The following is a 70,987-nucleotide window of genomic DNA, read 5'->3' as shown; positions in this document are numbered from 1 at the left end:
TGTAATAAATAAGTACCCGGGAACCCTTTCAGAGACTTAATCAGCAATTTTTGGGCAAGTCTTCATTTTTCACTCTTGCCTCAGCTGATCTGCTCCAGGATGGGAACCACTGAATTCTGGGTCCAGGTCCATTTCACTTCATGCTGCAAAAATCTAGAGACTTCTTTATACTCTAGAAAAAAATACAATATGCCTTGAATATTTGCTACCATTGTAGGCGTAATCTCCACCCGCCCCCCCCCACCTTGCTTACATTAGCAGCACTAGGACTGCATGCCAGAGAGAGCGGCAGAATTCCAGAATCCTAGAACTGTACAGTTGGAAGAGGCCCCCAAAAGTCATCTCACCTGCCATGCAGGAATCACAGCTCAGGATTCCCTGACTGATGGCCATTCAACCTCTGTTTAAAAGCCTCCAATTGCAGGGGGAGGGGCGAGGAATAGCTAATGCAATTCTAGGCTGCATCAACAGAAGCCAAGTGTCAGATCAAGGCAAGGAATAGGACCACTCCTTTCAGTGATTCCTGCACTGTGGGTGGTTGGACTAGAGGATTCTGGTGGACCCTTCCAACTGCATAATTCTTTGATCCATTGGATAGGGGTCTTTTAGATGTGAGTGCTGCTTTGCATGGGGGTTAGACAAGATGACCCTTGGGGTCCCTTCCAATTCTATAATTATTTTTTAAGCAAGAGGGAAGTTGCCTGTATTTCCCCCTGACTTCCCTTCCTCTCTGCTCTCGCATAACCACCAAACAGAAAGAATAAAACATCAGCTTTTGGGCCCCAGCAGGGAAAGGAAAAATGTATCAGGATGGACCATCTGCAATCAGTCACCCACATAAGGGAAATTTGTATGAAATCATTTTGATGAGTTGTTTAGAATAGGGAGGCAGAGTACATTAGGTGTACATTTACCACTAATTAATTGCTTGCTTTTTGCTCCAGTTCCAAACATTTCCATGCTCTGTGAGTGGGGTGTCAGAGCAAAGCAGATTTTAATTGGTTAGCAAAAGGGGGTTCATTCCAGACAGTGGCCTGCAGCAGGGAAGGCAAGTGAAAGAGGCATTTATTTTCACCCCACTGTAAAACCCATCTCCTGAGGAAAAGATCAGAGTCCCCTTTTGAGATGGGAAGAGGAGTCCAAAAACTTTAAAAGAAAAACCTGACTGGAAGGTACCTCAGGTTACAGATGCTTCAGGTTACAGACACTTCAGGTTACAAACTCTGCTAACCAAGAAATAGTACCTCAGGTTAAGAACTTTGCTTCATGATGAGAACAGAAATTGTGTGGCGGCGGCGCAGCAGCAGTGGGAGGCCCCATTAGCTAAAGTGGTGCCTCAGGTTAAGAACAGTTTCAGGTTAAGAACGGACCTCCAGAACGAATTAAGTTCTTAACCCGAGATACCACTGTAGTGTATTACAATGGGATGATTCATTAAAGGATTCTTTCTATCATGGAATTGTAGGGACAGAGGGGGCACAAGGGTTTTCTGTCTACCTCAGCTGCCTACAATGCACGAATCACAGCTAAATAATCCCTTGCAGGTGGCCACCTGACTTCTGTTTAAAATCCTCCAATGAAGAAATTTCAGTATATCCAAACATAAATTGCCGCTTGCATTTATTTAAAAAACTGCTTTTAAAATGCTTTTTGCTTTTAAATGTTATTATGTATTAAAACTTCACAAACAAACAAAAAAAGTGGTCACAAAGTTTTTAATTGAGACTGGATGTTATGGTCAAAGCTCAGTAGGGCAGTAGCCTGACATTCTAATCCACACAACAATCCTGTGAGGTAGATTAGACAGAGAGGCAGTGATTGCCCCATCCCCCGGTCATACCCAAGGAGCTTCATGGCTGAGTGGAGATTCAAACCCTAGTCTCCCCTAGGTCCTAGTCCAACACCCTAACCGCTACACTACACTGCCTCTCAGAATCATAGCATTGTAGAGCTGGGACCCCAAGGGCCATCTAGTCCAACCCCTTGCCATGCAGCAATCTCTAAATACCATCCCCCATCCAATTTGAAATCACACCTGACCCTATTTAGCGTTGGAAATGTACTAGCAGTTTTATTGCTGCACCCCTAGGAGGGAAACTCTTGAGATGCTATATAGGCCAGGTTTTGGATCCCCCTTGTCAGCAGTTCAGCCCAAGAGAAAAACCTAATCTTGACGCATCCTAGCAAAAGCTAGGAGCTGTTCTCCCGCCTAGCCAAATGTTCAGTTATCCTGACTTGAAACAAGTGCCCAGCCAACATTTGGTCTGAATAATGATGGTTTGTTTTGAAATGCAGATGGTTTCTAATCAGATGGGGAAAGGTGGAAATAGACACTTATTCTCTCCCCCCCCCTCCACACACACCCAACCTTTTAGAATAATTTTAATGAAGTCATGCATCCATTAAAAAGAAGAAGTAGAAGAATTGGTGGATAATTTGAGCGTGGCATAAATTTGCTCGAAACAAAGGGAAGCGAGTCGAAAATAGAAACCAGTTTTTATTTTTATTCCTCTTTTTCTAGCAACTTTCTTCTAAGAAGTTGATGAGGGGCAGCAGACGAGATACCACCCAAGAGCTTGGAGGCCTTTGATTCAAGAATGACAAGACTTACAAAGTCGCCGCAAGGAGGCTGGGTGGGTGGTAGTGAAATAGGATTTGGAGGGAGTGGGGCCATAACAAAGCATTTCTGACAGCCATGGCAGGGGTCCATAGAATCATAGAAGAATGGTATACCTAAGGATAATCTAGACCAACCCGCTTCAATGCAGGAATCACAGGCAGCAATGATTTTGAATACCAGTTTCTGGAAACCACAGGAGGGGAGGAGATAATTGTGCAATTTGTGGGTTCCCCATTGGGGCACCTGGCTGGCCACTGTGAGAAGAGGGTGGTGGCCTTGATAGGTCATTGGCCTGATTCAGCATGCTCTTCTCATGTTCTTACTATGTCCTTTTGCTCAGATCTTATGGGGCAAGGGGAAACTTCTGGCAACTTAGAGGGGAGAAGTTTGCCCTTCCAAAAACAAAGCAGACAATGGTACAGTTGTCAGAAAGCACAAGTAAAGAATTGCCCACTGGGTTATTGATGAACGGAGGCTTGAAATTTCCCCAGGCTTCTTACACACACACACACACACACACACACACACACACACACACACACGTCCTTTCCGCTGCTAGGACATCCATCTCACAGCCTCCGGCCTCTAATGGGTTTCCTGCTCTTGCCCATTCTCGGAAAACACAAGAAAGACCCATTCATCACTATGGGTTTTGAATGTTGCAGGGCAACCAAGGGCTGAAAACTTCCTTCGTCCCACCTCTGCCAGGCCCAGGTAATTGAATCAAATTGTCCTCCCAGAGCTGGCTGGTGTTTATTCAGCTCCTACCAAAGGCTAGCAAATTATCCCCGCAGCTTCATAATGAAAACTGTCATCATTCCTGCAATCAGGGAAGATAAATAAGTTATTAAGCACCAGGACTCAATGCCCTTTGCGGGTTGGGCACCGTGCCAGAGGACTATTAAGCATTATCCATTGCCTATATATTGCGCTAGAGGAAGAGACGCAGCATGTTTAAAAGGACCAGAATGCATTTTGCTTGGTCCATCTTTTTGAAGATTTAAAGAGGCTGGCAAATGAGGGGCAACCACAGCCTTCGGACCTTGCTGTCTGCCGGCAAATTGGGAGCCTTTGCACTTGCAATTCCTCTTCAGAGCTGATCTGCAGGAGAGCCGGAGATACACTGGTTACCACTAGTACATTGTAGTTTAAGCATCTGATACGCAGAAGAAAGTAAGAGCAGTGGCATAGCGTGGGGGGTGCAGGGGGGGGCCGGCCGCACCGGGCGCAACATCTGGGGGTTAGGGTTAGGGGGTGCAAATCCACGGGTTAGGGGGCGCAAATCCACGGGTTAGGGGGCGCAAATTCCTTGCCTTGCCCTGGGTGCTGACAACCCACGCTACGCCACTGAGTAAGAGGAGCCTGCTGGATCAGGCCAGGGACCCATCTAGTCCATGTTCCTATTCCCACTGTTCCTGTGGGAAACCAGCAAGCAGGATTTGAGCCCAAGGGCAACCTCTCCCCTCCCATGGTCTCCAGCAACTGGTATTCAGGAATATTGCTGCCTCTGACTGTGGGAGGCAAAGCAAGGTCACTGTGGCCAGCAGCCATCAATAGCGCTCTCCTGCTGTCTTCTTACATTCTTAATCATGCACTCCTAGACCTGGAAAGACTAGATGGAGGCCCTCTTGGAGCAGGCACAGACACTGCGTGGCTGTGATTTTGGATAGGGTGCATATATGTACACAGGGTATGTGCCAGGGATGCCCAGGCACACCCTAACATTGAAAAATAAATGGGTCTTTTTTCATGATATTTTATTAAGGGTTCCCCCCCCCATACAATTAAAGAAACCAATCTAAATAAAAACAAAAACAGGGAAAGAGAAAAGGCAAAGTCCTCTCTCAAAGGAAGCTCTTAATCCTTTGCTCACATAGAAAGTGGTGGACCCTCCCAGCTCTCACCTGAGAGCTTCCCTGTCTCATCCCGGTCTCTCACCTTGGGAGGCCTTCCTTTCCCTGCCTCTCACTCAAGGTCCTTTACCAACCATCCACAACCTTCGTGTCGTACAGCCCCAATTATGGCCCAGAGTAGAGGACACCCAGGAAAACAACAAAAAAATAAAATAAAAGAGAGAGAAGGGAAAATATAAAAGGAAGAAAAGAATAGAAAGAGAGAGAGAGGTTAAGTGTGGGTAAGGCCCTAGAATCACAATAGAGTTGGAAGATTCCTCAAGGGTGATCTAGTCCATGGGTAGGCAAACTAAGGCCCGGGGGCCGGATCCAGCCCAATCGTCTTCTAAATCCAGCCCGCAGTCTGGTAATCAGCATGTTTTTACATGAGTAGAATGTGTCCTTTTATTTAAAATGCATCTCTGGATTATTTGTGGGGCATAGGAATTCATTTATTTCCCCTGTTATGTACTGAGTTGAATAGGATCCAAACTGCAGCAGTCTGATTGGTCCTAGAACAATAGGATCCAAAAGGCAGCAGTCTGATTGGTCCTAGAACAATAGGATTCAGAATGCAGCAGTCTGATTGTTCCTAGAACAATGCAGCAGTATGATTGGTTGGCAGGAACCACCCAATCATGCTCCAGATAGAAGTGAATCCACAACCTGATTGGCTTACAGTAGAATTCCGGAATTAGCCAATCATGTGCAGCCCTTTGTGTAAATAATGTATATAAAGCAGATGCTTTGAGGGGACATCCATTCATTCCTCCTCACCACTACGAGCGGAATAAAGAGCATGAAATCACTTTGCAACTCTGAGTATATTTCACCCCCCCCAAAAAAAATAGTCCGGCCCCCCACAAGGTCCGAGGGACAGTGGACTGGCCTCCTGCTGAAAAAGTTCGCTGACCCCTGATCTAGTCCAACCCCCCTGCAATGCAAGAACCAGAGCTATATAATACATCCCAAGTTCAGTCCCTGATGACATCCCCAGGTAGGGCTGGGAGGGAGACATCTGCTTCAAATTCTGGAGAGCCAATGCTGGTCAGTGTAGACAATACTGAGATAGCTGGACCAATAGGCTGATTCCATATAAGGCAACTTCCTAAGAGGGAGTGGTGTTGGCAGGATCACCTTTGCTCTGGGATGTCCTGACTCGTTTTTATTAGAAGTTTGTCAGCTGCAGGGTTCCAAATGTTGGTCCCTCTCTAGAAAAGGCTGCAATGAACAAGCTGTAGTTGCAACCTCCTGAACTCAACACCCTTGTTCTCCCCTCTGCTTCTAACAACCATCCTTCATGCTTTGTTCTGTGGGGTGCTCCTGCCTCCTCCAACCAAAGAGGTGGCTCCGTTGGCAGCAGAGCATCTCTTTGTAAAAGCACATTGCATTTCCTTCAGGCAGCCCTGGAACCTCTTCACCCTCCGCTCCTACCAACCTTTTGATTCTGGCATCTATTTATACCAACCTATGGGATGCGGCTGACACACCTCCAGGATTGAAGAAGCAGAGGTGCTGCAGGGGGCACAGAGGCAGTTAAAACAGGAATGCTGCCAGAGCAAAGAGTACCTGCAAGAGCATGCCTTGGACACATTTCTTGGAACTGGTCACCTCCATCTTTTAATTACCTCCACAGGGACTACAGGGCTCAACATGCAGTGATTCTTTCTTGATCCAGGCATGGGGAGCCACACACAAATGAAGGAGCTGACACAACAGAGGAGCCCTTCCCATATTCAATGCTTTTTTCCCTCTTGAATTCATAGGAACATAAGATCCTCATGGATCAGGCCACTGGAATCTAGTCCATCATCCTTTTCTCACAGTGGCCAAACAGATGCCCCAAAGGGAAACCTGAAAGCAAGACCAGAGCACAAGGCCACTCTCCCTTCCTGTGGCTTCCAACAACTGGTATTCAGAAGCATTTCTGCGGAGGACAAAGCACAGCCATGCTGGCTGGTAGCCATTGATAGCCCTCTCCTCCTCCATGAATTTGACTCATCCTCTTTTAAAGCCATCCAAGTTAGTGGCCATCACTGCCTCCTGTGGGAGTGAGTTCCACAGTGCACTGCATATTTAGGACTTCGTTTTCTCTGTCCTGAATCTTCCAACATTCAGCTACAGTAGGGGGTTGGATTAGATTGCCCTTGGGGTCCCTCCCATTTCTACAAGTCTATGATTCTTTGATGGGATGTCCACATAAAAAGAGGATGGTTCACCTGAACTGGTCACTTTCTCAGAGAACAAAAAGAAGCAAAACACCTGTTTTTCATTCACATCTAGGAAGCCTTTGTGCTTGTGTCCTGCTGATAGGTTTCCTGTTTTGCCACTGTGAGAACAGGATGCTAGACTAGATGGGCCACTGGGCTGATCCAGGAGAACTCTTCTGATGCTTTTGTGGAGCCTCCAGACCTATAGGCAGTCTATCTAGATTCCTAGGTTCTTAAGGGCATTTGGTCACTGTGAGAGGAAGATGCTTGACTGGATGGGCTTGATCCAGCAGGCTGTTATTATGTTATTATCCCACATCTTCCAGAGCTGTCTCAAATGACCTTGAAGTCACTCCAAAACCCTCCTTCATTCTGGCTCCCCTTCCCATGCAAGCCTCCCTCTGTTGCTCTCTCGCCTGCCATAAAAATATAGAACATTATTTTATAGCACACTATTAAAAAAATAAAATGAAACCACACCAAGAACTCTAAAGGCGCAGGCCAAACCTCAGCACCACATGTTGGAGTATCTTTGTTCCAAACTGTTCTCACATGCCTGTGACTCTCTGTTGGGTCATGCGGTTTTGTAAATCCTCAGCTGGCCAAGGGAAGGGAGTGGGGAGGGTGACTTGATTTGGTAGCTTTTCAATCCGCGTGTGGTCGAGATACCAGAACATGTATGCTGTTTACAAAAAGGAGGGAGAAAGGAAGGGAATAAGGGAGCAAGGGGGGAAGTTATCATATCCACTGACACACTGCTAGAAAACTCATAGAACTGAAGAGTTGGAAGGGACCTGAGAGTCATCTAGTCCAACCCCCTGCAATGCAGGAATCGCAGCTCAAGAATCCCCAACAAGTGGCCATCCAACCTCTGCTTGAAAACCTAGAAGGAAGGAGTTCACCACCTTCTGAGTTCATCCATTCCTCTTGGAAAGAGCTCTCACCATCAGAAAGTTCTTCCTAAGGTTTAGTCAGAATCTCCTTTCTTGTCATTTGAAACACTTTGTTCAGCTCCGTCCCTCTGGAACAACAGAAAACAGGCTTGCTCCCTCTTGCATGTGACAAGGATGGCCCGTCCCATTTCATCACCTGAGACAAAATGTGCCACTCCCTGCCCCCTGCACAATTGCCAGAATAACACAATTGCCACCACCAAACTCTGCGAGAACCAGGGCACTCCTCAAGGCAATGCTGCTCATCTTGTCCACTCCAGGGACACAGAAGACAAGTGGCACCATCATATTCCAGAACGCCTCCTTTTGGCCAGAAGTGGGTAAGACAGGATATGCACTCTTGTGCTTCCCACCTCATCAATGGGCCAGCTCTGCCTTCAGCTATTTGAAGACAGCTATCATATCTCCTCTCCATCTCCTCTTTTCCAGGCTAAACATACCCGACTCCCTGGAGCGTCCCACATGCGACTGAGCTGGTGAGCATTTTTTTCCAGGGTTTCACAGAGGCTGTGGCATTTGCTCTGGCCCTCTGGAAGTGACCTGGCATTTGAGGAACTGTCTGCATTTCTTATCAGAGCAGATGCCAGACCATAAATAATCTGGAGAATGCAATCCAGCCAACTCCGTGGGCTTGCTGCAAGGGCAAGGCTGCCTGGTTCCCCGCAAGCTTCTTAGTACTTGGAAAGGAAGCAGAGAAGAGCTGAGATCTTATTGTGGAAAAAATGCATTTATTCCTTGGGTTGAAATTCCACAGGTTTACCGCTGGACAAATTCCAGAAGCCTTGGAATTGTGCAAAGTCCAAGTGTTGGGATAATTCTTAGTGGAGGTTCTTACTTTCTTGCTTTCACAACAAATGTATGAATATTTCTAGCTCTACCTATCTACCATCTATCTATCTATGTATCTATCTATCTATCTATATCTATCTATCATCTATCTATCTATCATCTATCTATCATCTACCATCTATCTAGCTATCTATAGCAATCTATGTATATGTATATTTCTATGCACAAATGAACCCACTCAGTGACAGGTGCACATCCTATAAGCAGGCACACCTGAGTAGTTATTTGTTTGTTTATTGCCTTTATAGCCCACCTTTCCCTCCTAAAAGCTCATGGTGGCCTGCATGGTCCTCCCCCACCTCATTTATGAAAATGTAAAGCACTGCCTGGGAGACCCTTTAGAATCCGATCCATCTCTCACCTCCCCCCCTCCCTCCCCTTTGCTCCTTGAGGAAATCTCTTGTAAAAACTTGCGAAAAACCAAGTTTCATAAACCCCCCAATTCATTCTGCAGATATTTCCTGCATGGGGGCTTTCAAGCAGCATCTGCTGGTTTGAAGTTGGTTTTCTTTTTCTTTTTATTTGTCCTGGGGGAACTGTTACTTTTCAGTTTCGGCTGCTTTCCCCCCTTGGTCTCCAGAAGGCTTTGTCCGTTGAAGAAAGCATTGGTGAAAGAATAATTATTATGAAAGGCATAAATATAGATTTCACATCTTTGTGTGCCTGGGATGAAGCTGATGAGAAGAGCAGAGAAAGAGATGCCGGGAGAGGCCATCTAGCTGGGGCAGCCTATATAATTTTTCTTCCCCCCTCATTCAATCCCCAGAACAACCCTGTGAGGCAGGTTAGGCCGAGAGCCAGGAACTGACCCAAACCCACCTAGTGAGCTTTGTGACCAAGTGGGGTTTTGAACCCTGGTCTCTCCCAGGTCCTAGCCCGACACTCTAACTACTACACCATACTGGCTCTCTCGTCTATTAATGAACACCTTTGAGTGCTGCTGGCTTCATCAAAGCCAATGACCCCACCCTAGGGGAATCATATCTGTGCCTGCAAAGACAGTAGGCAGTTTAGATTGATTTCCTAACAGGACTGGAGAGCAAAATCACTTGAAGAGGCCAGAAATTATTAGGCATGCTAGCAAAACTTAAGAGCCTAGGAAGAGCCCTGCTGGATCATCAGCCCAGTGGTTCATGTAGTCAAGCATCCCATTCTCACAGTTGCCAACCAGATGCCCATTGTGGAAAACCCATAAGCAGGACCCAAGCAACTCCTGTTGCTTCCAGAAACTGGTATTTGGAATCATTACTGCCTCTGGCTGTAGAGCATAGCTATCATGGCTGGCAGCCCTTTAAGGATAAGAGAAAGAACTTAAATATTAAAGCAAATGACTTGGCAGGATTATGAAGGTGTTTGCTTGCTTCCTGAGCCTGGGACTGTGTCTTTCGTGATGTGGGGGTGGGGAGAACAGGAGAATAAATTGAATAGCAGAATTGTAGAACTGGGGTTGGAAGGGATCCGAAGGGTCATCTAGTCCAACCCCCCTGCAATGCAGGAATCACAGCTCAAGAAAAATAGAATCAGATTCATAGAGCTGTGGAATTGGGAGGGACCTCTAGCTGATAACACAGACATTTTGGCAATCCAGTGCCTGCACAGGGCTGTTGCATACTTCCAGCCCCAATATCAGTTTTGAGTGACATTTCACTTGGACCATGTCTTGTCCCTGGTGGTGCAAGACCCTTGATGTGGCTGAGAGGACACAGGGAATTCACCCCAGAGAGGAATGGCACTGGAGCACCGAAGAGCTTCTGAACCACGTATAGTACCAGCCCTCAAAAGTTCCAGGGTGTGGGTAGGGCCATCCATCCAGCTGTGATTGTTTTGTGTGGCTCAAACTGGCGAGCAGCCTGCATGGACACTCCATGTTGTTGGTGTTAAAACAGTCCTGAGGATGGTGACTTTGGACCCAACTAGATGCCAACCTGGCTCTTTTTGAACCTCATCTTTTGTTTCTTTAAACTCGTTTTCCCAATTTGTTCTGGAAATGAGGTTGTTTTTCTCTCACGATCCCCAAAATGCCCCTGAGGAGGAAGGGGAGAGGGAAACAGGGCCAGGTCTCTGGCTGTTTCTCCTTCCCTCACATGCACAAGCCTCTTCTGCTGAATTGCAAGAGATGTTTATTTCTGTAGATACTGTAAAAAAAAACTAAAAAAAACCACAGGAAAAACCCTTGACTAGGCTTTCAAGAATTATTATAGCTACCATTTAACACAGTCCTCTACTGCCATCTGTTGTTCAAATTGGGCTATCTGTTCATTTCCTTTGGATAGAGTATTGGGGTTTTTTTGTTTTTTTAAAATCATTTTATAATGTATGTAAAACGGGGAGAACAGTCATAGCAGCAGCTGAAAATTAAAAGATGAAAAACAAAAGTATAAAATAGGCATATGGACTGTGCAAAGCTGCACCTGGGGTAAAATTACAAAGTCCAAGTAAAGAATATCAGTGTAATCTGAGGATCAAGTCTCATTCCAGATTTGCCAGGCTTGTGAGAAGGCTTGTATTGAACATGATTGTTCCACTGCATATTTAATAAAGGAATGCCAAATCATATAAAAAGTGTCTGGAGGTTCTAGTCCTTGTGGAACTAGGCATAATTTTCTCAATGCTAGCTCTATTCCGGAGTGAGTGATACTGAGCGTCCAGTGTAAGATTTAGGGCTGAGTTCCACTGAGTTGCAATGACTATTTAAGCTGCCAAGATCATATACAAGACCAATTCTTTGGATAATACATCTACATTGGTATGTCCATTGGTATGTCAATCACATTAATTTTGGACAACAAACAAGAGTTTCTTTCATAACATTGGTCATTTCCGTCAAAATTAAATTCCAAAAATCTTGCACCAACTTCCTTTCCCACCCTAAATGATAATGCATGCCAAGTTTATTGCAAGCCTTTCAATAATTAGGTCATATGGAACAGTTTTTACATTTGCAAAGGAGCATGATAGCATCTGTGCATAGAAATTTCAATGAGCTTCCCCTAAGAAAACTGGAAACAGAATCTTAAATTTTATTTCAATTCCTGAGAAGAATCAGCATTAGCCAAAATATCGAGACAGTCCAAGGACAATAGTTCAGTACAAAGAATGGAAACAAAGTCACTGCACGGTTGCTGTTTAAAACCCTTGGCAGGTGTCTTACTTCACCACTAAGGATCCTGTAAACTAATGCCTTTGACATGATGTATTCATTAGAATCATAGAACTGTAGAGTTAGAAGGTTCACAAGGACCATGTAGCCTAACACCTGCAATGCAGGGTTAAAGTTAATGTTACCAGCTGAAAGAGGAGATGTGATCCACATGATCAATAATCCCCTGTACCTGCTCTGGAAATGGTTAGGAGGATAATCTCAGACTAGTCCAAATTCTGTTGGTGAATAATAATAATAATAATAATAATAATAATAATAATAATAAATAAAAAAAAATTATTATTTATACCCCACCCATCTGGCTGGGTTTCCCAGCCGCTCTGGGCAGCTTTCAACAGAATATTAAAATACAATAGTCTTTTAAACATTAAAAGCTTCCCTAAACAGGGCTGCCTTCAGATGTCTTCTAAAAGCCATCTTCAAATACCTGTAAGACTCCTGTGTGAAAGACAGAGCAAGGTTGTTTTCTCCTTCTTCAGAGGGGTTGAACTAGATTACCCCCAGAGTCCCATCCTGCCCAGACTCAAGTCATAGTCTCTTACTATATGTCAAAGGCTGTGTCATTTGCACCCGCATGGATCAGAAGGAAGGGGCTGTAGTCAACTTCTCTGTCACATCATTAATCTTTCCACCTGGAAGACAGCACACCTCCTGGGACGTCCTGTTCCCTCCACACACTGCTGCCTCTGTGCCCCTCAGTGGGGAGTCGCATACCACCACCTCATGTGTCTTCCTCCTCTGGGGAGTGGCAGAAATCATTCTGTGCACTGCACCTTCTACAGCCACCTCTGTGTGGTCTGAGGTCTGTAACTAATGTCCTTGCTCCTCTGGAATTTGAGGTGAGGCATGGAATTAATTTTGCAGCTCGAGAGACACTGCACGACTCCTGACAGACTTGCTTCTGTGCATCACGTACCTCCAGGTGACCATCTCTTGCAATGGGTTATCTTCCTCCACCTCGCACACACATCACTGTTCCAGGACAGTCCACTCTCTGCTCCACTGAGAAATTCCTCATCTTGCCCAGTAGCTCCAAGTGCTGTCTGGTGGGCCTCAGATTGCTGGACCTTCTGTTCCAGCAAGGCAACTAGCTTGCAGTTGTTGCAGGTGTAGCTTTGCACATGCTCAGGCAGGAAGACAAACATGGCAGAGGTGTTGCAGCAGCTCCCTCGCCCTCTATGTCTTTTGGTTCTCTGGGCCTCCACTTCAAAACGCCCTCACAAATGCCCATTTGCAAGTCCAGGTCACGAGCTCCCAGAGGAGCTCATTAGAATCAGCTCATTAGAACTGCTGCTGGCTGCTAATTCCTCCGCTAACTCACTTCATCCAAATCCCCAACTCCTAAATCCTCCAATGAATCATAGAATCAGAATTGTAGAGTTGGAAAGGACTCCAAGGGTCATCTAGACCAACCCGCTTTGATTCAGGAATCTCAACTAAAACATACCCCTGACAGATGGAGAAACAACCTCTGCTTTAAAACCCCCAATGAATCACAGAATCATAGAATTGTAGTCGGAAGGGATGGCAAGGGTCATTTAGTCCAACCCCTAATGTATTTTTACTCCATTAACTATCAGGGCTAAACAGTGTACTCAATGTAACAAACATAAATAAAATCAGGGGAGTGGGGGAATCTACACCACACACAAAAAAACAGAGAATACAACACATTTTATTTCAGGCATCAAAAATTGGCCATAATAAGGCAATTTCCCATAGCAGGAGGGAGCGTTCAATGAGAGCCCAAAACATATTCAATGAGCTGAACATGCCAGATTGAAAGTCACAGCCGTGTCTCTGGTTTCTCCGGAACAAAACGAAGCCCATTGAATTCTCCTCACCCTGAGTGGCCAGCCCCAGCGGGCTCTTTTGCTAGGGTACAACGAAACCAAGCTGCATCTTAATTGCTGTGAGGGCAATTGGAGCTTATCTTGCAAATGAGATATGCTTAATCGATTTAGCCGACAAGGGCTCTGGTTATTATCTACCCAAGATTAGCTGGGGCTGCCTTGATAAACTGAATCAGCCTGTAAATTAAGAGTTCAGACAGGTCAGCGTGTTCACATTCAGGGGAGCGGGAACCAGGCATCATCAGCGTAGTTAGCTTCATCAAATGCAATTAGTTATACAAGGGGAAGGGGGAGGTGCTTCCTGCACAGACGAGGCTGGCTTGAGGGTTGTAAAACCAGGCTGCTATTAGGTTACTGTCCTGTGTGGATGGTCAGTGGTCATCTCGCAAACCAAGGCTGGTCATCCTGCATAGTACAGTTAGCTGGTATGGTGTCTTTCAGTGGTTGTGGGATACAACTCCCATCAGCCCTAGGCAGCATGACCAATGGTCAGGGGAAAGATGGGATTTATAGTCCCCAACCATGGGTGAATACTACATTGGTTCCCCATATATAAGGATATATATCTTTTCTCTCCCATGATCACTAGATGTCTTACATGGTTCCCCCACCGCTCAATTCATCCCCACAACAACCTTGTGAGGTAGGTCAGGCTGAAAGGTGCAATTAGTGGCCTCCACAGTCACACACATTGAGCTTCATGGCCAAGTGGGGGTTTTAAACCCTGGCATCTCCCAGGTCCTAGCCCGACACTCTAACCACTACAAAACATTGCCTCTCAATCAATAGGGGAAGAGGCAAAGCGGGTGCACTCTCATGGACCAGATGGGAAAGACCAGCATTCTACAGTTACCTTTGGCAGTTCCACAAGATTTTGCGGCAGCACAAAGATCCCTTTGAGACATTATTTTTCCCTGGGTGACCCTGCATTTGGGCGACACCAATTAAGAATCCTTTTTCTAGAGGGGCCAGCCATTCTCACAAAGGCTCTTTTGTTAGCTCTGTGGGATTATTTGAGCAGCTTGAATTAGAGGGGGGGACATTCAGGGCAGGTTTCCCCAGGAAGTTGTTCCTGTTTTCTCACTCTGCTCGAATCCTCAAGACGGAAGGTGAGTAGGGGGATAAGAGAATCCCACATTCCCTTAGCTGTAGCCTCCTCCACCTTTAGGGAAATCCTATGCATGTCTAGAATTATAGAATCATAGAATTGTAGAGCTGGAAAGGGCCCCCAAGAGTCCTCTAGTCTGACCACCATCCCACCCACCCACCCAGGCAGGAATCACAGCTAAAGAATCCCTGACATATGACCACCCAACCTCTGCTTAAAAACTTGCAATTAAGGAGAATTCTACCTCCTTCCAGTAGAGTAGGAAGGGACCTCACCTAGCCTACTTCCCCACAGTGCAGGAATCACAGCTCAGTGCAATCCTATGAATGTCTACTCAGAAGCAAATCTGTAGGACAGATACACATCTCCAAAGAGGAGCTTTCCATCTCCCTCCACACTCTGGGCACGTGATGGGGTGGTTGTTTTGAAGGAACTTCTCTCACAGCCGCTTTCTGAGCACAAAAAGTAAACCTAGCTTGCTTTAAAGAGACAGTTGCTGGCCCAAGATCACTCAGTGAGCTTCATGTGTTCAGGGGAGTAGGAAGGGGTGTGTGGTTGGTACGGTCCGCCCCGGGTGTCACCACTGAGGAGGGTGACTAAATGCCGGGTGGCACTCACCACAGGGCCTACAGAGCGCCCAAGCCACGTGTCTCTCCTGGGAGAGACACGGTGGCTTGAGTGCACGCAGGCTCCGCGCTGCCCAAACTGGTCACCTGCCGCCTCCCCCCCCCCCTAGCTGTAGGGCAGCTGAGTGGGAGGAGGCAGGCAGACTCTGGAGGCCCCATGGTGCGCCCTACCCCTATGAGCGGCTCGCCCCGTCCATGGGCATGCTGCCCCAAATGCCCGAGCAGCTTCCTCCGCCACTGCATGTGGTTGGTTGATAAGGGATTTCAACCCCCCAGTTCCTAGTCTGACACTCTGACCATTATACCACAATGTCCTCACTGACAGCAGCGAAAACAGGGGTTTCTTTAGCTTCATGGGCCTGGCATCCAGGATCTTAATCATTTTTCTAATAATCCTCACACCGGAATGGAAGGGTGGGGCAGGCCAGCCCCATGTGATGCCAGTGGTTAGAGGGACAGACGGGGACCTGAGAGAGATGAGGGTTAGAATTCCCATTTGGCCCTGAAGCTCACTGGATGACCTTTGGAGTAAGCTGCTGCCTCTCAGCCTGACCTACCTTGCAGAGTTGTTGTGAAGATAAAACGGAGAGGGAACAGCATATAAACCACCTAGAGCTCCTTGGAGGAAATGATGGTGATGGTGATGGTGATGGTGATGATGAGAGTACTAGATCACATGATAGTTTACAGAATTATGTATGACCTGGGGAAAGCGGGCAGAGAAAAGCTTTCCTCCCTCTTTCATAACACTGGGACTTGTGAGTATCCAATGAAGCTGAATGTTTGAAGATTCAGGACAGGTAATAGGAAGTCCTTCTTCACGCATCACATTGTTAAACTATGGAACTCCCTCCCCCAGGAGGCAGTGATGGCCACTAACCTGGATGGCTTAAAAGTGGATTAGACACAGTCTTGGAGGATGACAGGGCTAGTGATAGCTACTAGCCAGGATGGTCATGCTCTTCCACCACAATTGGAGGAAACAACGATCTTGAATGCCAGCTGCTGGAGACCACAGGAGGAGAGAGGGCTCTTGTGCTTGAATCCTGCTTGCAGGTTTCCCATAAAGGGCATCTAGTCCAGGAGGCTGGACTAGACGGGCCATTGGTCTGATCTAGCAGGATCTTCTTATGTTCTAATAATATCATCATCATCATCATCATCATCATCATCATAGAATTATAGAATTATATAGTTGGAAGGGACCCTCAAGGGTCAATGCAAGAATCACAGCTAAATAATTTCTCGCCAGGTGCTCATTCTGCCTCTCTGCCCGAGAAGCTTATGGCCACCAGCCTTTGTGAAGCATATTTTTCTCCCTGATTTTCAGGAGATGGGCAGCCTGATGGTGCCACTTCCTATGGCGGCTTTCACCACCACACCCAGGGCTGGGAATGCCACTGGTGGTAATAGCACTAGAGAGGAGAAGGAGAACTGCATCTTCAATGAGGAGTTCAAATTCATCCTCCTGCCTGTCTCCTATGCCACTGTCTGTGTGGTGGGCCTCATCCTCAACTCCTACTCCCTGTGGGCACTCATCTCCAGGATGCGGCCCTGGAATGCCACCACCACGTACATGTTCCACCTGGCCCTGTCGGACACCCTCTACGTCCTCTCTCTCCCCACGCTGGTCTACTACTATGCCAACCGCAACAACTGGCCCTTCGGGGAGGGGATGTGCAAGGTGGTGCGCTTCCTCTTCTATGCCAACCTCTACAGCAGCATCCTCTTCCTCACCTGCATCAGCATCCACCGCTACGTGGCGGTCTGCCATCCCATCCAGGCCCTCAGGTGGGTCAAAACGAGGCACGCCCACCTGATTTGTGGGGGAGTGTGGGCAGTGGTTGCCACCTGCCTCATCCCCAACCTGGTCTTCGTCACCATCAGTGCCCGGGGAAACGATACCCTCTGCCACGACACCACAAAGCCAGCCGAATTTGGCCACTACGTACGCTACAGCTCCTCAGTGATGGCCCTCCTCTTTGGCCTTCCGTTCCTGGTTGTCCTCATCTGCTACTGCCAGATGGCCCAGAAGCTGTGGAGGCCTCACTCTGGCCAGGAGGTCCCCGCCTACAAGGCACGCTCTGTCAAAATGATTGTGGTGGTTGTGGTGGTCTTCGTCATCTGCTTCCTCCCTTTCCACATCACGCGGACCGCCTACTACACCTCTCGGCTGCTCAAGGCCGACTGTCGCACACTCAACGCTGTGAATGTGGCCTACAAAATCACCAGGCCCTTGGCCAGTGCCAATAGCTGCATTGATCCTATCCTCTACTTCCTGGCTGGGAACCTCTATAGGGGAAAGCTGCACCAGAGCTTGTTCAAAAGGCCCAGAACTAGGCATGCACTGACTCTGACCCCCATTTCCCAGCTTGTGGGTGAAATCTGACTGTGGGATGTGCTCCATTTCATCGTTCTGAAGATTTTTAAACAGAGTTTGAATGGCTGCCTGTAAGGGAATCTTGAGCTGTGATTCCTGCATTGCAAGGGGTTGGACTGGAAAACCCTTTGGGGTGCCTTCCAACTCTACAAATCTATGCTTTTATAAGTCTTCCAACACAGAGTTATACTGATTTATCTAAACCTCTCTCCTTCTTTAACCATGTCTGTTAATTTAATAGTTAGCTGTTTCCAGATCTTTCTGGAAGTCAGTTTTGAAGGGCTTCTGATTGTGTTCCATGCAGTATTCCAGCACTATACAACATTTGGCTTTGATGGAAGCTTGCCCTCTCCTGTCCTTCAAATTTTATGCAACTTTCAGGGAGACCATTTCTATTGATATAAAGACTCCATCAACTGTTTCTCACAGGGCCTGGCTGCAAGGCCCTTTATCATCCTAGTAACCCTCCTCTGCCTAGTTTCCAGCTTTGTCAATATTGGTACCCAGAACTAGGCACAGGACTCCAGATGTGGCCTGACCAAGGCAGAATAGAGCAGGGCTATTATTTCCCTTCATCTGTACACTGGACTTCTGTTGATGCAGCCTAGAATAGCATTAGCTCAGGTTGAGCTTGAGCTTAGGGACACGGGTGGCGCTGTGGGTAAAACCTCAGTGCCTAGGACTTGCCAATCGTATGGTTGGCGGTTCGAATCCCCGCGGTGGGGTGAGCTCCCATCGTTCGGTCCCAGCTCCTGCCCACCTAGCAGTTCGAAAGCACCCCTAAGTGCAAGTAGATAAATAGGTACCGCTTTATAGCGGGAAGGTAACGGCGTTTCCGTGCGCTGCGCTGGTGCTGGCTCGCCAAAACAGCTTCGTCATGCTGGCCACGTGACCCGGAAGTGTCTCCGGACAGCGCTGGCTCCCAGCCTCTTAAGCGAGATGAGCACGCAACCCCAGAGTCGGTCACGACTGGCCCGTACGGGCAGGGGTACCTTTACCTTTTACTATTATTTCCCTTCATCTGTACACTGGACTTCTGTTGATGCAGCCTAGAATAGCATTAGCTCAGGTTGAGCTTGTAGCCTACTGAAACCTCTGGATCCTTTTCACGTGGACTGCTATCAAAATAGGTATCCCTCAACCCTATATTTGTGCACCTGGTTATTCCTACCTAAGTTGTTCCTGCTGACATTCTTTTGGCCCAGTCCTCCAGTCTGTTAAGGCCCTATTGAATCCCATACCTTCCAACATTTCTCCGATGAAAATAGGGACATCCCATTCCATAATGATGATTTTACTATTTATACCTCCCACATCTTACTGGTTTGCCCCAGCCACTATGGGCAGCTTCCAACATATGTAAAAATGTAATAAAACATTAAACATTAAAAAACCCTTCGCTATACAGAATTGTCTTCAGATGATTCGGGGGTCAGGTAACTACATACCCCCAACGTTTCTCTGATGAAAAGGAAGCTGTGGTTCCTGCATTCTCCTAAGGAAAAGTGAAACATTCTGGGATGAAATCAGAAACCGGGGTGGTTTCTCTAAATCAGGGACGTCCCTGAAAAATAGGGACACTTAGAGGGCTTGTTCCTTTAAACTCTCCTCCTTATTGCTGGCCCCTTCAAATCATTGCGCTCCACAGGAAAAGCAGCAGAAACTGTGAAAATTGCTGGGTGACCTTGGGGGCCTGTCTCTGCTTCTCAGCTTAGCCTACCTCACAGGGTTGTTGTGGGGATTAGATGTGGACGAGGACCTGGCAGAGACCAGGATTCAAATCCCTACTTGGCTATGAAGCTCACTTGGGTGATCTCTAGGCCAGTTGCTGCCTCTCAGCCTAGTCAACCTTACAGGGTTGTTGGGGGGATTCAGTAAGGAGGGAGGAGAATAGCCAATAGCTGAACTAGTCCAGCCTCCTGTTCTCACAGGGGCCACCCATATGCCCCAATGGGGAGCCTGCAAGCTGGATTTGAAAACAGTAGCCTTCTCCCACTCCTGCTCTCTTGCATTTTTTTTAAAGAACAGTTTAATTGAACAACTTAAAATGAAAGTGGAAAAAAGAAACAAAAGAAAAGGTATATCACTATTAAGAGCTGCAAGTAGTGCCTGTGGGTTTATATCCAATAGATGGTATTTATCTCATGAAACAGTGTATGTTAAAAAGTCAGTTGATCCAAAGTCAAAAGGTTGCTTCCATCCAAATTTTCCAATTGCCATCTTTCCCCCCAATTTTTAAAGTTGGGTTTTCCCACAGAGTCAAATTAGCATGAGAACATGAGTCAAACCTATTTTTTATCTCAGACATCATATTCCATATCTTTCTAACTGACATAATTGTTTCCAGAGATTCCCGAGTTCTAAAACATTTTATTCCTAATACTGTCCTTCCAAGCAAATGTGCTATAAATGTACAATATATTCTAAAATTGTCCAGATTGGAAATTTAACACCAGTTGGTGGGTTTCCAGTATTTAATACTTGCCATTAAGGAAGCAATGTAGCACAGCTCCATATTTGGAATACCAAATCTTCCTTCATTAATTTGTAGCTGCATTTTCTGTAAAGATATTCTCAGAGGTGAAGAACCCCATAGACATTTTCTAAAGAAAGGATTTGTTTTCTGAAAATATTTTCCAAATATATGAAGTGGAATTCCTCTCAAAATATAGATTAATCTGGGGATAATATTCATTTTCAGATCATTCACCTTTTCATCTATCAACAACTGAAGAACTGAGGTGTTAGGGGAGGAGTAGTACCTCTAATATTTAATGAAAATCTTCTATTTTCAATTTATCATAAGTACATTCATTCAAGTGTCCAAAACATTTTAGGAGAATCCAAATTAGGTCCATAAATATTAACCATAGCTATTACCATCTTTTCTTGTAGCCTTATTAGACTTTTTTGCGCATAAAATTTAATAACACCAATTTGCATCAGTAATAACTTGACTGAAAATCCTTTTTGGACCAAAATGGCCACATTTAGGATTTGCCAAAGTACTTGTAAGATAAACTTATCCCACCCAATCTTTCATTAATAATAATTTATCCTATTCCGTTAGATTTATCTCCTGTAAATAAGCAATATCTGCCCTTAACAATTTTAAATATGCTAAACTTACATTTTGCTTCTTAGATACTCACAACCCTTTTACATTAAAATGAACTAACTTCATCCAATAATTTTATTTTGCCCCCCCCCCCTTTATCAAGGTTTTCCAAATACCACTTTATTTTATGACTTGGACCATTTAACAAACATTTAGTAATATCTTTTTTTCCATATTTGAGCATATATCAGATTTTCTAATATCACTCATAGGTGCAGAACATCCATAGGCACTTAGCTTAGCATTTAAATTCAATTCTATTGCATATATTTTCCGGACAATATTGATACACCGTTTTTTAAAATAGAAAATGTGGTTATATGAAAAGAAATAGGCTCAGAATAAATTGATATACAAGTTGGCAAATGCTGATTTCTTTTATTGACAGTATGCCCAGGCTTTTTATCAGAATGTGTCAGTATGAGAAAACAAATGAGAGGAGAAAGAAAAAAGAAAGTGAAATCACAGAGTCATTCAAAATGAAACCTCTCCAGGACATCTTCAGAGATTTACATTTCTTCCTTAAATCATCATGTCTGATCATCTGCAAATTTGATTAAGATAAATGCCTCTGCATTCGAGGGACTGACAAATTTGTGAATTTGATCTTCATGGTTAATGCAGAATGTAGCTGGAAAGCACATGAAATATTGGAGTTGTTCTGACCTTGCAAGAGTTGGTGCTTTTGTGGAAAGTCTGTGCTTTTCAGACATTTCTTTACTAAAGTCAGGATAAATTGCTATCTAATTTTGATTCCATTTCAGCAGAGATTTTACTGATTGTTGGCAAAATGTATGTAGAATCTTGACTCTTGCAGTGACATGCAGAAATTGCACAATCATAATATTGGAAAGAGTTGCAGTCCTCTGGCTTGTTACAGGAATTAAGATAACATGTTCTATCTCAATTGGGAAGTACACTCCCAGAGAGAGAAGCTTTTTGAAAAAATCCACCATATCGTCCAGGCCCTCCGAGTGTCCCTATTTTCCAGGAACATCCCTGATTTGATCCCGGATTGTCCCATTTATCCTTAGGGTGACCCTATTTTCACTGGAGAAATGTTGGAGGGTATGGAGTTATCCAACCCCCAAACTGTCTGAAGGCAATCCTGTATAGAGAAGTTTTTTAAAATGTTTAATGTTTTATTATGTTTAAATATATATGTTGGAAGCCACCCAGAGTGGCTGGGGCAACTGAGTAAGATGGGTAGGGTATAAATAGTAAAATTATTATGGAATGGGACGTCCCTGTTTTCATCAGAGAAATGTTGCAGGGTATGTATGCTCTGCACCATATACTTTGCTTGAGTTGGAGGATTTTCAATGCCAATTATACACTGATTTTTCCAGTGTAACTGTGATTCCAAACAGGTAATTTGTTTATCCAGAATATTATGGCTAGCTTGAGTAATGGTCTCATGGATATTCAAACGATCTTCATAGTGAACCATCTATCTTGCATCTGCTTTGGATCATTCTTAAGCTCTGCCAAGACTTTTCGGATTGGCTTCAGAACTTGTATTTGAGACAGGATCGTTTTCACTAAATCAGTATTCGAGTCCTCCTCCACCATTTTCCTCGACTCAACCAATAGTGAAACAGTTGAACTTGAAGAAGCTACCCCTCATTAGCTCTAGCTCTTCATGGCTATACCTTGTCAGAAGGAAATAATATATGATAGGAGGGGTTTTTCACTGATAACCAGAGTCTTTGTCCAAGCAGCCTGATAATTCGGTAGTTTGAAATTCTCAGGAGAGAAATGAGAGACATTTTTCACAGCACTACCTCCAAACTGGAAGACTGTCCCCCCCCCCCTTCAATGTTAGATTGGCTCCATTCATGGAGGTTCTACTTAGGAATCATAAGAAACTAAGCTCAGACCTGCAACAGCTGTCTAGTCCTGTGTCCTGTTTTCACAATGGCCACCATGGGATACCTATGAGGAGGATATGAGTGCAAGAGCACTCTGCCCTCCTGTGGTTTCCAGCAACTGGTATTCAAAAGCTTCACCGCCTCCGATGATATAGGCAGAGTACAGCCTTTCCTCCTTCATGAATTTGTCGAACCTTCTTTTGAAGATGTCTAGGTTAGAGTAATAAGTATATCTACACGCTGCATAAAGAAATCCATTGATCCATGTGGCTCAGTATTATCTACTCAGGCTGGCAGTAGTTTTTTTCCTTGTCGTCGACTGGTCAATCCTTTTTATAACAAAACATACATTTATTTATAATAAAACGGAACAAAGTATAATGGCAGATGCCAAATACATAGGGAATAGCCAGAGCTAAGCACATAGGAACAGATTTCCAAAATCAAATGTAATAAATCAATATCACAAGGTGACAACTAACACATGTGGGTTTATCTTATTACTCCAGAACATTATAAAAATACTCCATTTTTAGACACTATCTTGTTGCCTTCCCTCTCTAGTTCTCATCAATTGTGTAAGTTTAATCATGCATACTATGTCCCATATTTTAGTTATCCATTATCCACCTGTCAGGGATTATTTAGTTGTGATTCCTGCATTGCAGAGGGTTAGACTAGATGACCCAACAGGGTACTTTCCAACTCTACAATGTTATGGTTATATGATTCTCTCATGGATGGTGTTCAATTCCCCACCCCACCCCCATTTTTGTCAAATAATGATTTCTGGCAGCAGTTAAGAGGTGTTGCCTTAATTTCCTGCCCTCTGTTAGCACAGTTTCTTTACTATGGCCAAATAGGAAAATCAGGGAGCCCATGGGCAAAACAGTCAATCTTTTTTAAGGCTATGTTGCTGGGGGACTTGGAACTTCTGCATGGCAAGCATGGGCCTGGTATAAGAGGTGAGGGAGCCCTTGCTGAGGGGCAGGAACCTGTCTGCACCTTTGTCTCCTCCCTCCCCCCCCCCCCCTTGTTGCCAATCTCAGTCATAGGATCCGAAGCTCGGCCGTCTCTGACAACCCGTACGTGGCTTTGTGGTCATCAAAGAGCTTGCGGAGAGAATCGATGTACATGGCGTGGTAGCGATCCACCATCTCACGGGTTGGGTTCTCCATCCTGGGCACTATCAGGGGCTCTCCAACTAAGGAGGGAAGAAGAAAGGAGAGGCTGAACATGTGCAGAAGGACAAAAAAGGAGGAGGACCTCATAGAATAGTAGAAGTGTAGGGCTGGGGAGATCCACCCAAGGTAATCTAGTTCAACTCATGGGCAAGACCAAGGTGAGATGATGTGGACCCCTCAGGGTACATATGTTACTCTTTCTTTAATTATGCTATTTTAAATGTGCATTTTATATTTGACTTCCTTTAGTAATGTTTTCTTTTGAATTTTTTCTCTTAACTGTGCTGAGTTAAATGTGCATTCCATAGCTGACATCTTTATAATGTTTAAGATTATATTTTCATTTCCTGTTAATTACATTGGTTTGAATGTATAATTTAATATATGACTTCCTTAAGTAATGTTTTATTCTGCATTGTTTTATTTTATGTTTTAATGTGTTGTGAACCGCTTTTAGAATTTTTTTCTTTATAAATATAAAACCGTATAGAAATAAAATGGTTAATAATAATACTACATAGGAAACCACCTTAGACCAAATCAGGCCCTTGGTCCATTAAGCTCAGTATTGCCTATACTGACTGGCAGAAGCTCTGCATGGTTTCAGGCAAGGGGACTGTTTCCCAGTCTTATCCAGACATGCTGTCAGAGATTGAACCCGGGACCTTCTGCATGCAGAGCAGATGCTCTACCACTGAGTTACAGCCTTTCCCCAATGATATACAAACTATGAACCCCATGATGCAATGAGAGATTTCAGATTACAAAACCCATGATGCAGTGAGAGACTACAGACTACAGTGAGCCATAATGCAGTGAGCTACAGCTATTCCGTATGTGGGTATGGGTGGGTCAGGCAGCGGTGGAGCATATGCCCATGCTGCGCAGGGCAGTCAGGTGGGGCACGCCCCCTGAGCGGAGCGTGGCGGGCCCCCTCCATGAGCCACAGTTCAGGGTTAGGAGAGGGGTGGGGAAGCGACTGCCAACTCTCCCCCTGCTCTCTGCCACTGGGTTGGGCCTGACCCGGCGACGAATGTGCCGGGCGCACCTCGCCACGGCTAAGGTGGGATGCTCTCCACTGCCAGGTCAGAAGTGACCCAGCGGAAGAGCTGCTGCTGTTGGGCGCGAGGTGTGCCATGGCCGAGGAGGGTGAGGAGTTTTTGCAGCTCTGCCATCCACTTGTCTGCTTTCCTCCCCCAGATCAAGCCTGACTTGGGGGGGGGGGGAGGCAGAACTGCACTAGGCACAATTGCTGCAGCCAAGGTGGTGTTCCTTCTGGTGTGGAGCCAGGCTATTATGAAGAAGCCTGCTGTGAGGGCTCCTGTTTGCGCCCCCTCTCAAAATTGCCCCTGGGGCCAGGGCGCCCATGGTCCCATCCCCCCACGCTATGCCTCTGGGGTCAGGAAATACTCACTGACAGTGGTGACTGGTCTGGGGAAAGGAAGGAGTCCCCAGGAACGGACAGAGGAGAATCCCCTTCCATAAAAAAAGCAGGGGGAGAAGCCCAGGATCTTTCTGAATCTGTCCTGGATTCTCCGCATCCAGCTCCCTTCCTTGAAGAGAACCTGCTGGAAAAGGTCATTCTCCCCAAAGGAGAAAGCAGGAACCAGATGGGCCCTGGAGGAAAGAAAGCATGGAGGGATGTTAAGACAGAAACCACCTGAAAACAATCACATACACAGCCCAACAAGACAATGACAAAAATCCACCAACAGCATACAAATCAATATGGCTAACCTGATCCAAAACACCCATCCACTCACACATGAAAACGAAGATCACCACAGCCAACCACAAATGAACAACCACACCCTAGGCCCACCCCAACCTCTCTCACCACCAAAGGAACACAAGTGAACAGCACAGAACCTGCACAAGCGACGCTGACACAAAACCCCACATATATTAAGTATAATAGAAACATCGCCACCTGACCCAACCCTCACCCCCTTTCCCCTTCTTTTTCTAAATGTCTCATCAAATGAAACTGATCTGTAAAAATGTTACTTGGAGGGGGGGAAAGAGAGAGAGAGACATTGCACATACTTTTGTAAACTAAGAAAATCTTTTTTAAAAATACATTTAAAAAAACAACAAAAATAAATCATGAGAAAACACGAGATTGTGATTCTTAAACAGCAAGGGGGTAAACTAGTTGACTCTTAAGCTCCCTTCCAACTCTACAGTTCTATGATTCTATGATCAAGAGCCCCCTGCCCCAGGAATAAAGAGCTCCCCTCAGAAATTTAAAACACAAGAAGATGAAAAGAGTGATGTCCTTTGTCTCCCTTGCTATTTATTACAGTCCTAGAGGTCTTGAACAAGAGGCTAAGAGAATCATCAGAAGTCAGAGGCATTAAGGTGGGACGAAAAGAATTTAAGTTAAGAGCCTTCGCAGATGATCTAGTCTTAACGTTGGAAGAACCAAGACAAAGTGTGAAAGAGGCAATAAAAAGAATGGAAGAGTTTGGGAAGGTATCAGGGTTTAAACTCAACAAAAACAAGACGAAAATGCTAGCAAAAAATCTGAAGAAAGAAGAGATGGAAGAATTACAAGTAGACTCAGGAATCGCGATAGCTAAAAAAATAAAATATTTAGGAATTTGGATGACAACAAAAAATATAAACCTGTACAAGGACAACTATGAGGTGGTATGGAAAGAAATTAAGAAAGATATGGACATATGGAGCAGACTAAAATTGTCATTATTAGGAAGAATCTCTGTGATAAAAATGAATATACTACCTAGACTGTTATTTTTATTTCAAGCAATACCAGTGGTAAAAGGGATAAGACAATTTAAGGATTGGCAAAAAAAATTAGCGAAATTTGTCTGGCAGGGGAAAAGGCCAAGGATAAAAATGAAGATACTAGTAGATAAGAAAGAAAGAGGAGGTTTTGATTTACCAGACCTGACTTTATATTATGAAGCTTCGTGCTTGGTATGGTTAAAAGATTGGCTGACTTTAGAAAATACTGACCTATTAGATCTAGAGGGCCACGACAATAGATACGGTTGGCATTCGTACCTATGGTACAACAAAGTAAAGGTACATAAAGGTTTTCTAAACCATGTGATCAGGAAATCTTTATATGAAGTATGGGATCGGAATAAAAGCCTCCTGGAAAGAAAGACACCGTGGTGGATATCACCAATTGAGGTGCTGACAACAAAAAAAGTAAACATGGAAGGGGAAAGAGTAACATATGAGGATATTACTAGGAAAACAGACCAAGGGATAAAGCTCAAACCATATGACCAAATTGAAAAGATGTTAACAGGGTGGCTGCAATACCACCAGATCAGTGACTTATTAAAGGAAGATAAAAAGAGAAATGAGTTCGAAGACAAAAAATCGAAATTCCAAATCGAGTTAATAGACTGTAAAGATAAAATTTTATCAAGAATGTATAGCTTATTGCTAGAATGGTATACAAAAGACGAAGAAGTAAAGGAATCAATGATAAAATGGGCAATTGATATTGGGCATAACATTGAATTGGATGCGTGGAAAAGATTATGGAAGGAGGGTTTGAGATTTACAGGATGCATGGCTTTAAAGGAAAACTTGCTAAAAATGATGTATAGATGGCATTTGACGCCAGTAAAATTAGCTAAAATGTATAGGAAAAAAGATAGAAAATGTTGGAAATGTAAAAAGGCAGATGGCGACTATTTCCATATGTGGTAGACCTGCGATAAGGTAAAAAAAATTTGGGAATCAATTTATAATGAACTCAAAAAAATATTTAGATATACTTTCCCCAAAAGACCGGAAGCGTGTCTATTAGGCTTAATAGGAACAGAAATTAAAATAGAAGATCAAAATTTGTTCATGTATGCTACAGCTGCCGCAAGGACCCTTCTGGCCCAAAGATGGAAAGTACAAGATATACCAACTATTCAGGAGTGGCAGGCGAAGTTGACAGAATATGCAGAGCTTGCCAAACTGTCAGGGAGGATCCGGGACCAGGGAGATCAAAGATACCAAAATAACTGGAGTAAATTTATTGAATATTTAAAGAAGAATTGTAAAGAGGTCAAGACACTAGCAGGATTGACATAACACCTCCAATGTATAATAGTACTAATATGAGAATGATGTGCGTGATGGAAAGAGGATAAATATACCAGTTGTGGGGAGGGAGGGGGGTCGCGACTCGGCAGAGTCAAAGGGAATGTATGGTGCTATTACAATTTGTTGGAAAAGAATATGTAAGGAAAACAATAAAAATTCACTCGGCAAGAAAAGAGTGTGGCTGCTGGATCAGGCCAAATGGGGCCCATCTAAGTCCAGCATCCTGTTTTCACAGTGACCAAATGCCACTTTGAGAACAGAATGGCCACAGTAGCCAAATGCCATAAGGAATCAAAATAGACTGCCTCTGGGCCTGAAGGTTCCGGAAGAGCTCTGCTGGATCAGGCCAGTGGTCCATCTAAGTCCAGCATCCTCTTCTCACAGTGACCAACCAGGTACCTGTTATTTGCAGCAAGGGTCTGGAAATCAAGCCTTGTGAGGAAAGATGGAGGGAGTTGGGGATGTTTAGCCTGGAGATGATAAAGAGGTGCCATGATGGCCATCTTCAAATATCGAAGATGGAGCAAGCTTGTTTTCGGCGGCTCTAGAGGGGAGGACCTGAACCAATGGGTTCAAATGACAAGAAAGAAGATTCCGACTCAACATTGGGAAGAACCTTCTGGTAGTGAGAGTCGTTCAACAGTGGGACGGACTCCATTGGAAGGTGGTGGTCTCTCCTTCCTTAGAACCTTTTATACAGAGGTTGGATTGCTGTCTGTGGTGCCAGATTTATGTATAAGCTAAACAAGCTTTAGCTTAGGGCCCCACTCTCGAGGGCCCCCAAAATACTTAAAAGGAAAAAAAAAACCTGGATGTATATTTTCAAAATATAAGTTTAAAAACAAATAAAATAAAACCTACATACAGTGTGATACATACAGCAATAGTGTTTGTGTTGTGTATGGACCTATTAGGTTCATAAATTACCATATAGAATATATTCAATAACAAAAAACAACAGGGACAGTTTGTTGTTGACAAAGGACAGCTGGACATATAAAGAGCCCCATTACTTTCAGTAGCTTAGGGCCTCATCAAACCTAAATTCGGCCCTGGCTGTCTGCCAGGAATTCTTGCAACTGTAACTCTTGCATTTCAAGGAGTTGGGCTAAATGTCCCTTAGGAGACCCTCCTATGATTCTGTGCAGGAGCTACCCACAACTACAACAACGATGATAGCTTCCTTGACCCTCCAGAATCAAAATACACGTGCTGCTGAATATTGCTGCCAGAGTTTCATAGAAACATAGAATTGTAGAGTTGGAAGGAACGTAATGGGTTGCCTAGTCCAAACCAGGGGCCACTGGTTGGCCAGTGTGGTACCTTTCTTCTGATTCATCTGAAGGGCTCTTCAAATGCCATTGGCATCTTAAGTCTCTGGCCCTCCTGGAGACTCTCTGCCACCTGTCAGCTGGGAAAGGAATGTAATGTTCAATTGGTGGTACGCACCCATGTCGGAGCGCCATCCGAACAAACCCCTTGCGCTCACTCAGGATCAGCGTTGTCACTCCTGGCCGACAGGAGAGGGCCTCTGCTGCACCACCAACTACAATCGCTACAGCATTCCCAGTCCCATTCCGGGATATGAGGTATTCTATTGCCTTACGGGTCACAGGGAAGAGACCTAAAGGGCCAGAGAATCAGAAGAGAGTTAGAAGTCGTCATCATCCCCACCAACTTGCAGGGCTGTTGCATGCCCAAATCATTTCTTCAGCTTTTTAGACCTAAAGGGCTGATGATATAATAAAGAGACATCTGCACAGGGAATCAAATCATAGAATTGCAGGGTTGGAAGGGACCATCAAGTCATGTAGTCCAATCCTCCTGCAATGCAAGAATCACAACTAAAGCATCCATGACAGATGTCCCTCCAACCTCTGATAAAAACCTCCAAGGAAGGAGAGTCCATCACTTTTCAGGGGAGTCCTTTCCACTGTTGAAGAGCTCTTACTGTCAGAAAATTATTCCTGATATCTCCTTTCATGTAACCTGAATCCATAGGTTCATTCCACACTCTGAAGCAACAGAAAACAAGCTTGCTCCGTCTTCAATTGGGCAACCCTTTAGATATTTGAAGATGACTCTCATGTCACCTCTAGGTCTCCTCTTCTCCAAGCTAAGCATCCCCAACTCCCTCACCTGTTCCTGACAAGGCTTGGTTTCCAGACCTTTTATCATCTTGGTTACCTCTTTCTGTATGCATTCCAGCTTGTCAATATCATTCTGCCCTGAACTGGACACAGTATTCCAGTTGTGGTCTGCCCAAGGAAGAATACAGTGGTATTATTCTTCCCTTGACCTTGACACTAGATTTCTGTTGATGCAGCCTAGAATAGCATTAGCTTTTTTGCTACTGCATCACACTATTGACTCATTTTCAGCTTGTGGTCTACGAAGATCCCTAGATCCTTTTCTCATGTAGTACTGGCAAGCCAGGTGTCCCCCATATTTTATTTGTGCAGCTGCTTCTTCCTGCCTAAGTGTAGACCAGAGCTTTCCAAACTGTGTGTCATGACACATTAGTGTGCCAGCTGCGAACGCTTCCTATACTCCTCCCGGGGCTGGAAAGGGGTTAGTTTAATCTCCAATTTGCTAGTAAAACTGAATAACTGTGTTGAGAAATGATGCATGTCTAAAAAGTGTGTCACCAACACAAAAATTTGGAAAGTTCTGGTTTAGATCCTTACTTTTGTCCCTATTGAAATTCAGTTTGTTAGTTTGGGCACAGTCCTCAGGTCATCCTGAATCCCGATCCTGTCTTCTGCAGTATTTGCTACCCCTCCCAGTTTGGTGACATCTGCAAATTGGATGAATATCCCCTCAATTCCTTAATCCAAGTCATTTTTACAAATATGTTGAACAAGAGGGCCCAGAACAGAATCCTGCAGCACCCGACTTGTCACCTTTTTCCAGGATCTCAATGGAGACAGCACAGAAGAAGACACTCACCCCCACTCATTAGGTATTCCCTGAAGACAGGCAATCGGAAGTTGCCAGCCAGTGTGGCCAGGAAGGGTTTGATCCCAGGAAACTTTTCATGGAAGCCGGTGGCTCGAGTGACAAGGTTGCCGAAAGCTCCAACACAGAGGATCCCATGCGGGTGGATCCCGATGATGTAGTTGTGGCTGGGGAGCAGGTCATGAGTCTTCACCAACTGAATGATATTAAAGAATGATATTGACAAACTCGACCAAGTGCTCTTAGTACACCAAAAGCTTAACATGTGTCAACAGTGTGATGCAGCAGCAAAAATTGCTAATGCAGTTCTAGGCTACTTCAACAGAAGTCTAGTGTCCAGATCAAGGGAAGTCATGCGACCACTTTATTCTGCCTTGGTCAGACCACACCTGGAGTCCTGTGTCCAGTTCTGAGCATCTCAGTTTAAGGAGAATATGAAGAAGGTGGGAGGTGTGCAGAGGAGGGCAACCAAGATGGCCTGGAAACCAAGCCTTATTAGGAATGGTTGAGGGAATTGGGTATATTTAGCCTAGAGAAAATGAGAATTAGAGGGAACATGAGAGCCATCTTCAAATATCTGAAGGACTGTTGTATGGAAGACAAAGGCAGCTTCTGTGCTGCTGCTCTGGAGGGGAAGATCCTGATGGATTCAAGGGCAATAAACAATAATTCAGACTAAATAATCTTCTGAAGGTAAGAGCCATTTGCAATGGAACAGACTCACTCAGAAGGTGATGGGCTCTTCTTTACTGGAAGTTTTTAAGCAGAGGTTGGAAGGCCACCTGTCAGGGATTCTTGACCCTGTGATGCCTGTGTTGCAGGCGGTTGGACTATATGAGTCATGGGGCCCTTCCAAGTCTACGGTTCTATGGTTTTATGGCTTGCAGCCTCACCACAGCTGGGAAGACCCAGAAGCACCCTTGTACCACACACTGGTGCTTACCTGAATCGGAAAATAATCTCGGAAGTAATTCCAGATGGACCAGTTCCGGACCCAAATAGAACTTCTCCCACCTGCAGAAATGGGAAGACAGATTTATTCTAGCCTCTGAGTGCCCTTGCAACCAAGAGTTATAGAACGTGATAATGACTCTAGGAGAAGAAGGAAAAATTAAAGGGGGGGGGACAGGAACCATTGTACATGGAAACACAAGTCTGCTGTCCAGCAATTGCTGCCACTGACCCCTCCATCTGGGTCTGCTGCAGGTGCCTCAAATTTGGTCTGGGAGGGACTTCCTAAAAAGCAAATGGTTTATGGCCTTTATTTATTTCATTAAAATTTGCACCGTTTGATTGTTAAAACAAAACAAGCCATCCTCAAAGCGGTTTACAGAGAGAACCAAATAATAAGACCATTGGTTAAAACAGCTGAAAGCAAGTATTTAAAACATTCTAACAATAAAAAAATCAGAAATAAGCTAAAACCAGATTAAAACATACATTAATGTTCTACATGTCTGGGTAGGCTTACCTAAACAAAAATGTTTTTAGCAGGCACTGAAAAAGGTACAGGGAAGGCACCTGCCTGCTGTCAATAGGCAGGGAGTTACAAAGTGTAGGAGCTACCACACTAATAGACTGATTTCTTTAAAATGTGGGACTGGGATTATGTGGCACCTGTAATGGTGTCAGTTCTGTGCATCAAAGCAGTCAAGAGGGCTCATATGGGGTAAAACGATCTCTCAGGTAAACTGGTCCTGAGTTTCAAAACCTTTCTAAACCAGGTCATACTTCATACCTCCCACCACCAATTTGTAAATATATAATCACTGTTGTGTCAATGAAGGTAAAGTCCACCATAGCTATGTGCCTGCCTTTCCAAGTAGCCCAGTGATGCATTGCAGGGGGCTGGACTAGATGACCCTCTGGAGGCCCTTTGCAACTCTCCATGATTCTGTGAAAACAGATCTTCATTTTGGGGGCATCTGGTTGGCCACTGTGGGAAAAGAATGCTGGAATGCAAGGGTCATTGCCATGATGCAGCAAGCTCTTCTTGTGTTCTTAAGAGTGTCATCCCAAGGAAACCAAACACAGAAAGTCCTGCCTGCCCCTGGACCTGTCCACAGGGTCACAGAATCACACAGAGATGGAAGAGATCTGAAAGGGTCATCTAGTCCAAACACCTGTGATGCAGGAACCACTACAAAAGTTTGCTTTGCCCCTTCTCTTGCAGAAATGTCACGTTCTGCAGCCTGCCACACAAGAGAGAGCTGCTCTTGTGGGATTCCTCTCTTTGTTGTCAGGTGTGATACTTAGACCTCTGAGAAGTGACGTTGGATGGACTTTGGGTTAGTGACAAAGCTGGGCAAACATTATGGGCTAGGCTGGGAGTACTGTCAAGGAGCGCACAGTGTGTTTGCAGTCATGTGGCTGAAACAAACCTCCTGCTAACCTGGTTTCCCTTTTTCCTATCAGTGGGAATGGTCATTCCAACATCTCAGATACAAAGGTGATTCTCGAGCCGTTCATCACAGAATCACAGAATTGTAGAATCCCATTTTTCATCCACAGTGTACAGAAAACATTAGCTGAGGCAATTCTCCATCATGGAAGCATTAGGAATAACTTTCTGAGGGTAAGAATCATTCAACAGTGGAACGGGCTCCCATGGACTCTCCTTCCTTGGAGTCTTTTAAGCAGCTGGTCGGACGGCCATCTGTCAGGGATTCTTCAGCTGTGATTCCTACATTGCAGGCAGCTGGTCACTACATGATCCTAGAGGTCCCTTCCAACTCTACATAATTCTATGATTTCATGGACCTGTGAAAGCAGGGTCCAAAGGGTACTACTGTGGCAACCACCCTCAGTTAATGTTCAAGGAGAACAAAATACCCAAAGACAAATGCACACACAAAAATAAGAGCTGTACCTTCAAACAAAATCCCTCTAAACAGCCAGGATGCTTCTTCACTCACCATTCTCAGGTGTATTCCAATCATAGATAAGCCAAGCCAGGTAGAGAGCAGAAATGGGCCAGAAACTGGTGAAAGCCAGATAGATAAGGAGAATCAGGGAAACCATCCCTGAGGGAGAGGAAGAAAAAAAATAGCTTATTTAGCTCAGTTAAAGCCACTTTATTAATTTATTTATTGCATTTATATCCCATGTGTTATGTGAGACCTTTAGCTAAAAGAAGGCTGCAAGCAGCAGCTGAGACACAGAGACATATTTGATTTCTGCTAGAATCCAGGGCTGTGAGTAAGGAAGAGGCAAGACTTTCTGAGGTGTTAATGCTTATGGTCAGGTTGTATATATGTGTAAATAAACCATATAGCCAAATGACACCACAGTCTCTGCTGTCCCTCATTCCAAGGAAACTGAACCCTAGGTAAGTGCTTGGAACACCTGGAATTTTGCTTTGCTCAGAGAGGCTTGTAACAATACATACATGCATACATTTACACATTTACACATTTAAATATTCATTGATTCATTCATTTTTTCCATTCAATCATTCATTCATTTGTATACTTACTTACTTCGAACTCTGAATGGCTCAGGGCTCCTTTGAGAGCCAAACTGGTATAATGGTTAGAGAGCTGGGCTAAGACCCAGAGAGCCGGGTTCTAGTCCCCTGTTCAGCCACAAAGCTCTCTGAATGTGACCTTGGGTAAGTCACCATCTCTCAGCACAGCCTAATTTACAGGGTTGCTGTGAGGATAATATGAGCTGATCTTTGGCTCTGAGGTCTCAGGGCAACTGTTTGGCCAGAGAGATGGCTTGACCAAAGAACATGTGTCAAATCAGCCATCCCTTTGGAGGTCTTTTCCCATTGTGTTATCCTAGCAAATGTGCATTTTAAACCTCTGTTCTGAATTATGATGGAACTCACAGGTAGAGAAAACTTTTGTTTTATATATCTTTCCAGGAAGGATTGGAAAGGAAAGTGCCCAACAATCGCTATGTCACCAATGCAAAGCAAACCGGTTTCTTCACTGTCTCCTCAGTATTCCCCACTCCTGCTTAACTCCTTTAAGGCTCTCAGGTCTTGATTAACAGAATTGCACAGTTGGAAGGGACCCTGAGGGTTGTTTAGTGATCTCCAACTAAATCTCAACTAAAGCATCCGTGACAGGGCCACCTGTGAGGTGGGTTAGGCCAAAAAGCAGTGGCTGGCCCCCAAACTTCCCCAATTGACTTCATGGCTGAGGGGGGATTCGAAGTCTGATCTCCCAGGTCCTAGTCTTATTTAATCCCCACAACTGCCCTGTGAGGTACGTTAAGGTGACGGCAGTGACTGGTCCCCATGATCACACCCGGTGCATTTTGTAGCCAAGTAGGGATTCAAACCTTGGTCTCCCAGGTCCTAGACCGAAACTCTAACCACCACATGACACTGTCCCTTTTCTCAAGTTGGCCATCACTCAGATAAAGAGTCACATTCTACTCACCCAGCATCAAGAAGCTGAAAATCCACTGGAGGACTGACAGGAGCTGGAGGCCAGCCAAGAAATCTCGTTTTGAAGGCCATGGCACAGCCAGCAGCACGCGGAGAGCAGCCTGGATGCTGGCATGGATCCCTAGAAAGGAAAAGGACACCCAGACCAGGTTGCACTGACCTGTTTGCTCAGCTTTTCTCCACCCTCCCACCATTGGGAGACGCCCTCAGTGACTGAACCAATCCCCAGAAACATCTGGTGGATTCCACCCTTGAGAAAAGCAGGTTGCGCCATCCAGTGACATACAGACAACAGGAGCATGCAGGACAAAGGGCAGGAAAGGTCATGGGCAGAATCACCCCTCTTTACCTAGGAAGGCAGCCAGCCAGCCAGCCAGCCAGTAACACGTATGCTGCTTAAGCATGGCATTTCAGCAAACAGAGACACCTGGCATTTCTGTGTGCGTCAGCAGCCAGCCAGCCAGCCAGCCAGCCAGCGACACGTATGCTGCTTAAGCATGGCATTTCAGCAAACAGAGACACGTGGCGTTTCTGTGTGCATCAGCATTCAATGCGAAAAGGATCTCAGGGGTCTTAGTAGACCACAAGCTTAAGGTGAGTCAACGGTGTGATGCAGCAGCAAAAATAGCTCATGCAAATCTCGGCTGCAACGATGGAGTTCTTGTGCCCAGCTCAAGGGAAGGAATAGTCGTACAATGATTGCCCATCTACAGAACTAAGCATACACTCTAACAGGGTCTGCCCCGAAGAATCATATAACTGTAGAGTTGGAAGGGGCCCCCAAGGATTATCTAGTCCAATGCCTGCAATGCAGGAATCACAGCTAAGGAATCTCTGATAAACAAGCATTCAGGCTCTGGTTTTAAAAAATCTAATGAAGTCCACCACCTTCCACAGTCATCTGTTCCTCTGTCAAATGGATCTTACCACCAGAAAATCATACCCAATGGAATCTTTCTTGTTGTTCAGGTCTCCTTCATTGGTTTGGGTCCTACCTTCTGAAGCACCAGAAAACAAGTTTGCTCCATCTTCCTCTGTGTATCACATAAGGTATTTGAAGATGGCTATCATCAGTGCTATTTTACTAGAAAAAGAGGTGCCGGAATTCACCATGAACACCTCTCTTGTACTCTTAGAATGGCAACATTTGGTGCCCACCTGAGAGTGGCTGGAACTGAGTTCCATCTGAAAAAAAGCCCTGGCTTTCATATATCCTCTCAGTCTCCTCTTTTCTAGGCTAAATAACCTAAACTCCCTCAACCGTTCATCCTAATGCTTGGTTTCCAGACCCTTTATTTTCTTGGTTGCCCTCCTCTGCATACTTTCTAGCTTGTCAATATCCTTCTTAAATTGTGGTGCCTAGAACTGGACACAGGACTGCCAGTGAGGGCTGACCATTGCAGAATAGAGTTCCGTTAATTTAGACACACATCTTCTGTTGATGCCACCTAAATTCACATGGGGGATTTGCTGCTATGTCACACTGTTGCTTCATGTTAAGCCTGAAGTCTACCTAGACTCTCAAATTCTTTTCAAGCCAGGTGTTCCCGCATCCCATAATTGTGCATCTGCTTATTCCTGCCTAAGTGTTGACTCTTTTCCTAGATTCTTGTATTGCCACATCCCAGCAGTGTGAAAACAGTGATGAAGAAAAGGGTTGGCGACCCAAGAATAAGTTCACCCTGGCCCGCCACCTGCCCTTGGGATGGTGGGTGGGAGTGGCAGCCAGAACTAGTGGCATGATATGAACTGATATTTGTTCAGACAGTTGGCAGGAGGATAAAGGTGAGAGTAAGGAAGGTCAGGGCAGATGATAGAGATGCAAACAGGCATTGCTTTGCAAAAAGGGTCATAGAATTACAAAACTAGAGTTGGAAGGGACTCTCAGGGGGTCACCTAGTTTAACCCCCTGTAATGCAGAAATTGCTTTTAAAAAATTAGAGTTGTAGAGCTGAAAGGGACCACTCCAGCACAGGGGGCTATAGGTACTTGAATTTCCTACTAAAAGCCAGGTGCCATCTATGAATTGAATGAACCATACAATTGTAGAATTGTAGATTAATCAGGGAACTGCTGTTAAGCTTGCATGGCATCAGGGACCCAGTTCTGATATTGTGCTTTATCCTACAGTTTTAAGCCTAAGGAGAAATGCAAGGGGATAAAGTTGAAAGACTCTGGGGATCGTGGGTTGAAGATATTATATGTATCATCCCATGGAAGGATTATGATATTGAAGCTCTAATGCTTCCTAAAAATGAACAACATTGATCGTGTATTATAATATACTAACATTACCATAAGATTGCATTTCTGGTTCTAAGGCCAAGTATAGTTTTCATCTATCTCAACCAATACAACAATTAGGGGAGCCAATTAAAACAAGTAGAGGATTTATCTTTGTCCTTTGGTGATTTGGGGGAGGGGGTATCATTGTTTGCAGAATCCCAGTGAATAATCCGACCAGTAAAACAAAGGTGCAGATCTTTTCTGTACAAACATTGGAATGAATTGGGTGAACTGTACATGCTTCGGATGTGAGTCTTCACACCAAGATATTTTGCAAATGCCTTAAAAAAAAACAAACCAGTGCCGCAGAATTGCACATATCCATCTTGATTTATATAAGAAAATGGCAACTGCAGAGAAGGGCTGAGGCACGCCATTCCCAGAGTGATTTAATAGACAATTCCTCATTCCAGGGAATTATAGCTTTGGGACGGGGATAAAGACCTCCTATAGCAACACTCAGAACTCTGGACAAACTACAGCTCCCAGGATCCTCTGGTGAGAGGGTGTCTGGGGGGAAGCCATAACTGTTTAGGCTGGTTATCTGCGAGGTGAGAAAAGTGGAAAGTGGAAACTTCTAGACTGCAAAGCATGAGAAAAGGTATACCAACAAGAAAAGAAAGGAAACGACACCTCCTGCCTCCAAAAATGAATGTTCCTATGCATATCCAATTAACCATACCTCCATTAGAAAATGGTGCCAGGTGCTAATTTGACGCGTGCGCGCACACACACACACACACACACACACACAAAACAGAAGGAGAATGGCACTGACTAAGCTTCTGTCCTAAGCTGAGGGAAACTAAATGGTGCCATAGTTTTTGAGCAGTTATACTGGTAAAAGTGGCACAATTCAATATCTTCTCCCTGTTGATGACCTAAGGGCTCAGATCAACCAAGGCACAGAAAACAATACCTCAGATCCGTACAAAATGCCAGGAGTAAAAAGGACACCCTCAAACACTCACGACAGTGATGAACTCCCCTTTGAGATATTCACATGGATAAATAAAAGGAATTTCAGTTGGCCGGAAAGAACATAAAGTCAAAGCCTTTGCAGATTGGTTCTAACTATAGAAGAACCATTAAATAATGCCAAAGAAGTTAATAAAGAAATAGAACAATTTGGACAAGTAGCAGGTTTTAAATTAAACAAAAGCAAGACTAAAATATTAGTTAAAAATATGAAACAAGACTTGGTTGATAGGTTGCAGCAGGAAATTGGTATAGAAGTAGTTTAAAAAGTTAAGTATTTAGGAATTTGGTTAACCACAATGAACATAGATTTATTTCAAAATAACTATACACCGGTGTGGAAGGGAATTAAGAGAGACATGGAAATATGGGGAAGAATAAAATTATCATTTGGGGGAAGGATTTCAACTATAAAAATGAATGTGCTACCAAAGGTGTTCTTTTTGTTTCACTCAATTCCTATAATCAAGGGGGCATCAATTTTTAAAGAATGGCAAAAAGCAATTTCAAGATATGTCTGGCAGGGGAAGAAACCAAGAATACAATATAAGTTGTTAACAGATGTTAAAGAAAGAGGGGGCTTCGCCCTGCCAGACTTGAAGTTGTACTATGAAGCGGTATGCCTCTGTTGGTTAAAGGAATGGATGCTGTTAAGAAATACAGATTTGTTGGATTTAGAAGGTTATGACAATAGATTTGGTTGGCATGCATATCTATGGTATAATAAAACAAAAATCCATAAAGGATTTGGTAATCACATATTTTGAAGATCTTTATATGAAGTATGGGACCGGTATAAAAACTTATTAGAACATAAAACACTGTGGTGGTTATCTCCATTAGAAGCTATGAGTGTGAAAAAGATAAATATGAGTAAAAATTGGATTACCTATGAGAAATTGTTGGGGGGGAAAGGAAATAAATAGAAAATGAAACCATATGAAAAGGTTAAAGAATATGTAAATGATTGGTTGCACTATCGCCAAGTCAATGAAATATATAAAGAGGATTTAAAGGAAAAACGGTTTGATGATAAAAAATCAAAATTTGAAATAGAAATATTAAACAATGAATGTAAAGCAATGTCTAAAATGTATAAAATACTGTTGGAATGGCATTTGAAAGCCGAGGAAGTGAAATCGGTAATGATGCATTGGGCAAAAGACTTTGGATATAATATACAGCTTGAAGAATGGGAAAGGTTGTGGAATGACAGATAAAATTTACAGCCTATAATGCTTTGAAAGAGAACATGATGAAAATGATGTTTAGATGGTATATTACACAAGTGACATTAGCTAAAATGTATAAGACAAATAATAAATGTTGGAAATGTAAAGAAGAAAGAAGGAACATTTTAATCATATGTGGTGGGAATGTAAAAAAGTAAAGAACCTCTGGGAAATGATATATGATGAGATGAAAAGATGTTGAAATATACATTTTTTAAAAAACCAGAAGCATTTTTACTTGGTATTATAGGTCAGGACATTAATAGGCAAGATGTTAAATTGTTTTTATATGCAACAACTGCAGCAAGAGTATTGTTAGCCCAGAAATGGAAACAAGAAGAAATTCCGATGAAAGAAGAATGGCAGACGAAATTAATGGACTACGCAGAACTGGACAAAATGACAGGAAGGATTCGAAACCTGTGGGACCAGAGATTTACAGAAAATTGGAAGTAGTATATGAATTATTTGAAGAGCAACTGTAATCAACAAATTACGCTAGTAGGACTACAAGAAGTTTTTGTAAGGAGAAATATACAAAGTGTTACAAAGTAGAAAAAGATAGAGATATTGGTTATGAGTTTGAAATGTAATAGGGAAGATAAGAAATGCATACTGAGAGATTAGATTGGAAAATTTTCAGACAGGATTGATGGAAGTCAAAAATTTGAATAAGATGTAAAAGTATGTTTAATTACTGTTGAAAATGATTTGTTAAAAAAACTAATAAAAATTATATATATATAAAGAAGATTCACATGGATATTTTGATAGCCTCATATCACAGAATTATAGGGTTGGAAGTGCTCAAAATTGTCATCTAGTCCACCTCCTGCAACGCAGACATCACAGAGTCACTGACAGATGGCAAGCCAACCTCTGTTTTAAAAGCTCCAGTGGAAGAGAGTCCACCACCATCTGAGAAAGTCAGTTCTGCTGTTGAACAGCTCTTACTCTCCTGGGGTTTTGGAGATTGAAATTTGGTTCAAGGATGCCCCTCAATGGCTGGTGCATTGGAGGCAGCCAGGGGGTTGATTCCTTGAAAAAAAGAGAGCTAATGAAAAGTCCACAGGAGACAAGGACTTGGGAGCAGCTCCCAGGCTCTGGAATGCTCAGCAGACCACAAGCCTCCAGCTTTGGAGAGAAGAGGACCTTCACACCCTCCCCAAAGAATGTTCCAAAATTTCACAGAGCATATGGGAAGCGGATCCAGGATGTCCAAACTCTCCCTGGCCTGCTCAATAAATATGCACTCCCTGCATAGCCCAGGACCGATGCAATGGCCATATGGCTGCAGAAACCAAATATCATTTGAGCATCCCCACCTTGACTCCACTGAGCCAAGTACTCTGACTCAGAGATGCAGGTGAACTAGGTTGGCCCCAGATTAAGGCTGGGTCCAGGATCTGATCCCATCTAAGTGGTTATGGAGCAGGAGCAAAGCATCAAAGCACTGGAGCTTCTACTAGGCTTGAGCCAGGGTGAGGACAGAAAGGGGGTGCCCAGAATGAGCAAGGGAGGTTCCAAGAAACTTGAACCTAGTGATTTATAGGTGGTACATGACCCCAGTCAAGCTTGCAAAAATCTATCATTTGCCCAATAATAAATGCTGGAAATGTAATGAAACTGAAGGTACTTTCTACCACCTTTGGTGGACGTGCCCAAGGATCAAGGTCTTCTGGGAAATGATCTATAATGAAATTAAGAAGGTAGGTGTACCTTTCATAAGAAACCAGAGGCCTTTCTCCTGGGCATGGTGGGCCAATTGGTGTCAAGGAAAGATAGGATGTTCTTTATGTATGCTACAACAGCAGCAAGAGTTCTTTTAGCAAAGTATTGGAAGACACAAGAACTACCCACGCTGGAAGAGTGGCAGACGAAGGTGATAGACTATATGGGACTGGCCGAGATGACTGGCAGAATCCGCGACCAAGGAAAAGAGACGGTGGAAGAAGATTGGAAGAAATTTAAAGTTTATCTTAAGAACTGTTGTAAAATTAATGAGTGCTAAAATGTCATGGGTAATGTAAAACAGAATTGCAGTGACAAATAATTGGGTAAGAGAAAAAGGATTAAAGAAAGGGAATTATAAGTAATTGAAATTAGGGGTTGCTGGAAAAGTTTAAAACAGGGATGCAGAAAACGGAGGTATGGGGAAGTCGTTGAAATAAGGTTTAAGAAAAAGAGGTTATGAAATTATACGTGTTTATATGTTTGTTTGTTTATGTATTGTCAGTTGTATTGTGTTTTAATATATGTTGGAAAATCAATAAAAATTTATTTTAAAAAAAAAAAGAAACTTGAACCTAGGCAGCTGGCTCAGGTGACGAGGCAGAAGCCCAGTTCTGCCCCCAACTAGCAGAAGTTCTTGAGCCCAGGCAAGGGGAGGTCCAGTCAGAAGGTGAGAGGCAGCGCCAAGGATCTGGGAGCCCAGAGACTGGGAGGCCTCATGTGGCATCATCAACCTTGCCAAGAGGATCTGAACATCACTGACTGGTATGGTTCTGAGTCCCAGATATTGTCGGGTGTTTTTCAACTGTTAAGACCCCCGGGAGTCCAATGCACCCCTGAGATTTCTTGCTATAAGATCTGGAAATTTTCAGATGGGGTCTCCCTTATCAGTAAGGGATTTTAATGCCTGTTTTCAAAAGGTGTTAAAAGCTCTGGTTATTTAAGCTTTGATTTCTGGTAACACTATGAAGTGGGTTACTGGAAGGTTGAATGGAGCGTGCTTGTTTTCTGCTGCTCCAAAGGATAGGACCCGAACTGATGGATTCCAGCTGCAAAGAAGAAGAGTCCAGCTCTGACAGTAAAAGCCATTTGACAGTGGAATGGACTCGCTCAAAAGCTTAACATGAGGCAACAGTGTGATCCAGCAGCGAAGAAAGCTAATGCCATACTAGCTGGCATTAATGGAAGACTAGAGTCCAGTGATGTATGGAAGTGAGAGCTGGACCATAAAGAAGGCTGATCGCCGAAGAATTTATGCTTTTGAATTATGGTGCTGGAGGCGACTCTTGAGAGTCCCATGGACTGCAAGAAGAACAAACCGATCCATTCTTAAGGAAATCAGCCCTGAGTGCTCACTGGAAGGACAGATCGTGAAGCTGAGGCTCCAATACTTTGACCACCTCATGAGAAGAGAAGACTCCCTGGAAAAGACCCTGATGTTGGGAAAGATGGAGGGCACAAGAAGAAGGGGACGACAGAGGACGAGATGGTTGGATAGTGTCTTTGAAGCTACAAACATGAGTCTGACCAAACTGCGGGAGGCAGTGGAAGACAGAAGTGCCTGGCGTGCTCCGGTCCATGGAGTCACGAAGAGTCGGACACGACTAAACGACTAAACAACAACAACAACAGAGTCCAGATCAAGGGAAATACTGCATTGGCCTGAATATAAGCCTCACTTTCCCCCCAAATTCCAACCGTGAAAAGTTAAAGTGCGGCTTATATTCGCAACCTTACGGTATGCAGCCAGGAGCGCAGGGCAAACAGCGCCAGGAGCGTGGCGAAGCAGTGCCTGCCCCATGCGCAGTGCTCCATCCTCTCCAGAAGGAGCAAGAAAGGGAGCTGCTTATATCTGTGGATTTTTTCTTTTTTCTCCTCCAATTTTTAAGGTCCTGTTTATATTTGGGTGTGGCTTATATTTGGGGCAATATGGTAATAGTCTTGCTCTATTCTGCCTTGGTCAGACCACATCTGGAATACTGTGTCCAATTCTGGACACCACAATTTAAGGATATTGACAAGCTGAAACATGTGCATAGGTAGACAGCCAATATGATCAAGGGTCTGGAAACCAAGCCTTATGAAGAACAGTTAATGGAGTTGGCATGTTTAGCCTGAAGAAGCGGAGACAGAGAGGAGATATGATAGCCATCTTCAAATATCTAAAGGGCTGCCACATGGAGGATGGAGCAAACTTGTTTTCTCCTACTCTGAAAGGCAGGACCCGAACCAATGGATTCAAGTTACAAGAAAGGAAATTCCAACTAAACATCAAGTATAACTTTCTGACAGTAAGAGCTGTTGGACTCCCTTGGAAAGTGGTGGACTCTCCTTTATTGGAGATTTTTCAGCAGAGATTGGATGGCCATCTGTCACGGATGCTTTAGCCAAGATTCCTGCATTGCAGAGGGGTGGACTAGATAACTCTTGATGGTCCCTTCCAACTCTAAAAAAAAAAATTATTATTCCATCTCACAAGCATAGCCAAGTTGTGACTGGCTGAAGGTCCCATCCCCACTTCCCCACATCCTACCTGCAGGAGAGGGAAGTTTGCAGAATTTTAGCCCATCTGGTCTCTCAGAGCCCATCCTGTCCTACTGTGACTGATAAGGAAAGTCTTTGGTCAAGGTCTTTCCCTCCTCTTGGCCTCGAGACTCCCACATCGGCATTTTATTTCCTCATGGCTAAAATATGGTGAAACATTAACCACTGCCACAGATGTCACAGCCCAATATGGACTAAAATAATGAAGGAGGTTGCCAACCAATCCCCTCTTAGAGAAAAGTACTTAACTTAAAAACTCAGGAGCTAAACAGGGAGGGATCATAGAATCCTGGAATTGTAGAGTTGGAAGAGATCCCGAGGGTATTCTAGTCCAATCCCCTGCAATGCAGGAATCTCAAGTAAAGCATCCATACATAAAATCAACATCTGCTTTAAAACCTCCTAGGAAGGAGAGTCCACCACCTCCCGACGAAGTTCATTCCATGATCAAACAGCTCTTACCGTCAGAAAGTTCTTCTCGATGTTTAGTTGGAATCTCCTTTCTTGTCATTTGAATCCATCATTTCAGGTCCAACCCCCCCCCAGGGCAGCAGAAAACAAGCTTGCTCCGTCTTCTGTGGGGCAACCCTTTCAATATCTGAGGTTGACTCACATATCACTTCTTAGTCTCCTCTTTTCCAAGTTAAACATGCCCAACTGCTTCACTCATTCCTCACAAGGTTGGGTTTCCAGACTTTTTATCATTTTGGACACCCTCCTCTACACATGTTCCACCTTGTCAATATTTCTCTTAAATGGTGGCACCAAGAACTGGACACAGTGCTCCAGGTGGGGTCTGACCAAGGCAGAAAAAAGAAGTGTGATGACTTCCCTTGATCTGGACACTAGACTTTTGTTGATACAGCCTAGAATAGCACCAGCTTATTTTTGTTCAGCTTGTGGTCTACAAAATCATTTTTGCACTTTCAAGTCTGGTGTCCCCCATCCTATGGCTGTGCATCTGATTATTCCTGCCTAAGTGCAGACCCTTACACTAGTCCCTTTCATTCATCTGCAAGGTGCTGTGGCACTGAATGGACATATGCTCAGCAAGAAGCCATCTGCTTGCAAGACAGAATAGGTGGTTTCCTGAAATCAAGATAAATAACATCCACAGCATCTCTACAATCTGTAAAGGTTGCCATCTGATTTCTTTTTTTAATGCAATTGTATTTTTGTTAAACTGGCTAGAAATACACTTCAATCTTCCCTGGGATCAATCCCAGATCACCAGATTCCATCCACAGACATTCCTAAAACCCTTGAGACTCATTTTGTGCCCCCAAATCAAAGTGTGTTGCTCAGGAAACAGCCAGCTGTTGCACAATTACCATGAAAACACATATCACCCAATTTTTTTTTTAAAGGGACCGTTTTGGTAGATATATTTGCTATAGCTTTAAATCTTATGCTGGCTTTTTCCTTACCACTCTGGTTTTGGAAATATGCAGCAATGAGAGTCTTCATGGCGATCTCAGACACCCGGACACCCTTTTGCAACCTTTCTCAGACTTCGGTCTGGCGGGGTTTGCAAAGCAATGAACTCTGGAGTTGAGCTTTTGACCACATTCAGGCTCCAGGACAGCTAAACTAGGAGGAGGGGTGAGGCAGTGAACAAATCCTGATCCTGCTTCCTCTTTGAAAAAAAATAAATAGGTGAGGTAGGACAGGGAAACACAGAGGTTCAGAGAACACTGGATGTAAAACGGGTGATTCAAAGATGACTCTTTTTGTAAAGGACCCAGTGAAAGTGTTTTAATTCCTTAAGAGTTACATAAAGAATTTAGCAGAAGAGTCGGGTGTAAAATGTAGTCCCTGGGATCTCCGTGGAGGAGGTTTAGAATAATAGAAATGTAGAGTTGGGATTGACCCCAAGGGTCATCTAGTCCAACCCCCTGCAATGCAGTAATCATAGCTAAATTTTTTAAAGGCAGCTAAGATCATCCCATTGTTGAATTCTTCTCCTCAAACCAAATTCCATGTTTTGGCTGAAATGCAAGAGAGAGGAAAGGAAAAAACAAACACCCATCTCTCCTGACAAATCTTAGGGCAGAAAGCCATTCAACCCCCAATTAATTAATTGCTTGTAGGTTTTTAAGCAGAGGTTAGATGGCCATCTGTAAGATTGTTGAGCTATGATTCCTGGAGTGGAGGGACTAGATGATCCTTGGGGTCTCTTCCACCTCTACTATTCTATGGTTCTGCATTAGTGGAGATGAATGACTAGGATTGATGGGCTTTAACAAGGATTAGACAAATGTGTGGAAAACAATCTATGCCTGTTAACAGGAATGGAAGCTTTCTGCTTAGCAGTATTAAACATATCTCTCTTCTTACAATATAACAGAGGTTTGACAGATCATTCCCATCATATTGTTACACACCACCCCAATCTCCACAGCTGTGCAAGATTCCAGGGGTTACAGGCATTTATCCCAGGCTCACGTGTCCTTTGAAATGAGGCACAGCGGAGACAGTGGTGTCTTTATGATGTAAGCAACCCCATTTTGCTTGGGGACTACTTTCTGGGTCATCATGTATGTTGGCAGAGCACACATAAGCCTACCCTGCTCCGCTGTGCTCTCTTCTGGATCCAAAACTGGTCTATGCATGCATGTTCACGTACTGTGAAAGCACACAAAACAGGAGATTGCATGTTTATAGTTTACTTACATATACAGTGGTACCTCTGGTTACGTACTTAATTCGTTCCGGAGGTCCGTTCTTAACCTGAAACTGTTCTTAACCTGAAGCACCACTTTAGCTAATGGGGCCTCCTGCTGCCGCTGTACCACCAGAGCACGATTTCTGTTCTCATCCTGAAGCAAAGTTCTTAACCCGAGGTACTATTTCTGGGTTAGCGGAGTCTGTAACCTGAAGTGTATGTAACCTGAAGCGTATGTAACCAGAGGTACCACTGTATATGCAACCTGAGCATACTATGGAGGGGTTCAAAGCATTACACTGAAAACAGGTTCTCACTCTCTCGTCCGCTGCAATGTTGGGTCCAAAACTGCCAGCCCACAATTGTGCTCTTACCCTGCTTTCTCTCTAGCTGACAAACTGCTTTCCAAATGTTAACTAACTTTCCTTCAGCTTACATCACCGCCCACTCCAATTCCGCCCCTCCCTCCTAAAACTCTGCCTTTTTTGTCTCTTACTATCTCTCAATCCAGGCTCTACCCTTCTGCCTCCAGCAGAGAGTTTTTGCCTTGTTGATAGTCATCACACTGTCTTTATTTGCTTAATGACTCAGGCTGGCCTGGACACAGGAAGATTTGTTTTGTCTGTATTTTACCCATGCTAAACACAGTGTCTGGCAATCAGAACTTAGGAGACTCCGGGCACCCCACAAATTCATAAAAATATGCACAAAAGGAGGCTCTGGGGGCTTTCGGTGGGTCAAGGCCAGAGCCCCTGATGATGATGATGATGATAATAATAATAATAATAATAATAATAATAATAATTTATTTTTTATACCCTGCCCATCTGGCTGGGTTTCTCCAGCCACTCTGGGTGGCTTCCAACAAAATATTAAAATACAATAGTCTATTAAACATTAAAAGCTTCCCTAAACAGGCCTGCCTTCAGATGTCTTCTAAAAGTCTGGTAGTTGTTTTTCTCTTTGACATCTGGTGGGAGGGCGTTCCACTGGGCGGGTGCCACTACCGAAAAGGCCCTCTGCCTGGTTCCCTGTAACTTGGCTTCTCGCAGCGAGGGAACCACCAGAAGGCCCTCAGCGCTGGACCTCAGTGTCCGGTTAGAAAGATGGGGGTGGAGACGTTCCTTCAGATATACTGGACCGAGGCCGTTTAGGGCTTTAAAGGTCTGCACCAACACTCTGAATTGTGCTCGGAAACGTACTGGGAGCCAATGTAGGTCTTTCAAGACCAATGTTATGTGGTCTCGGCGGCCGCTCCCAGTCACCAGTCTAGCTGCCGCATTCTGGATTAGTTGTAGTTTCCGGGTCACTTTCAAAGGTAGCCCCACATAGAGCGCATTGTAGTAGTCCAAGCGAGAGATAACTAGAGCATGCACCACTCTGGCGAGACAGTCTGCGGGCAGGTAGGGTCTGATAAACAGCTGCCCTGGACACAGAATTGACCTGCACCTCCATCGCTAGCTGAGTCCAAAATGACTCCAGGCTGCACACCTGGTCCTTCAGGGGCACAGTTACCCAATTCAGGACCAGTGAGTCCTCCACACCTGCCTGCCTCCTGTTCCCCAAAAACAGTACTTCTGTCTTGTCAGGATTCAACCTCAATCTGTTAGCCGCCATCCATCCTCCAACCGCCTCCAGACACACAGGACCTTCACCACCTTCACTGTTTTGAGCTGAAAGAGATGTAGAGCTGGGTATCATCTGCATACTGATGAACACCCAGCCCAAACCCCCTGATGATCTCTCCCAGCAGTTTCATATAGATGTTGAAAAGCACGGGGGAGAGGACGGAACCCTGAGACACCCCACAAGTGAGAGCCCAGGGGCCTGAACACTCATTCCCCACCACCACTTTCTGAACACGGCCCAGGAGGAAGGAGTGGAACTACTGTATAACAGTGCCCCCTGACTATTGGTTTAAAAACCAATATTGGTTTTAAACCAATAGACTAGCCTGACTATTGGTTTAAAAACAGGAAAGGAATTTTTAAAATGTTGCATAAATGGAGCAAAATTCAGGCAAATAGTAAAAGAAATAAATATGCATCCTGACACTGATGCTAGTTTAAGATACAGAACTTTGATGCTATTCTTTTTTTACTGAAAAAATGTGACCTAACCCAGTGCTAGTGTGATGGTCAGAGTGTTGGGCTAGGACCTGGGAGAGACCAAGTTTCAAATCCTGCTACTTGGCCATGTTTACTGAGCACCACCTTGAGAGTCAGTCACTGCCTCTCAACCTAACCTACCCCACACAGTGTTGTTGTGAGGGCAAAATGGGAATGGTGAGAATATGCCAGAGTTCTGATAGCCCAGAAGTGGAAAACACCGGAATTACCAACTGTGAAGGAGTGGCAGACAAAGATGGTTGAATATGCGGAATTAGCAAAACTGACCCATAGGATTTTTAGTCAGGAGGAAACAAGGTACCAAAAAGAATGGAGTAAATTTATGGTCTATATAAGTGAGAACTGTAGAAACTTGAAGACGTTAGCAGTACTGAAATAAAACTTATGTCATGGCTTAGTTACTACTAAGGAACTGTGGATTAGATTGGAATAAGAAAACCTGCAGAATGGAAGGAGGGAAGTCAACTGCTCCACGGAGTGTAAAATAAGACAGATGTAAAAAGATTTGAAATATCTGTGTATTTTGTTGGTGTTGGTGTATTTGAAATGAAAACTTAATAAAAAGCATTTTTTAAAAAAAAGAGAGAATGGTGAGAATAATGTATGCTGCCTTGAGCTCCTTGAAGGAAAAGTTGGGATGGAAATATAATCAATATTGAAATAAATAAATTTGTACCCTTCGTTTTCCACTTTGTAGAAGTGTGGTTTTATTATTGGAAATACACTCTTGAAAGCCATGATTATGGATCTGAAGCATAAATTGTAGCTCCTGTGTTTTTAACCCTCAAAAATTAATCAGGATTCAGGAAAAGTCACGTTCACTTTCTTGCTGATTCAGCAGTTTCATGTGGTATTTTATATTTTCTGACTCGCCGATCAAAAAGAGGTGGACGCCCATTCGGCAATTCCTGCGGTGGCTGGATTCCTGCATTGCTCGGTACCCTTGTACCTCTGCAATCCTATAATACTATGGATCTGTATTAGTGGAGATGGTAGATTAGCAACAACAATAACAGTATAATACCTGGGAGCCACCTTCGTGAGATTAATATCCTGAAAGGTGGCGTAACGTTAAAAATGTCCATCAACCTTCTTCAGCCTACAACTCCCATCAGGCCCCACCAGCGCTACCACCGCCCCACCAGTCCAGCGCCGTCCAATCAGCCCGCCGGCCGTCCTGGCCGACAGTGATGGGAGTTATAGTCCAAATTCCCAGGTTGGGAAAGGGACGCTGTCTCTCATTGTCATATTTCAAAACTTGGGGGAACATAGTGTGCGTGTGACTCAGAGTCGCGGGGGAGTAGAAGAGGGGCCCTTATGCTCCCTTATGAGAAATTCGGCGCTCTCTTTCCCCACCAACGGCCCCGCGCCCTGCACCCCGCTTCTGGCTTCAGACGTAGGCCTCCTCCGTTGCTATGACAGCAGAAGCGCCTGAACGATGGCGCGGTATGATGACGCACACGCGGTAGGGGGCGTGGTTGCTGGCCACGTCGTCGCTCCATAGTAGCTGGGTCCAAGATGGCGGCAGCCGAGGAAGCGGCAGCGATGCGGGCTGATGGAGGCACAAAGCCGCTGGTGGGTTGGGAGGAGAGGCGAAGGGAGGGGAACCGGCCGAGGAAGGCCGCGGGGAGGGCGTGAGACCCCCTCAGGCGCAGGGCTGACCGACGGAAATCCCTGCCACAAGATGGGATGACGTCAGAAGCAGGGCGCTCCTGGTCCCTAAGACTTCCTGCCCGACTAAAATGCTTGTGACCTCACTCTCCTCCCCTGATAGCGCTCTCGGAGGGAGGGAGAAGACCAAGGGCAGCCGAACCTCTATGTCCCAGGCAGTCTACCTCTGAGCACCAGCCAAATACTCGGGAAGGGGAGCTCCGGGCTTCTTCGTGCCTCCACCCTCCTCCTTCGTTGGTTCCCATGGAGGCTGGGACCTTCGAGCTGACCCAACAAGGCTGTTGTGTTCTTACGTTTAAATTGAAAAGAGGCGAGTGGGGGCTGATAACTGCAGCCTCCCTCTCTCTGTGGTTGCAATCTGCATTGCCATCAGCATTATCTATTATTATTGCTGCAAATCATTACTAGCCTTTCAGTCATATGTGGGTCACAAAAATTGAAATGAGCTTAATATTGAAACGCAATATTAAAAATAGTTTAAAAAACTTTAAGAAACAGGCCCCCAAATTTTGTTGAATCTATATTTGTCAGTGAATATTATTGTTATTATTTATTAACTTTCTATACTGCCCATCAAAGGTTCACAGGGCTCTTTACAATATAAAAACACAAAAATACATAACATAGTAACAAAGAAAAACAATAACCCCCACAGTTATTATTTATTAAATTTCTATGAGAGCTGCAATAGCGTAAAATAGGATGCTCCTAATTAGAAGATGCATATATCTGGTAGGCAAATGCTGGAATCCTAACAGCACCATGTTCTACAGGTGTCCAGCCTGTTGGTGCATTGCAGGAAGTTGGACTAGATAGTCCTTGTGGGTACCTAGAATTCTAAAATTCTGTGATTCATTGGAGGTTTTTAAGCAGAGGTTTGATGGCCACCTGTCAAGTAGATGTGCAGGGAGTTGGACTCGATGACCCTAAGGGTCCTTTTCCAGCTCTACAGTTCGGTTATTCAATGTAGAGCTTTAGTCTGACCTAAAAAAGCAATCATAACCATACATTGTATGTTTTGTTTTCCCCAAGAATGCTACCCCTCCCCACTTTTGCATGCTTAAACTTCAAGTGTTATATCATTTGTTTCAGTCCTTTAAAATTGTAAACTGGCTTGGGTGCCTTGCAGAAAGGTGGTTCATAAAAGCTAATAATAACAATAATTAAAAGTGTGTTGAAAATATGCAGTTTGCAGGCCTTGCAGATGTGTCAATATCGGAAGATATTCCAGTAGAAGGAGAAATCACAGTTCCTGTGGGATCTCGTTCCCCGGACGAAGACAACTCCACGCTGGATGAGCCGGTTAAGGACACAATTGTAAGTGGCTGAGGGGTAGAAATTTAAAAGAATATCTTAAAATGGTATTCTCTGAGTTTCCAAAGTGCTTGCAATTTATGCAGGTAAATTTCAGGGATTGGCAAAACCACATCACCTCTTCAACCAAAGATGTGTTTTACAGTAATTAATAACGTGGAAATTTAAGTGGCTCTGGCGCACTGCTCACTTGATGGGTGTGTAATAATTAGATTGTGCTATAGGGCACAACCCAAGAGTAAGCTTAGTTTGACCCTGTTGTAGGGACCCTGTCAGAAGTCATGAAAATAAAAAACATGCATCACAGTTCAGTCTTATTGTCTGTAACACAATATTTTAATGTTAACATGGCATGCCATCTGTCAAGGGGTGGGCTATAACTCAGTGGTAGAACCTTGTGTGCAGATGGTCCTGGATTCAACCCCCAATGGCATGTCCAGATAGGGCCAGGATAGGTCCCTGCCTGGAGCCCTGGAGAGCTGTTGCTGCCAGTCAGTGTAGATAATACTGAGTCTGACTCAGTATAAGGCAGCCCCCTACATTCCTATGAAGGCATCTAGGAGTCTTGCTGCTTGTTCCAGGCTGAGGGGGTGGGGGTGGTTTGCGTGTCACAGTAAACCTGTCATTTTTGCTGTTCTACATTGACATAGCAGGGAGGCCTGGATCAGGCCCATTGCTGATAGCTGGAGTGTCTCAGGAACCAGTGAATCCTTGGTTAGCCCAGCTCTACCACCCAAATGCCCTGTTTTGTGGGTCTGCACCAGCAACCACTGATGATAGCTTCTGCTCACCATGCATTCAGCTCAGTGGAAGCACTCTGTTGATAGAACCCGGCAGAGAGGAACCTGGGCCATGTTCTGACCCCATCCAGCCTGTCAGTTTGTGGGGCGGGGGAGAGGGTTAGCATTGCTCTAATAGCGTCCTTTGACCGAAAATTTGTACAGCCCAGTAATACAGCCCATTCCTCAAACTTTTCAGATGCGGGACCTGAAAGCAGTTGGGAAGAAATTCGTCCATGTCATGTATCCCAAAAAGAGCAGTGCCCTCCTGAGAGACTGTACGTGCCAGATTCATTTCAAAGCTTTGAAACCTGTGGAAATAAATCCACCTTTTTCTCTTACTAACCTGTCTAAAAATCAGCATTTTTTTCAAGCAAGGGAGTAACGCGAGGAATTCAGAGGTGTGGTGGGGAGGGAAGAGAAGTTTTAAGTGAAATATTTGGTGGGTTAAATTCTCCATTTGAAACTTAATGTAGTGATACAGGGATTTGACCTGACATTTGTGCCTAAACAACTCAGGCCCCAAATACCCCAACAGACACCTTCTTCCCTACAGACCTTTGGGTGCTGAGGGGGCTCAATGTGTAGCCTTCAGAGGATACAGACCCATTTTATTTCTGTGGTTGCAAGTCGTTTAAACTCTTCTTAATATTCTTTTTTAATGTTGTAACATGCCCTAGGGCCTTAGGACGAAGCATGGGGAATAAATAAACAATTTGATGCCCTACAATCAAGAGTGACTGGGGAGGCAGAGAGTGGCTGGAGGAAAAGGAAGTCATGCTTTTCCTTAGCTCCCCACCCCTTCATTGATTTTCTTTCTCTTTCTTTTCTTCCAGGGGATTTATGGGGTCCTCTAGTCCTGTGTGTTTTACTTGCCCTGTAAGTACCAACATTCCTCCCTTCCCCTTCGCTGCTTTGGGATTTGTTGGGGGAAACAGCCAAATGCAGTGCTGAAGCTACAATAATAAACCAAAACAATGTTAGAATATGAATAAAACAGTGCCACACTAATATTTTTTTAAGCCAGCATTTTTAAAGATTATGATTCTCAGGATCCTCACATAGGGCCTAATCTGGGTTTGGCAGTTGCTGCAACAGGCTATGGGCCGCACAAGGGCTTCTCCTTTTTGGCAGAGGGTAAACTTTATTTTTTATTTATTACATTTATATCCTAATTTTCCTCCCAGGGAGCTCAAGATGGTGTACAGGGTTCTGGTCCTCCCTGTCCTTTTGTCCTCACAACAACCCTGTTAGGCTGAGAGTGCAAGGTCACACCCAGTGAGCTACATGGCCAAATGGGAAGATTTGAACCATGGTCTCTCCTAGGTCCTAGCTTGACACTGAAACCATTATGCTACATTGGCTTAACTGCCACAATCCGTCGACTCGGCACCAATGTGGCAGTGAATTCTGTTGATATAGAGGGCAGTGAAGAAGTAACTGCATGCCATCCAGACTTCTTATTTAACTTAATTACAGCACATTGCCCTTTTCTCCAAGGAGTTTGTGGTGGCATACATGATTCTTCCCCTCCTTATTTAATCCCAGCAACGACCCTGTGTGGTAGGTCAGGCTGAGTGACTGGCTTGGTGGGCTTCATGGCTGAGTGGGGATTTGAACCCTGGTCTCTCCCAGTTCCTAGTCTGACACTCCTAAACCAGCACACCAGTTCTCCAGATTTGCCCGCTGTTTGTTGCTGATCTAATTCTCTTGTTTCCCCTGCTTTCCCAGAATGCTTCAGGGAGGAGCAGCAAATAGCACGGAAGACAGAGGTCCCCAGTTTGCAGAGGTCTTCGTCATCATTTGGTTTGGAGCCGTTGTCATCACACTGAATTCCAAGCTGCTTGGAGGGACCATGTGAGTGTGTGGTGGGTGGGTGCTGTAACCATGTTCTCTGGTGGCAAGGGTCTGGGGAGATGGGAGAGAGGCAGCCCTCCTTGCAAAGCTGTTCCCCATATCTTCCTTTTTTGCTTGAGTAATGACGAAGAGTCCCTTTGAAAAACAAGAAATCCCTGAGATTGTAGGCAGCCCAGTCAACCCTGATGCCAAGCCACATTCATTTCCAATATCCGAAGAGGGCAGTGCAGAACTAGTTTGTAAAACTATTTTATTACATATTTGTTGTCCGCAGCTAAATTGACTATCACTCAGGGATGCAGAAATTACGCTGGACTTTGCCATTCCCATTTGGTTTCAGAAGGCCCTATGCATCCCAATTTCAGAAAAGTTTGCACATGATACGTATTTCAAGAGGCACCACCTAGCCAAATAAAGTCATATTTGGTCCCCACCAAAATTTACTTTTTTGGTACTAGTGCTCTCTGTTCATGCTAGAACAATAACCTTTTTTAGTCTGACCATAGATTGCAAACTGCTTTGAGGTTTTTCTTTAACAATGCAGCGGTGTATAAATTTTATGAGATAAAAATAAAATAACTGAACCTCTTCATGTTCTGGTGTTCTATCCAACCATGTACAATGGCTCTCTTAATAGCATGCCACTAACTGATGCCTTGTTTTGTTTTGTTGTTAAATATGTTGATTATTTAATAAACCTTTTTTAATATTGTAAAAAAATAAAATCCATTGAGGCCTCTGCCAAAGATGCAGACTGCCATCTTAGGCTGCACCATGTGCATTCTCATTTGAGAACAGACTCTGTTGAGTCTCCCTTTCTGCTGGATATTTGCACATTCTGGAGAAAAGGAAATCTTTTTCAGCTGTAAGAGGCAGAACTATGCTTCAGTGTCCCATGGACTCAAATGTCAGTGTCCATATTTGTATGTAAATGCTTATTATTTCATAAAATTTATACACTGCTTGATTGTAAAAACAAACCTCAAAGCAGGTTACAAAGAGACTAAAACAATCAAATTATTGGTGAAAACAGTTTAAAAGAACTACAGGCAAAGGTTATGTTGCAGGTTATCACATGCATTGGCAGAGCGTGCCTAAACCCACCCCATTACGCCCCCTTTTCCTGCCACTTCTGGGTTTGTGGTGATACGTGTGTGTTCTTTGAATGTGCGCAAAATGGGAGTAGACTGTATTTAAAACATTTTTTAAAATAATCAATAAACTAAAAACAGATTAAAACATACATACATCAATATTCTACATGCCTGTTTCTAGCAGGTGCTGAAAAGAGCGGGGAAGGCATGAGCTTGACATCAATAGGCAGGGAATTCAAAGTAGAGCTGCTGCCCTGCCACTTAGTCATATGTGCTTCTCGAACCGCATAACCACAAAGCCCTTAAGGTGAGATGGCATAAGCTTTGTTGTGAAGCCTCTGGCCGTTCATGAAGCGTAATTTATGCTCCCCAATATGCTTCTGGACTGCTATCTGGAGACCAGAATCCAGAAGCTGACCATCTATGCTCCAGAAGTGAGTGCAATACACCTGCCCTTTCTCTTCCCCCCACCCACCCAGAATTTAATGCTGTTTCTTCCTTCCCAAGATCTTTTTTTCAGAGCCTCTGTGTCCTGGGTTACTGCATCCTCCCCTTGACGGTGGCTCTCCTGGTCTGCAGGCTTGTCCTGCTAGCAAGCTCTGATACTCCTGGCTTCATTGTGCGTCTCTTAGTCGTGGTGGCCATGTTTGCCTGGTCAACGCTAGGTATGTTTGAGAAGGAAGTGCAGTCTGGAACCTTTTCAGTCCTGTCTGCAAAAGTCCCCATGAGCTAGCATTTTGTTCAGCTGGTATCATGTTTGATTCTGGTGTTCTGTGGTCTGATGCATGGAGAAAGCAAATAGAGAAAAGTTGTTCTCCCTCGTAACACTCATGGACACCCAGTGAAGCTGAATGTTGGGAGATTCAGGACAGAGAAAAGGAAGTCCTTCCATCACAGAGTTCACAGTTAAACTATGGAACTCACTCCCACGAGAGGCAGTGATGGCCACCAACCTAGATACCTTTATAAGAGGATTTGACAAATTTATGGATGAGGAAAAGGCTATTGACTAGTCATGGTTACTAGCCATGATGGCTATGCTCTACCTCTACAGTCAGAAGCAGGAATGCGTCTGAACACCAGTTGCTGGAAACCACAGGAGGGGAGAGTTGCTCTTGTACTCAGATACTGCTTGAGGGTCTCCACAGGCATCTGGATGGCCACTCTGCAAACAGGATGCTGAACTAGATGAGACCCTGGCCTGATCCAGCAGACTCTTATGTTTTTAAGATGCAATCTAAATTTTCAGGTTGGTGTCCAGTGTTCCCATTCCATTAATGCAAGAGACATGTGACAGTGGAACGGAACTTTCCTGTTTCCTCTTCTCCCAATTGCACACCTTCACATAAGCTCTGGAGGGTTGGGAGGTGTCCTCCTGGGAAGATTTTGGGGTGCATGTGGGACACAGAATAAATGTAGGTGTTGCTGGGGCTGCTTTGGATACAACCGCAATTTTCTGCTTTTTCAACTGTTTGTGTGTATTCTAAATATTCCTTCTCTTTCTTTTCAGCATCCACTGCTTTCCTGGCAGACAGCCAGCCCCCAAATCGCAAAGCCCTGGCAGTCTACCCCATCTTCCTCTTCTATTTCGTCATCAGCTGGATGATCCTCACCTTTGCCCCATAGTGACACAAAATCAGTGGAGACCCCAAAGCTGAATGAAGGTGGCTTCTGTCTCTGTTAAGCCTCTCGGTTGCTGGCTTTCCCCAACGTTGCCCTCTAATTTATCTACCTGTATTTATGCTGTGTGTTGGACAAAGGCAAGACTGGTCCCCAGGAGTGTGCTGAAGGTCCCTTTTGTGTTTCTGATTCCTCTGAGAATGCAACTGATGTCTGTCTGCTTACTCCTCTTCTTGTAAATACCCACAAAAAGGCATTGTCGCCCATTTTGAAGAATGCTGCTGATGCATAAGAAAGTAGAAATCCTGCCTCAATCCATCAAAGCTGTTGATAAAGGCAGATAGCAAAAGATACCCATCCTTAACCAGCTTATCAGAACACTTGGCGCTTTGTCTTCTGTACATCAGGGCATTTTCAAATGCTTGTTATCTGTTGATGGGAGAATGCTAGGAGAATGTTCCATTGAAGTTATGCAAAGTGATGCAATAGTTTATGCCAACCATGACACACCTTGTTGCCTCCAGAGACTATAGGACTACACCTCCCATCATCCCCTACCAGCACAGGCATGCTTACCGGGACTGATGGATATTGTAGACCAGCAACATCTGGAGGATGTTAGTTTAGCAAAGGCTTGTTTGTGTGGTCTTAGCACATCCATGATAGATTTGCCCCTGCCACCCCTAATTCTTTGTGGAGGTGTGATGCAAGCCTAGTGGTTCCTTCCATACAGGGAATTATCTCTCTCTTGAAATGCAAATATATTTTGAAGTGACTTCTGAAAAGAATGCTTGAGTTATGCTGTCTAGAGGTTACATTGTGTTGGGAGTACCTTGTGTTAATTGCAACTTATTGGGCAGATTATACTTTTTCTAACTGCAAAAGAAAACCTACTACTGACCTTCCAGAAGAACTCAGGTTAACTGTTACCAATCTTGTGGACAAGGGACAGAAAAAATAAGCAAATAATATCAGTATGCTTTTCCCTTTCTTTCTTTCTTTCTTTCTTTCTCTCTCTCTCTCTCTGTCTCTCTCTGTGTGTGGTGGCTAACAAGTCAGAAATTGACAGGGGAAAGCTGCCCAGTCTTGTGACCCAAGTGGTGTTAAATACCTTTTAATATGTCAGGACTTCAGCATTCAGAACACAGCCTGTGGGAGACTGATTTCTTCTTCTTTGCCTTTCCCCTTGGTTGAGAAGTAGGGATGTGGGGCAAGCAGTTCCCACATCCCATCTCCATTTAGAGCAGTTTTTATTTTGTTTTTTGTCATTTGCCTTAATAAACCTGAGAAATGTTATCCAAAAACACTAAATTTTAATATATGATCCATGTTTTCCTCTGCTTGCTGTCTTGCCATTTGCTGGAGGCAGGAAAATAAATCTCTACCCATCTTAATTGTAACTCCAGTCTTGTGTATAGCTCACTGCTGGCGTGTGTGTGTGCGCGCGCTTCAGTTGGGGAGCAAAAGGTGTAAATTGTTTTAATTGCAAACTTTTATAAATAAAAATGCTGAAAGAGGTGTTTGGAATCTATTCTGTGTCCCAAAGTTTGCCGAGTAAAAACAAAACAAAAACTTTCATTTTCAAATGTAGATCCTTAGCAACATCCAAACTTTTCTGTTTCAACTTTGAACCAACAGTCCCAAATCAGGGGCAAGGTTCTGTCTTTTAAGGACCATGATTCCTAGAACAAGCAACATGACTGAGGTGTACTGAAATATACTCAGAGTCGAGAGTGGATTTCATGCTCTTTATTCAGCTCATAGTGGTGAGGAGGAATGGAAGTTCCCCCACGATATCTGCTTTATATACATTATTTACACAATGGGCTGCACGTGATTGGCTAATTCCGGGATTCTCCTGTAGGCCAATCAGGTTGTGGATTCACTTCCACCTGGAGCTGGATTGGGTGGCGCCTTTGGACCAATCATACCGCTGCATTGCTCTAGGACCAATCAGACTGCTGCATTTTGGATCCTAGTCAACTCAGTACATAACATGTACAAAGTGTTTTTCAGACAGAATGAAGATATTTCAGTTGTGGGGCATGTTGGAGGAGGAACATGGTGAATTGAATGTCTTTTGTTGGTGGGCTGCCAGTGGAGATCATTACATGGTGAATGATGACAGCCAGACATAAATCTTGGCGATTAAATTTACTCTGGAAAAAAGAGTGAATGGGAGGCTCTGGAAAAGCCACTTTCTGTTTCAAGAGGCTGAAAAGCTGTCAGCTCTTGGGAATTCTGATGGGGGTTAAGTGATTTGCGAGCTGAGGAATCAGCACCTTGGACCCAAAGCTGTGTAAGAGCCCTAATGGGCATGGGATCTACAAAAGTCTCCCTTAATTATTTCTGAGCCTTATGATTTATAACAAAAAGATATGGAACTGCTGGTGGAAATTTACATTTGATGCTTGAACTGCTTTCTGCCTTCAAGAAGAAAGGAAGGGAAGGCAGAAGAAAAAAGCCTACTTTAATGGTTTGAGTCAAGGAAGTTTTAAATGAACATGCAAGTTCTGTGTGCTAAGAATTTTTATTTTCTTACTGAAATTTCAAAAAGAATACACAAAAGAATATGCAATATATTTTTGAATCAAATATAAAAAACTAATCCAAATAAAAACTCAAAAAAAGAAAGATGAGAGAGCTTTTGATTCTTCGTCTGTCAGCTATATATAAAAAATTGTTGAAGCATCCACTCCAAGATACACCCCAAATTCCACTTTCTATAAACCAATATTTTCTTCAATTATCAAACCCATGTAAGTTCATTTTCTTTTTTACACAAAGTCTATAAGAAGTTTCTAGTCTAGTAAATGTAGACAATTATTTTTCTCTGAGCAAACACATGAATTCCACCATCTCAGCTAAGTCCAGTAATTTCAACAACCATTCATCCACTGTAGGTAATGATGAATCTTTCCATCTTTGTGCATATGAAAGTCTTAGCACTGTGATCGTGTATTGAAATAAAGATCCATAGTGTCTAATTGTTTATCTAAGTCCCAGCAGGAAAATTGCCCTTCAAATCCTCCGTATCAGTGTACTGTAGGTATTTGTATTCAATAGTTTTTAGCTTTTTTACATGTCCACCAAGATTCAGTTAACTGTCTTTTAGGCAGGAATCCACATTGATCATGAGTGAAATCTTGTAAAAAAAGGAAAAAGCTGACAGGGGGCCATGAGCCAGAGGCTTGCTGAGGCCGCTCAAGAAAGCTTCCCTGCGTGTCAGCTGAGCAGCCTCAACGAAACACTGAGGAGACCCACCCCGATCCCAAAGAGGATGTCCTCTTTGGAAAATGGAAAGGGTCTCCTCATGAGCCAGGAGGGCTCTCCAGGGTGCTACCCACATTTGAGCGAAGATTATCTTGTAATCTTTCCCCAGCCCATGCAGCAGACTGAAAAAAGTACAGGCTGAAAAAGTGGCCTTTCCAGAGGCTATCTAGTGAATCTGTGTTGGGATATTTGAACTCAGGACTTTGCAATTCACAGCACAGCCGGATTCTTGTAATGGGAATCCTCTCCTTGCAACACAGAAACCAAAAGATAACCTGGAATAACTACACAGCTACATAAAGCTGGATCCGACTGAACCTAGTGCCTGGACCTGATGTGGAGTTGGCACTTAATATATGCCACATGCTGGTCTACCTTTCAGACAAAACCCAAAGGAGAATCCACACAACTGTGTACAAATTCTCAGTCCCATTCCCCAATGCTGTCTTAAATCAGGCTGAAGACAAAGGATTTCCCAAGGAGCCTGCAAAGAATGGCCTAGTGCGTAGGGTAGTCTGATCACACTTAAGCCCACCCTAAGCTCCGTCCCACTTTTCAGCCGTCTGCAATGACATCATCTTCCATCATCCAATTCTGATTCTAAGATTCTCCTGGCCCCTTCCTCAGCATCTGCATGGTTGCCATAGAGATGGCAACAAACTTTTTTTTTTGCATCATCATAATTCCGTTGTCTACTCCTTACCGGACGCTTCCTTGGTAAGCATTGGTGAGACAAGCCTAATGACCCACAATCCAGTTTCACCCCTGTATAAAGGGAATGTCCTCTTTTCATCATGGCAGGTAGGAAATTGAGTTATCTAGGTGCTTAGAAGGGACCCTCCATTGTCCCAGGGGGCTAGAGAGAATCTGAGAAGCAAGCAGTGAGATTGAGGGTTTGCATCTAGGGAACAGGTGAAGTCTTTGGGCAACGTATACCTGCATACATGGAAACTGGGATAGACAAGAGAAAGAGGTTTTGGTTCAAAAGCTGAAGGGCACAATCTACCCAAATTAGTCACAGCTAAGTCCTAGGGTAGGGACGCGGGTGGCACTGTGGATTAAACCACAGAGCCTAGGACTTGCCGATCAGAAGGTCGGTGGTTCAAATTCCCTGTGATGGGGTGAGCTCCCATTGCTCGGTCCTTGCTGCCAACCTAGCAGTTCGAAAGCACGTCAAACTGCAAGTAGATAAATAGATACCGCTCAGGTGGGAAGGTAAACAGCGTTTCCGTGTGCTGCTCTGGTTCGCCAGAAGCAGCTTTGTCATGCTGGCCACATGACCCGGAAGCTGTCTGCGGACAAACGCTGGCTCCCTCGGCCAATAAAGTGAGATGAGCACCGCATTAGGTCACGACTGGACCTAATGGTCAGGGGTCCCTTTACCTTTACTAAGTCCTAGGGACACCCAACAGTGCTGAGGTTAGCCATCCCTAAGGCCTATTCCGTGGATTTTGGTGGACAACTTTCAAATGTGTGGGTTTATTTCATTTTGCACAACAGCCAATGTGCATTTGTAGAACAGGCAAAAAGAAGAAGAGGAATGTGATACAGGTTCCCACCACTCTCAGGGGCCACTACCAGCTACTTTGGCACTCACTGATCCAATAGCCCAACTGCCCATTGCTTTGCATCCTCTTTTGCATCATAACATTCTCTGGTGGCGTAGAATCTTGGGGGTTATACTGTGATGGTGGCAAACCAGTTCATACAACCGCAGTTTCCATGGGTGCCCCTCTTTCAGCTGCTGACTTGATTTGAGCCCTCAGTGTACATTTCTTGGGACCAGTTTGCCTCCCAGCTCAACTTGGACCATCTGTGCCCACTCAGCCACTTCAATCTTTGGAACTGACATTCTTATGAGTGCCACATAATCGCCATTCTGTCTTCGTAGGAGCTTCATCTTTTAGTGTTGCAGTACCTACACTTTGGAATGCACCTAGAGCCAGTGGGATTGTAGTGGTTAGAAGAGTGGGCTAGGACCTGGGAGAGACCAGGGTTCAAATCCTTGCTGAGCCATGAAGCTGATCTTGAACCAGCAAAAACGCTACCAAAAGGGAGTTTGCTGCTGCAATTCTTATTATAACCAATCATCTTCATGTGTAGCAAAACCAAGCTGTAGAACTGGCCTTAAGTGATCAGGTTTTAACTTAGCCACTCTTGTTTGGAAGTAAGACCCTCTTGAATTCAGCAGGCTTACATTTGAGTAAACATCCATAGGATCAGGCCGCACAAAGCAATGGATGAGGAACAAATGCTTCTGCTCTAGAGAAAGGAGGAGATTGCAGGCTTTAATCTGCTGCTACTTGGAGAGAATAGTTTCATTTTAAGCTGAGCTGCCTCCCTTTTTTTGTCTGATCTGCCTCCCATTTCTCTCAGTCCCGCCTTTCTCTTGATAAAGTTGCAAGGGGAGAGAAATGGCACATAAACAATTGCCAGTTTGCATGTGATGCTCTTCCCAACCTCTTTTTTCATTTCCTGCCTCGAACCATAATGAGCAGACACCATGATGAGCAAAGGAACGGAGAGGCATCTCCCCACTTTTTTAGGTAAACAGCGAAAGGTATAGGGAATAGCGCAGGGTTAGCCTGACCCTTTAGCAAAGTGGGATTGGTACTTTTCCAGCAGGGTGGTGGTGGGAGATGAACACATTTTGCAAACGCTGCAAAAAGGAAGTTTGCTGCTGCAGTTCTTTTTATAACCAATCTTCTTCACATGTAGCAAAAATAAGCTTATAAATTAAGGATGCTGCACCCCTATTATGCTTACCTGGGAGAAAGTGCCACTGAACTCGGCTGTGCTTGCAACTGTAGACTTGCTTCTGTAGGGCTTGCTTCTGAGTAAACATGCATACGATCAGACTGCAAAAAGCAATGGATTCATTTAAACCCAAATGCAGTGTCTGTGTGTATATATACTTCTCCCTTTGTGTAACACAGTGTTTATAGTGATATAGATGTATATATGAATGATGGGGTGGGGGTGGGAGGGAGAGGGAGAGGGAGAGAGATGCATAACTGCTCTGAAGACCAGATTACCTGTTTTGCTACTTCTTTAGAAGAATAGACATGTATTCATTATTTCCAGAGAGGACGTACAGAATCTTAAAGGTTTCCATATATCTCTCTACTAGTAGCCTGTGTAGAATGGATCTAAAACTGGGGTGGCTGTTACATCTATAGATGAGGTTGCCATTCTTTTTAGTAGCCTATATTCTAGCAAAGTTATCAGCCATTATTTGTATACAGTAACGAGTGGTTGAAAGTAAAAGCGGTAAGATTATGAAGCTGCTATTGGGAATCTTAAAAAAAAAAAAGATGCAGCAACAAACTGTTGTTCAAGGTCTTTATAAATGACTTGGATGAAGGAATTGAGGGGATGCTCATCTAATTTGTAGATGGCACCAAACTGGAAGAACTAGCTAACGCCAGAGAAGACAGAATCAGGATTCAAGATGGTCTTAAGAGATTGGATAACTGGGCCCAAACTAACAGAATGATTCCAAGAGGGACAAATGTAAGGTTCTACAATTAGGCAGGGATAACCAGATGCACAAATATACAACATGGGGGACACCTGGCTTACCCATGTGAAAAGGATCTAAGGGTCTTTAGTAGGCCACAAGTTTAATATGAGTCAACAGTGTGATGCAGTAGCAAAAATTAAAAATAAATAAATGCTAAGGCTATTCTAGGCTGCATCAAGAGAAATATAGTGTCCAGATCAAGGGAAGTCATAGTACCACTCTATTCTGCTTTGGTGAGAACCCTCCTAAATTGTGTGTAGTTCTGGGTGCCACAATTTAAGAAGGATATTGACAGGCTGGAAGGTGTGCAGAGGAAGGCAACCAAGATGATCAAGGGTCTGGAAGATATGTAGCCCCTGACCACAAATTAATCAATATCAGTCTGTTGGCCACCACCAGGGTGCGTAGAATCCATTTCCTTTGTCCCGTTGTTCATTTCTGTACAATATGGTTCAAAAGAATATTATCCGCTGAAAGTTTTAACTTTTTCTGCACACATAGTTATACAGTCCAGCACTTTCTTCCAAAACTTAGTAAGTACAGGGCACATAATGCCACTATACAAATCTGTTGTGTGTGACCCCATTTGGAATACTGTGCAACTGCTCTGGTCACCTCAGCTCAGAAAAGAGTTGGAAAAGGTTTGGAAATAATTGAGGGGGTGAAGCAACTCTCCCAGGAGGCAAAGTTGCTGCATTTGGGACTTTTTAGTTTAGAGAAAAGATAAGGAAAAGGTGACATGATCAAAGTTTCTGAAATGATGCACAGCATGGAGAAAGTGAACACAGAGAAGTTTTCCTCACTCTTTCATAACACGCGTGGACATCCGATGAATGTGGGAAGATTCAGTACAGATAAAAGAAAGGGTTTATTCATGCAGTGCATTGTTAAAACTGTAGAACTTGCTCCCACAGGAGGCAGTGATGGCCACCAACTTGGATGGCTCTAAAAGAGGATTAGATGGGGTTATAAAGGAAAATACCTTTGATGAAACCTGGTCTCCCTTTTTTCATACATAAGGAGAAAAGAAAGGAAAGCTCTTTCAGCAGCCTCACAAACCTGTCTGTGGAGAACCTATATGGACTGCCAATGCTGAGTACCTGAGGGCCCCAGTCCTGCCACTCTCCAACTAGCCCGGGGCAGCACCTGACAGGCCTCATAAGGACTGCTGCTGTGGCTGCTGCCCAGCAAGGACGGGGGTATTTTGAGGGAAGTTTTGTTGGGAGTTTTTGTTGTTGTTACTGATATTAACTGATATTACTTATACAGTGGTACCTCGGGCTAAGTACTTAATTCGTTCCGGAGGTCCGTTCTTAACCTGAAACTGTTCTTAACCTGAAGCACAACTTTAGCTAATGGGGCCTCCTGCTGCCGCCGCGCCGCCAGAGCACGATTTCTGTTCTCATCCTGAAGCAAAGTTCTTAACCCGAGGTACTATTTCTGCATTAGCGGAGACTGTAACCTGAAGCGTATGCAACCTGAAGTGTATGTAACCCGAGGTACCACTGTATTAATTTTTGTATCTTTATTTTTATGTGGAAATCGTTCCGTTTGGTTATGTAGTTTGCATTGGTGACTTATTGTATTTTATTATTTGCTGGAAGCTGCCTAGAGTGACTGGGGAAACCCAGCCAGATGGGTGGGGTATAAATAAAAATTATTTATTTATTTATTTATTTATTTATTTATTTATTTAGACCATGTAAGATGACACCATGGGCTTGGTGCTATGTTATTTTCTTTGCTATGACTCTATTACATAATAAATATTTTTTTAAAAAAAATGGAAAAAGAGGATTAGACAAAGTCATAGAAGAGGAGATGTCTATTTATATCTTCTAATGTATCTTCCTTTTGTCTTTCTTTCAGTGGTAGCCACTCAGACACATGAGGGGGACCAATCACATAATCCTCAGTTGGCAGCTGAAGGAAGCCACCTTGGGGGTTTGTTCCATCTGCCGGACGATCTCTTCAGTGACTGCCCTGAGATCAATAACCTGGTTGCATCCTTTGAGCCGCTCTTTCCAGAATGTCTTTCCACACCTCTGGGTTCCAATGAGGCAAGTGAGGGGACATTCAGGGAGGCCCCAGGAAGCGACCAGGTGTTAGCCACAGCAACTGTAAGGCAGGAGGCAATACCTAAATGTGACACTGCCAGTAAAAACCAACAGCAGACTGAGGGGCAAATCAAAGATGATAGCAAGGTTCCTAGTGTCACAGGAGCCAAGGGAATGTGTGTGGGTACACTGGCAGGACAGCCCTCAAGTCATTTCCCCAGGATCTCTGCAGAGCCAGAACTGAGGAAAGAGGGATTTGGAAAGAGCCGGAACACCGATCCAAAGTCTGTGGTGTCAAAGGCGCCAGACTCTACATTTTCTAACATAAAGGGGAAGAGGAAGGCCATTTTGACTGAAGACAAACTGGTGGGAAATTTCCCCAGAACAAGTCTAGAGTTGGAGGCGTGCGGCTCTTCCCAGCATCTTCAAGAAGGGCTGAGCGCCAAGTGCTCTCGAGGAAGCCATCCCAGCCAGAAAAGCCAGGAAGAGAAAAGCAAGGAGGAGAGAAAGATGCCTTGCCAAGACTTTCTGAGAAAGGGGAAGGCAAAAACCATTGGGCTCCAGCAGGAAGCTTTAAGAATGGGTGAGGACATGCTGAACAGCAGCAAATCCAAGACAGCAAACAATGATTCCAAGCCGGGGGGAAATCTTGGAGAAACTAAGAGTAGAGAGAAGGCCCAAGCTAAAGGGAACCTGGCTGGGGTAAAGGGAGAAAAGAATGAGGTGCCCTCAAAGGCGGTCCCCAGAACCAACCTGGCTTTGCAGATGATAGAGTCTGTGCGAGTCTTCCATCCCCTGGGCAAGAAGAAGCACATAATCTCCATGCCTGCTAAAAAGTCTGTGCAAGTCTTCCATCCCCTGGGCAAGAAGAAGCACATAATCTCCATGCCTGCTAAAAACATCTCTCCACTAAATTCTGCCAACAGCAGTTTTGCAAAGACAGAGGCCACATTGGAAAGACCTATGCTGAAGATACCACATAAGCTCAGGCTGGCCCCCCTGGCTCCGCTAAGGCTAGTGTCCACCGCCTTGCCAAAGCCCCTGCCAAAGCTGGCAGCCACTCCATTGCCAGAGTCACCACCAGCACCCTCCCCCCTGTTAAAGTCATCTCCAGCACCCGCCCCACTGACAAGACAGCAGGCAGATTTGTCACCTGCAAAACCTCCAACCTCTGTGTGGAATCGGCTGGGGACATCCACTTCCTCTGAAGGAGTGCCATCATCTCCTGGGGTTTGCCAAGCTAGGGAGTGGGTAGTGCAGTCCAGTGTCCCCGCAGAAGGACCTGATCTCCCGATCCAGCTAGCCACCCCAGCTGAAAACCCTTGGTGGCTCTGCAATGTCTACCCACTTGCAATGAAGCTAGTGAAGCCTGCGCTACCTGGGCAATCTGTGTCTCCACCACAGGAAGATCCAAAGCTTATCACACAGAGGAGGACCCCAGTAATGGAAGAGAAGCAATGTGCTGAGGAGGTGAGGGAGAGAAAAGCTGAGGGAAACTCCAGCCTCAGGGAAGGACTTTTGGATATGGGAAAAGAGGAGGAAGATGATCTTTTAGACATATGCAAAATTATTGTGCCCAGTTTTAACATGTGCTATCCTGAGAGCTCTTAGAAATGCTTTGGTGATCTATCATATCCTTGGACAACAACTAAGAAGTGGACAGGAACTGAATGTTATCCAGATCTTTGGACCCAACGTGCACATGAACAGATTAAAAGAGACTTCCATTAATGTTGGGTGGATGGACGAGGTAAAGGATGTTGCAAATTAACATCCTCAGGGAGAAAAACCTCAAAAGCCTTTGGGGGGGGGGTAGTAGCAGTTGCAGCAGCAGTTCCCAAGATCTGACCATCTCCCTCCAAAGGGGAAGAAGACATAAAATATCCACCAACCTGAAAGTTTCCCAGTTTGTGGCCTATCCCTTTCAGCCAATGCTGCATCATGACTGACATCTTATAAGGCTACCTACCCATGAGGCTGCCATTGTTCTCCAATTACGAGAGACTAATTTACAACACAAGTGTGAGAAAGCACAGTTAAGGTGGCAAGAAACCAGTGATTTCTTTTGCAGAATGTCTCATCCTAGCAACCTCTTCTCCTTCCTGTTGTTCCTTCACCATTGCTCTGCACTTGTCTGGAACAGAATAGGTGCCCCACCCCCTGGGGTCCAACAGGGGTACTCAATGTTAGGTACTCATTGTTAGGGGTATCATTCCTGATCCTCTGCAAGGGACAAAGTTGTGTTGATGTTCTTCTTTACAGTCATCTGCTGGAATTTTGCAGGTAGGAAGTGGAAGGAAAAGTGCCGTCAATCATTAACAAAACTGTTGGAATCACACTTCTGTTTACAGCAGCTGATGCCTTACAGTAAACCTCCCTAGGTCTAAATGAACTCACAAACAGTTCCTAAACAAACAAGGGTCAAGGCAGCCCTCAGGTGATGAAAGCCAGCTCCCCTTTTGCTTCTGAAAGTGCATTGCAATAAATAAACAAATCAGTAGATAGGACACTGAAACATCCAGGGTTTGGGGTGCAGCGGACAGGTCATAATCCCCAACATTTAGATAGGAGGTGGTTATTTTGGCCCAAGGCTGTCTATTTGAGGTGCTGGTCCTTAGTGACAAAGTGTAATCTCTCCTTACTATGTTCCATCTCCTCCCTAACAGCCAACACCAAGGGTTTCTGAAAAACAAACTAGAAAAAGTAGACGTACTCAGGAAGGGGGAGGTTATTATGGGCTGTGATATGAAGTGCCACGTGCCAAAGTGGAGTGGAAATGGTGGGGAAGGTGCCACTAAGCCATATTCCGGCAACTCCTGCTGGCCGAGCTAGTGAGGCTTAATTGACCTTTGGAGATCATGCAAGCAAAGTGTCTGTGTTTACTTGTTTTACTGAGATGCATTAATGCATATTGTTGTATCGATTATATGCAAGTCACGCAGCATCTTAATTATGGAGTCCATAATCTGGAAAATAACTGAATCAGATCATGCTCCAGTTAGGGATTGCTCAACCCCCAACTTCTACGTATTCCTTGGTTGCTTTCCAAAGTTGGTTTGAGCTCTCTCTTTATTACACACACACGGGGGGGTGGGGGGCACTGCTAGAGGAACAAGTTTTCTGCTTAAGATTTATAGGTTAAGGTTCTTCTATTGTAAATATTATATTTTTTATTAGAGTAATTCAACCCCCTCACCCTCCTCTTCTTTGTGGAACTAATGGAACTCCACAGTCATCAATAAATGACTTCCAGTTTTGCTCACAACTATCTTGCCTCTATGTTTTCTCCTTTGTCCTTTCAAATTTTGTCCTGGGACAATTTTACCGTTAAAACAAAATTCTGGCATTTGTCAGAAAACGGGATGCAAAATGTCATTCAGCTGATGCAACGCCAGGGACATCCCAAGGATACAGAAGGACAGTTGCATCAGCATCTGGACTTTGAAAGGTCAAGTCACCCTCTTCTCAGGGGCAGTTGTGTCATGGATCCCTGACATGTGCCAGGATGTCCAGCCCTGGGGAAGGGTGGGGGGAATCAAATGGAGCTTTTCTGTTCTTTTTCAACTTATTTGCTCACCCACCTATACACAGCATTAGCAAAACTGCCTTTGCTGCTCTAAGGTACACGTATACTGGTAGCATAGAGATTCACTGTCTTGACACACTGTCTGCTTTCCTAGCTTGGTTATTTTCTGCTAGGGATTTATTTTGTAAAATTCATACACCACTCCATTGCAAAAAAAAAAAAAAACACCAAAAAAACCTTCAAAGCAGATTACAAAAAGAATAAAACAAGAAAATTATCAGTAAAAATAGTTTAAAGCAACTATTTAAAACATTCAGAAAATAATTAAAATAAATGATAAGCTAAAAATTGGATCATAACACTTGTCAGCATTCTACAGATCTGGGCAGGTTTGCCTAAAGAGAAATGGAAAGAGGACAGTGGAGGTGTCTGCCTGATGACAATAGGCAGGGAGTTCAAAAGTTGTAGGTGCTGCTGCGCAAAACTATCACTTTTTTACAAGTGCATATTGAATATTATGTGGCACTCATAAAAGTGTACTGCTAGAGGAATCTTCCTGTGTGGAAGCCGTGCCTGTCCATTGCATATATCAATAGCTAGCAGGTAAGGACCGTGGTGCAGCCCCCAGTGGCCCCCCAGTGGCCCCTGTCTCCTCATGTGCCAAGGAGAGGCTACACCACTGGCCTCATGTCCCCGTGGAGTGTATGGAGCTGGACCTGCAGAACCTCTCCACCCAGGCTGACATCTTGGCCACCATAAGAGAAGAGAATCACCGTGAGGAAGGGGCTGCTCAGGCAGGGAACAGCAGTGGGCTGGAGCTGAACCCCACAACTCCTGAATGTCCTGCCTGCCGAGAGGCAGAGGCTTGGCTCTCTCCTCAATCTTTTTCATCCTTCCAAAACCTTACAGTTGAAAGCAGGGAGCAGCCGGTTAGCCACCCAACTTTCTCTGCTCTTTAGCAAAAAAACTATAGAAGGGAAAATAAGGGGCTGCCCTTTTTGATTATTAATATTATTCTGGCTGTTTTGATGTGCAGATTTCTATAGGCCACTTGACTGTAAAAAAGCGAAATTGTTTACGAAAAGAGTAAAAGAGAGATTACAGGTAAATACAGTTTTAAAAAGGGACGCGGGTGGCGCTGTGGTCTAAACCACTGAGCCTCTTGGGCTTGCCAATCAGATGGTCAGCGGTTCGAATCCCCGTGATGGGGTGAGCTCCCATTGCTCGGTGCCTGCTCCTGCACACCTAGCAGTTCGAAAGCACATCAAAGTGAAAGTAGATAAATAGGTACCGCTCCAGTGGGAAGATAAATGGCGTTTCCGTGCGCTGCTCTGGTTCGCCAGAAGCGGCTTAGTCCTGCTGGCCACAAGACCTGGAAGCTGTACGCCAGCTCCCTCGGCCAATAAAGCGAGATGAGCGCCGCAACCCCAGAGTTGGCCACAAC

The 70,987-nt window shown here is 44.4% G+C and overlaps 4 protein-coding genes and 1 long non-coding RNA gene across 5 annotated transcripts; 3 read left to right on the top strand and 2 right to left on the bottom strand.

The window, feature by feature from the left end:
* The first annotated feature begins 14,594 nt into the window (after positions 1–14,594).
* P2RY4 (pyrimidinergic receptor P2Y4) lies at positions 14,595–18,237 on the top strand. Its single transcript, XM_083596512.1, has 2 exons — positions 14,595–14,649; positions 16,605–18,237. The coding sequence occupies exon 2, from the start codon at positions 16,608–16,610 to the stop codon at positions 17,661–17,663; it is 1,056 nt and encodes a 351-aa protein (XP_083452638.1). The 5' UTR covers positions 14,595–14,649; positions 16,605–16,607; the 3' UTR covers positions 17,664–18,237.
* A 2,898-nt stretch (positions 18,238–21,135) lies between these two features.
* On the bottom strand, positions 21,136–47,434 carry LOC310754509 (diacylglycerol O-acyltransferase 2-like). The gene is made up of 8 exons (XM_083596507.1): positions 45,463–47,434; positions 35,257–35,385; positions 33,781–33,888; positions 31,809–31,879; positions 30,857–31,061; positions 29,357–29,531; positions 25,242–25,444; positions 21,136–23,847 (listed from the first exon to the last, which is right to left on the bottom strand). The coding sequence occupies exons 1-8, from the start codon at positions 45,500–45,502 to the stop codon at positions 23,693–23,695; spliced, it is 1,086 nt and encodes a 361-aa protein (XP_083452633.1). The 5' UTR covers positions 45,503–47,434; the 3' UTR covers positions 21,136–23,692.
* A 2,858-nt stretch (positions 47,435–50,292) lies between these two features.
* YIPF6 (Yip1 domain family member 6) lies at positions 50,293–58,682 on the top strand. The gene is made up of 7 exons (XM_083596609.1): positions 50,293–50,404; positions 51,689–51,817; positions 52,793–52,871; positions 53,430–53,472; positions 54,325–54,450; positions 56,052–56,209; positions 57,055–58,682. The coding sequence occupies exons 1-7, from the start codon at positions 50,348–50,350 to the stop codon at positions 57,168–57,170; spliced, it is 708 nt and encodes a 235-aa protein (XP_083452735.1). The 5' UTR covers positions 50,293–50,347; the 3' UTR covers positions 57,171–58,682.
* On the bottom strand, positions 58,151–60,499 carry LOC310754618. Its single transcript, XR_014543930.1, has 2 exons — positions 58,790–60,499; positions 58,151–58,758 (listed from the first exon to the last, which is right to left on the bottom strand). It is a non-coding gene; the product is annotated as an uncharacterized lncRNA (long non-coding RNA).
* A 614-nt stretch (positions 60,500–61,113) lies between these two features.
* Positions 61,114–69,285, top strand: LOC310754471 (uncharacterized protein). The gene is made up of 2 exons (XM_083596411.1): positions 61,114–61,238; positions 65,830–69,285. Exons 1-2 carry the CDS (start codon positions 61,232–61,234, stop codon positions 67,626–67,628), a joined length of 1,806 nt encoding a protein of 601 aa, XP_083452537.1. The 5' UTR covers positions 61,114–61,231; the 3' UTR covers positions 67,629–69,285.
* Positions 69,286–70,987: the final 1,702 nt, after the last annotated feature.

The sequence above is a fragment of the Podarcis filfolensis genome, assembly GCF_964270895.1.
Source record: "Podarcis filfolensis genome assembly, chromosome: Z".
NCBI lineage: Eukaryota > Metazoa > Chordata > Lepidosauria > Squamata > Lacertidae > Podarcis > Podarcis filfolensis.
This window is presented reverse-complemented; position numbering and strand designations above follow the sequence as displayed.

What these genes read in the sequence shown, in the direction of transcription:
- P2RY4 (XM_083596512.1), top strand. Translation starts at nt 16,608, where the DNA reads ATGGGCAGCCTGATGGTGCCACTTCCTATGGCGGCTTTCACCACCACA.
- LOC310754509 (XM_083596507.1), bottom strand. Translation starts at nt 45,502, where the DNA reads ATGAAGACTCTCATTGCTGCATATTTCCAAAACCAGAGTG. An exon ending in TTTCAGCTTCTTGATGCTGG is followed by an intron (nt 33,889 to 35,256) that starts GTGAGTAGAATG and finishes CCTCTCCCTCAG; the next exon opens with GGATGGTTTCCCTGATTCTC. An exon ending in CGGATGGCGCTCCGACATGG is followed by an intron (nt 25,445 to 29,356) that starts GTGCGTACCACC and finishes TCTTTCCTCCAG; the next exon opens with GGCCCATCTGGTTCCTGCTT.
- YIPF6 (XM_083596609.1), top strand. Translation starts at nt 50,348, where the DNA reads ATGGCGGCAGCCGAGGAAGCGGCAGCGATGCGGGCTGATGGAGGCACA. An exon ending in AGCCGGTTAAGGACACAATT is followed by an intron (nt 51,818 to 52,792) that starts GTAAGTGGCTGA and finishes CAAACTTTTCAG; the next exon opens with ATGCGGGACCTGAAAGCAGT. An exon ending in CTGTGTGTTTTACTTGCCCT is followed by an intron (nt 53,473 to 54,324) that starts GTAAGTACCAAC and finishes CTGCTTTCCCAG; the next exon opens with AATGCTTCAGGGAGGAGCAG.